Source organism: Salmo trutta, chromosome 26, assembly GCF_901001165.1.
Source record: "Salmo trutta chromosome 26, fSalTru1.1, whole genome shotgun sequence".
In the NCBI taxonomy this organism is placed as follows: Eukaryota; Metazoa; Chordata; class Actinopteri; order Salmoniformes; family Salmonidae; genus Salmo; species Salmo trutta.
In genome coordinates, this window is record NC_042982.1 from 29,435,176 (window position 1) to 29,503,411 (window position 68,236).

A 68,236-nucleotide genomic window follows, 5' to 3' on the forward strand; every position below is an offset into this window, starting at 1 on the left:
AATTTAGCCTACTGATGGTTGTATTTCCTTGTCAAATTAATGACTGATACAGTTACCAGCATCACTCTTCATCAATCTTCACTGGTATCATTCCTCTTCACTATCCTGAGCATCAACAATGCTCATCAAAATTAGGTTTCACTTGACAATAACATCCTATGAGTCTCTACCACTCCTCATAACCTCTATCACCCCTCAGAGCTTCTCTCACCCCTTTTTCACCTCCAGTGGTGTAAAGTACATAACGAAACATACCAAAAAAAACTACTTTAGTACTTAAAAGTATCTGTACTTGACTTTACTGTTTATATTTTTGACAATTTACTTTTACTCCACTACATTCCTAAAGAAAATAATGTACTTTTTACTCCTTACATTTTCCCTGACACACAAAAGTACTGTTACATTTTGAATGCTTAGCAGGACAGGAAAATTGTCTAATTCAAGCACTTATCAAGGGAACATCCCTGGTCATTCCTACTGCCTCTCATCTGGCAGACTCACTAAACCCAAATGCTTCATTCATAAATTATGTCTGAGTGTTGAACTGTGCCCCTGGCTATCCATAAATAAAAAAAACAAGACATTTGTGTCGTCTGGTTTGCTTAATATAAGACATTTTAAATAATTTATACTTTTACTTTTGATATTTAAGTACATTTAAAACCAAATACTTTTAGTATTTTACTGGGTGACTTTCACTTGAGTAATTTTTTGAAGGCATCTTTACTTTTACCAGAACCTCCCTCACCCCTCAGAACCTCACTCACCCCTCAGAACCTCACTCACCCCTCAGACCCTCACTCACCCCTCAGAACCTCACTCACCCCTCAGAACCTCACTCACCCCTCAGAACCTCCCTCACCCCTCAGAACCTCCCTCACCCCTCAGAACCTCCCTCACCCCTCAGAACCTCTCTCACCCCTCTGATGAAGATTCCTTAACAGGAGAGAATGAAAAGTGAATCTGGGGAAAAGGCCATGTTCAACAAAGAACTCCTCTTGTGTGTGCTTAACCAGTCTTCACACGGGTAGAGTAGAACAGGTAGAGTAAAGCCAACAAAGGACTGTTGTTTAACCAGCCTTAACTGATACCACAGTTTCATGATGAGTTTACCTGATAGATGTACTTCCTTATAGCATGAGTGATGTCACTGTTACACTCTTCACTGGCATCTATCTTCTTACTCCATTCTGAGCATCTACGTATGTTTAACGCCACAATAGCCAACCATTCGACATGTTGTTTCCTTGTCATCATTTCGCAGGTACCAATCTCCCTCTCATCACAATTCACTTACTTATCAAATGTTTTATTTAGGTTTTACATGAAGATACTATTCCCGAGAGTCTCTCTCATTGCCAGTATTGTCAATCATGAAAAATGTATTATAGATGCATGGAAGCATTAAAATATGACTGCAATTTCCTGGCTTTCCTGCAATTTTTGATAGGCAAAGAAGCAGTAAACTGAGATGGGCCTAACAGTTAGGTAATAACCAGTAAGTCAGTGGCCTGTTTGTTTCTAGATGTAATTTACGGTCAAATGAAATGATTTCAATGAAGCAAATCTAAAACACAGACATATGTTCAACTACAGACATTCTGTTCATCTGGAGCCTAATGAACATGTCTGAGTATGAAGTCTTTGAGGCGATCAGTTCAGGTCAACACCACTGCTCACCTTTAGAACGATCAAATACACAAAGGTGTGAGTCACAAGCAATACAATGTAATAAAACACATGATCAAATAGACTCTAGCTCTGTTTAGATGATACCTTGAATCAGGGCCATATATTTTCAAAGTTAGGACATTGAGTCTTCTACATTATTATACATTTACATTACATAACACTACAACATTCTATGACATCCATGTTAGCTCCCCATGAACATTACATGAAAATATGACTGCAATATTTAAACAATGCTACTGTATGTAACTCAATGTTTAGAAGTATAACAATATTCTAAATGCTAAAAGTTGTAGCAACATTCTAAAATATAAACTCAACATGCAACAATTTCAAAGATTTTACTGAGTTACAGTTCATAAAGGAAATCAGTCAATTGAAATAAATTCATTAGGCCCTAATCTATGTATTTCACATGACTGAGAATACAGATATGCCTCTGTTGGTCACAGATACCTTTAAAAAAAGACAGGGGCGTGGATCTGAAAAACAGTCAGTATCTGGTGTGAACACCATTTGCCTCATTGTCACGTCCTGGCCAGTATATAAGGTTAATTGTTTTGTAGTTTGGTCAGGGCGTGACAGAGGGTATTTGTTTTATGTGGTTCAGGGTGGTGTGTTTGATTAAGGGTGTTTGATTTAGTATTTCCGGGGTTTTGGTTTATAGTCTGTTTATGTATTTCTATGTCTAGTCTGGTGAGTGTGTTTCTATGTTGGTTAATTGGGATTGGGACTCTCAGTTGAAGGCAGGTGTTGTCTATCTGCCTTTGATTGAGAGTCTCATATATCAGGGTGTGTTTGTGATTTGTGGGTGATTGTTCTGTGTTCAGCCCTAGGCTTTGCCAGACTGTTTTGTTGTTCGTTCGTTTTCGTGTTTTGGAGTGTTATTTTGAAAGTTAATAAATCTAGAAATGAGCATACACGTACCTGCTGCATTTTGGTCCTCATTCACCGACGACAACCGTGACAGAATCACCCACCACCAAAGGACCAAGCAGCAGAGGAAGGAGCGGAGGAATTACGAGTTGGACTGGCGGGAGAAGTGGACTTGGGAGGAAGTTCTGGACGGGGCCGGACCTTGGCATCAGGCTGGGGAGTATCGCCGCCCGCAGTGGGAAATAGAAGCAGCCAAGGCAGAGAGGCGGTGGTACGAGGCCAGAGACGCGCTGAGGGAGAAGCACGAGAGGCACCCCCAAGAAATTTTTTGGGGGGGGCACACGGGTAGTTTGGCTAGGCGAGGGAAGAGCCGGAAGCCAGCTACCCGTGGTTATATGGAGGAGCGTATGAGGTGGGGAGCGCCATGTTTCGCTGAGAAGCGCAATATCTCACCCATACGCACGCACAGTCCGGTGCGAGTTATTCCAGCCCCTCGCAGGTGCCGTGCTAGAGCGGGCATCCAGCCTGGTAGGAGGATGCCTGCGCAGCGCATCTGGTCGCCGGTACGCCTCCGAGGACCAGGCTACCCAACTCCCGCTCTACGCACGGCTACCATCAAGCCCCTGCACAGCCCAGTCTGCCCTGTACGAGCACTCCGCTCGTGCAGGGCTACTAGTTCCATCGAGCCAAGGCGGGTTGTGCAGGAGGTAAGATCTAGACCGGCTGTGCGCCTCCATAGCCCTGGGTTTCCAGCTCCTGTCTCTCGTGCGGACCCGGAAGTGCGTCCACCCAGTCCGACTCGTCCTGTTCCCGCTCCCCGCACTAAACGGCAAGTGCGTAAACCCAGCCTCGCCAGTCAACAGTCGTCGGAGCTGCCCGCCAGTCAACAGTCGTAGGAGCTGCCCGCCAGTCAACAGTCGTCGGAGCTGCCCGCCAGTCAACAGTCGTCGGAGCTGCCCGCCAGTCAACAGTCGACGGAGCTGCCCGTCAGTCAACAGTCGACGGAGCTGCCCGTCAGTCAACAGTCGTCGGAGCTGCCCGTCAGTCAACAGTCGTCGGAGCTGCCCGTCAGTCAACAGTCGTCGGAGCTGCCCGTCAGTCAACAGTCGTCGGAGCTGCCCGTCAGTCAACAGTCGTCGGAGCTGCCCGTCAGTCAACAGTCGTCGGAGCTGCCCGTCAGTCAACAGTCGTCGGAGCTGCCCGTCAGTCAACAGTCGCCGGAGTGGTCAGACTGCGCCGAACTGCCGGAGTGGTCAGACTGCGCCGAACTGCCGGAGTGGTCAGACTGCGCCGAACTGCCGGAGTGGCCAGACTGCGCCGAACTGCCGGAGTGGCCAGACTGCGCCGAACTGCCGGAGTGGCCAGACTGCGCCGAACTGCCGGAGTGGCCAGACTGCGCCGAACTGCCGGAGTGGCCAGACTGCGCCGAACTGCCGGAGTGGCCAGACTGCGCCGAACTGCCGGAGTGGCCAGACTGCGCCGACCTGCCGGAGTGGCCAGACTGCCCCGACCTGCCGGAGTGGCCAGACTGCCCCGACCTGCCGGAGTGGCCAGACTGCCCCGACCTGCCGGAGTGGCCAGACTGCCCCGACCTGCCGGAGTGGCCAGACTGCCCCGACCTGCCGGAGTGGCCAGACTGCCCCGACCTGCCGGAGTGGCCAGACTGCCCCGACCTGCCGGAGTGGCCAGACTGCCCCGACCTGCCGGAGTGGCCAGACTGCCCCGACCTGCCGGAGTGGCCAGACTGCCCAGACTGCCCCGAGCTGACAGACTGCCCAGACTGCCCCGTGCTGACAGACTGCCCAGACTGCCCCGAGCTGACAGACTGCCCAGACTGCCCCGAGCTGACAGACTGCCCAGACTGCCCCGAGCTGACAGACTGCCCAGACTGCCCCGAGCTGCCAGACTGCCCCGAGCCGCCAGACTGCCCAGACTGCCTGGAACGGCCAGAACCTGAGCCGCCTCCAATATAGGTGGGTTGGGGAGGGGGGGTGTAGCACAGTGCCGTCGTTGACGCCACCCTCCCTTCCCTCCCTTTAGTAAGGGGGAATTTTTCTTTTGGGTATTGTTTGGGGGTATTTTTTTGTTTTTTTTGTTAAGGTGCTTCTGGGGTAGCACCTTTAAGGGGGGGGTACTGTCACGTCCTGGCCAGTATATAAGGTTAATTGTTTTGTAGTTTGGTCAGGGCGTGACAGAGGGTATTTGTTTTATGTGGTCAGGGTGGTGTGTTTGATTAAGGGTGTTTGATTTAGTATTTCCGGGGTTTTGGTTTATAGTCTGTTTATGTATTTCTATGTCTAGTCTGGTGAGTGTGTTTCTATGTTGGTTAATTGGGATTGGGACTCTCAGTTGAAGGCAGGTGTTGTCTATCTGCCTTTGATTGAGAGTCTCATATATCAGGGTGTGTTTGTGTTTGTGATTTGTGGGTGATTGTTCTGTGTTCAGCCCTAGGCTTTGCCAGACTGTTTTGTTGTTCGTTCATTTTCGTGTTTTGGAGTGTTATTTTGAAAGTTAATAAATCTAGAAATGAGCATACACGTACCTGCTGCATTTTGGTCCTCATTCACCGACGACAACCGTGACACTCATGCACATCTCCTTCGCATAGAGTTGGTCAGGCTGTTGATTGTGGCCTGTGGAATGTTGTCCCACTCCTCTTAAATGGCTGTGTGATGTTGCTGGATATTGTTGGGAACTGGAACACACTGTCATACATGCTCAATGGGTGACATGTCTGGTGAGGATGGAGGCCATGGAAAAACTGGAACATTTTCAGCTTCCAAGAATTGTGTACAGGTTCTAGTGACATGGGGTCATGTATTATCATGATGAAACATGAGGTGATGGCGGCAGATGAATGGCACAACAATGGGCCTCAGGATCCCGTGACGGTATCTCTGTGCATTCCAATTGCCATGTATGAAATGCAATTGTGTTTGTTGTCCGTAGTTCATATGGCATTGTGCTGTGTGACAAAACTGCACATTTTAGAGTGGCCTTTTATTGTCCCCAGCACAAGGTGAACCAGTGTAATGACCATGCTGTTTAATCAGCTTCTTGATATGTTACACCTGTCAGGTGGATGGATTATCTTGGCAAAGGATAAATGCTCACTAACAAGGATGTAAACAAATCACTGCAAAAATGTGAGAGAAATTAGCTTTTTGTGCATATGGAACATTACTGGGATTTTTATTTCAGCTCATGAAACATGGGACCAACACATGTTGTGTTAATATTTTTGTTCAGTGTATATGGCTCTGACTTGAACTGTGTTTAACATGACGACCCTGTTCGGATGGCAGCTGTCTGACGCGCTGTTGAGTCATTTCTTATTGGTACAGATCTTTATTTAACCCTGCTTCTCAAAGCAGGAAACGAATCCTACAACAACAGGAAATGTGGATTATTGTGTAGATTATAATTAATGGTAATTTCTATGGAGTGAATCAATTCTGACAATTTAAAGTGGAAATTAATAGCCTTTTTATACCTTGAATACAGTACAAGTTAGCATTTCCTGCTGTGCCTGAAATGTACTGCAACAAAAGGGTAATCAAATTAAGATCCTACATCTGTACAGTACATACACATGTACAAGATGCCCTCTAATTACCTACATGCACTGACAATAGCTTGTGGTGGTGATCCATTCCAAAAGGTGAATAGGTTCTAAGAGGTGTTATTAAGACGGGGCCATCACTGTTCAACATCGCTGCCATCACCCCCTTGCACAAGAAACCATTCCTTGATCAAGACCTCTCAAACCACAGCCTATTTCCAACCTCCCTTTTCTATAAAATCCTGGAGAACATACTAGCAACTCAGCTTCAGTCCCACCTCAGTGCTAACCATCTTTATGAAGCTCTCCAGTCTGGCTTTAGGCTCATGCACAGTAATGAGATAGCCCTGGTGAAGGTTGTAAATGACCTGCTCATTGCTGCAGATACAGGATCCCCCACCATCTTGATTTTTCTCGACCTCAGTGCTGCTTTTGACACAGTAAATCACACCATTCTACTGCAGCACCTCAGAGAGAGCACAGAATTCTACACATTTTGTCATTGATTATGACATGTTCATTTTCTGGTTAAATAAAGGTAAACATTTTTATTTTTTTTATAAATCTGCATGTCCATTTGGTAATCAGGCCCTGCCCACAAGAGTCAGTGTTAGGACCTATCATCTTCCTGCTCTACATGCCACCACATGGCCAGATCTTCAGACAGCACAGCATTCAAATTCAGTGCTACACAGACCACACACATGTGTACACTGAAACAAAGCCTGACAACATCTGCTCTGTCAACATTGTCCAATTGTCTGGAAAAGGTCAAATCTTAAAAGCAGAACAACTTCCTCCAACACCAGTATTGATTGTGGGAACGCAGTGCTTGTGGGCCTGCCTGCAGATTCAATTTATAAACTACAGCACATCCGAAACATTGCCTCAAGGATTCTTGACAGAAACAAAAAAAGTCTTCCCGCATCACCCCCATCCTTGATCACCATTGGCTACCTGTTCCTCAAAGAATTGACATTAACATTCTCCTCCTTGCCTGATAAAACATAAAGGGTGTCTAACCCACTTACCTGTCAGACCTACTCTCCCCCATGAACCTCCACGGCCCTTACGTTCAAGCCACGCTAAACTCCTCCATGCCCCCAGGACCAGGCTCCACACAATGGGGGGTTGTGCCTTTTTGTCCCAAACATCATGCCTATGGAACTCCCTCCCTGATAATCTCAGGGCTGTTCAGACTGTTGTGGCCTTAAGACTCATCAGCTGGCCTACCCTTCTCCTAGACTTTGATTGTTGCTTTCATGATATGGTTAGATATACATATGAGAGCCAAAAACAGAAAAATAGTTTAAAAAAAAACCACAAACAATTTCTCTCTTTTTTATTTAATTTTATGCAATTTGAGATTATTCTTGTATAATGAAAAGCGCTTTACAAATAAATTATTGTTATCATTATTATTAACTAAGGGATTATTATTAACTAAGGGATCCATTTATTACACAATGACAGACAGACAGACAGACAGACAGACAGACAGACAGACAGACAGACAGACAGACAGACATTCATTCATTCATTTATACTTTCAAAGTGACACGGTAGTTTCCAGAAGAACTGGAAATGTGATGTTATAAAATGTGATGACCCACCTGTGTCATGAATTTACTTGGCTGGTTAAATAGATAAATACAAGGGTCTGCATTCAAGACCTCCTCACACAAGGCCTATAGTTCCACCCCATTGTCATGACTAGAGTGTTCAGACTGGTTTGACTAGGGAACATAGGAGTGAATACAGTGGGCCTACCGTATAGTTCAGAGGGCCTATAGTTCAATAGTTCAACCCTTTCTAGAGGTGTGTAGGCCTATACCTGAGGTTGATCCAAGGAAAGGGTAGATGGGTTTTAATTTAGGACATTGAGGTAGTCAAAAGGCTTTATATTTTTAAATGTATCGTTATTTTAGATTTTAAGACTATTTTAAGATTGAAACAGCACTGGTAGCTACAGTTGAAGTCGGAAGTTTACATACACCTTAGCCAAATACATTTAAACTCAGTTTTTCACAATTTCTGACATTTATCCTAGTACAAATTACCTGTTTTAGGTCAGTTAGGGTCACCACTTTATTTTAAGAATGTGAAATGTCAGAATAATAGTAGAGAGAATGATTTATTTCAGCTTTTATTTCTTTCATCACATTCCCAGTGGGTCAAAAGTTTACATACAATTAGTATTTGGTAGCATTGCCTTTAAATTGTTTAACTTGGGTCAAATGTTTCAGGTAGCCTTCTACAATAAGTTGGATGAATTTTGGCCCATTCCTCCTGACAGAGCTGGTGTAACTGAGTCAGGTTTGTAGGCCTCCTTGCTCGCACACACTTTTTCAGTTCTGGTCACAAATTTTCTATGGGATTTGTGGTCAGGGCTTTGTGATGGCCACTCCAATACCTTGACTTTGTTGTCCTTAAGCCATTTTGCCATAACTTTGGAATTATGCTTGGGGTCATTGTCCATTTGGAAGACCCATTTGCGACCAAGCTTTAACTTCCTGACTGATGTCTTGAGATGTTGCTTCAATATGTCCACATACTTTTCCTCCGCATGATGCCATCTATTTCGTGAAGTGCACCAGTCCCTCCTGCAGCAAAGCACCCCCACAACATGATGCTGCCACCCCCGTGCTTCACGGTTGGGATGGTGTTCTTCGGCTTGCAAGCCTCCCCCTTTTCCCTCCAAACATAACAACGGTCATTATGGCCAAACAGTTCTATTTTTGTTTAATCAGACCAGCGGACATTTCTCCAAAAAGTACGATCTTTGTCCCCATGTGCAGTTGAAAACCATAGTCTGGCTTTTTTTATGCCGGTTTTGGAGCAGTGGCTTCTTCCTTGATGAGCAGCCTTTCAGGTTATGTCGATATAGGACTTGTTTTACTGTGGATATAGATTATTTTGTATCCGTTTCCTCCAGCATCTTCACAAGGTCCTTTGCTGTTGTTCTAGGATTGATTTGCACTTTTCGCACCAAAGTACGTTCATCTCTAGGAGACAGAACGCGTCTCCTTCCTAAGCGGTATGATGGCTGCGTGGTCCCATGGTGTTACAGTTTTTTCTGATTGCTTACACACTAAAATGTAACTTTTCCCACAATTAGCAAAACCTTACACTCAAGGAGCAAAACACAAGGCTAGATTTGCACAACTGTAAGCACATTGTCAGCTTCACACTATTTGCAAAACATTCCACAATGATTTGCAAAACACTAAACACACTTGTATACATCAGACACAGAAGTATATCATGATGGCACTTCCTTGCAATTCCAAAGCACTGACTGTCAAATTACCACACCTATGAGCCAATCTGTTAAACACAGGCATCAGGTGCACAAACACATGATTGCTAAATTGTAGACACACCAATCAGGTTTAAGCACTATAAAAATGCAGCAGGTAGGTTCACCTGCCTTCAACCAAAATGGAAGGAGTCAGAAGAAGAGTGAGGGTGAGAGGAGGAGTACACAGAGGAGGAGAAGGAGGTAGAGGAAGAGGCAGAGGCCGAGCCAGAGGTCGAGGAAGACCTGAAGCAGGAGGAGAACGTGCACAAAGAAGAGGAGGACCAAACTTATCAAATGACATTCGTGCAACACTAGTGGACCATTGTGAACCACGGATTGATGCTGAGGGAGGCTGGACTGAGAGTTCAGCCAAATCTTAGCAGATATACAGTGGCATCTGTCATAAGGACTTTTCGACAGGAAAACAGGTAAAAGATCTGTCTACAGTTACAGTAATCAGGCGCTTATTGTATGCACCATACAGTAAGTTACATGTATTATTCTCTACATAGGATTGAGGGTCGGGAACGACAAGGAGGAAGGGGGCCCATATTCAGAGAGAGAGATAATTAACATGGTTTTGGCCAATAATGCTATCAGGCTCAGAGAACTATAAGCCAACATTATCGGTGACCATGCCATTTTCAATAATGTCCATCAGGTCTCTCAGTCAACACTGGCACGCATCCTGAAAAGACATCAGGTTCAAATGAAACAACTTTATCGAGTGCCGTTTGAGCGGAATTCAGAGAGGGTCAAACGGCTGCAGCATGAGTATGTGGAGGTTTGTATTGTTCACTTTAGCACTGTGATGTTGCATACTGCACACATGACTTTTTTACATTGACTGTATACTAGACCTATCCTGAACTACACAATCTTGTCTTTCACTGTATTTCAGGGAGTTTTGCAGATGGATGCTGAGGAAATCCTGCATGAATTCATACACCGCTCAAAAAAATAAAGGGAACACTTAAACAACACAATGTAACTCCAAGTCAATCACACTTCTGTGAAATCAAACTGTCCACTTAGGAAGCAACACTGATTTACAATAAATTTCACATGCTGTTGTGCAAATGGAATAGACAACAGGTGGAAATTATAGGCAATTAGCAAGACACCCCCAATAAAGGAGTGGTTCTGCAGGTGGGGACCACAGACCACTTCTCAGTTCCTATGCTTCCTGGCTGATGTTTTGGTCACTTTTGAATGCTGGCGGTGCTTTCACTGTAGTGGTAGCATGAGATGGAGTCTACAACCCACACAAGTGGCTCAGGTAGTGCAGCTCATCCAGGATGGCACATCAATGCGAGCTGTGGCAAGAAGGTTTGCTGTGTCTGTCAGCGTAGTGTCCAGAGCATGGAGGCGCTACCAGGAGACAGGCCAGTACATCAGGAGACGTGGAGGAGGCCGTAGGAGGGCAACAACCCAGCTGCAGGACCGCTACCTCCGCGTTTGTGAAAGGAGGAGCAGGAGAAGCACTGCCAGAGCCCTGCAAAATGACCTCCAGCAGGCCACAAATGTGCATGTGTCTGCTCAAACGGTCAGAAACAGACTCCATGAGGGTGGTATGAGGGCCCGACGTCCACAGGTGGGGGTTGTGCTTACAGCCCAACACCGTGCAGGACGTTTGGCATTTGCCAGAGAACACCAAGATTGGCAAATTCGCCACTGGCGCCCTGTGCTCTTCACAGATGAAAGCAGGTTCACACTGAGCACGTGACAGACGTGACAGAGTCTGGAGACGCCGTGGAGAACATTCTGCTGCCTGCAACATCCTCCAGCATGACCGGTTTGGCGGTGGGTCAGTCATGGTGTGGGGTGGCATTTCTTTGGGGGGGCCGCACAGCCCTCCATGTGCTCGCCAGAGGTAGCCTGACTGCCATTAGGTACTGAGATGAGATCCTCAGACCCCTTGTGAGACCATATGCTGGTGCGGTTGGCCCTGGGTTCCTCCTAATGCAAGACAATGCTAGACCTCATGTGGCTGGAGTGTGTCAGCAGTTCCTGCAAGAGGAAGGCATTGATGCTATGGACTGGCCCGCCCGTTCCCCAGACCTGAATCCAATTGAGCACATCTGGGACATCATGTCTCGCTCCATCCACCAACGCCACGTTGCACCACAGACTGTCCAGGAGTTGGCAATACACTGTCATCTGGGACAATGTGTCATTCCACTGCTCTGCTTTGGTCCAGAACTGTTTTCAACACCATCCACAGTTGACAGTACTATACCTTCCACCATACTCTCCATTTCTAAACCCTATCGAAGAGTTTTTCTCTGCATGGCGGTAGAAGGCTTACGATCTCCAGCCCCAGGCTCAGGTACCTCTCATTCAGGCCATGGAGGACGCCTGTGACCAAGTCGACGCCGCAGCTGTGCAAGAATGGATTCGACATTCAAGACGGTTCTTCCCGCGTTGTCTTGCTTATGAGGATATTGCTTGTGATGTTGATGAAATTCTCTGGCCAGATCCAGCTAGGTGAAGAGATAATGTATAGTATGTTTACTGTAGTATTTTCTGTACAATATTGTCCGTTTTTTTCAGATTATTTTTTGTTGTTATTTACTGTAATTGTAACCTGTACTGGATACAGTATTTTACGTTTGTCTGTTTGCTGACCTAACAGTGTTATGCACACTACGGTAGTAGCATGAAAACTGGGACATGTTTTGTTGTGATTCTCCATGTTGACATGTTGACTGATTTGGGTATATGGAGAGAAATAAATGATATTTTCCTCAGTCTGCAGCATTGGTCTTGTGTAGTGTTTGTATAGTTGCACTTTCTCTGTGTACTTCATTTACAGTACTCTAATCACTGACAATTAGACTTGCTAAAAGTGTTTTAGGTTAGCAACAGCAGTGTGTAACTGGTTCAAAAAGATTGAAGTCATGAAATGTGTGTTTCGTATGGTAACAAAATATTGCTTTTATGAAGTCGTGTATAGTTTTGACAAGTGTTCCATTTAGCAAATGAACTGAAGTGTTGTGCTACTTTGGTGTAGGGTTGTGCTAATTGTGTGTAGTGTTTTGACAAACCGGGCCCTGTTTTCAAAATTGTGCTTAACAATTGAGAAAAACTAATACTTGCTTACTATTGAACGTGGTACCTTCAGACGTTTGGAAATCACTCCCAAGGATGAACCAGACTTGTGGAGGCTTAGAATTTTTTTTATGAGGTCTTGGCTGATTTCTTTTGATTTTTCCCATGATGTCAAGCAGAGAGGCACTGAGCTTGATTGTAGGCCTTGAAATACATCCACAGGTACACCTCCAATTGACTCAAATGATGTCAATTAGCCTATCAGAAGCTTCTAAAGCCATGACATCATTTTCTGGAATTTTCCAAACTGTTTAAAGGCACAGTCAACATAGTGTATGTAAACTTCTGACCCACTGGAATTGTTATACAGTTAATTATAAATGAAATAATCTGTCTGTAAACAATTGTTAGAAAAATGACTTGTGTCATGCGCTAAGTAGATGTCCTAACCGACTTGCCAAAACTATAGTTAACAAGAAATTTGTGGAGTTGAAAAACAAGTTTTAATGACTCCAACCTAAGTGTACGTAAACTTCCGACTTCAACTGTATATATGCACATACTTCATCTGTAAATATTCTATATCATATGTACTGTATTAGTTCTGCCATTAACAGCCTGAAGGTAGTTGTTGAAAGGACTATCAAGACATCTCCATGAGCTATCAGGTGTAATTATTCTACCAGCTCACGTTCGTTGCATATGTTTTACACATAGTGCTTATTTGACTCTTTATGTAGGCCTACATTGCTTTATTTGACAGCATTATTTGAAAGGATTTGAGGGTTAGTTTGAGTTGGATAAAACACAACGAAGTATAAAGTGACCAGTTGCACATAAAGGACAACGTGCTTCTTTGGAGCATAACATGAAGAAGACCCTCCCACAGCTGAGAGTCTTATGGTGTCTTAAAATATACACCTCCTTGGTGTGTTGTGGTTATTCAGGGCACACCACATGTTATTTCCCCCCAGAAAACATGAAAGCTAAAATTAAAATGTTTAGGTTACACTTTAAAGGCGCTCCATGGTCAATCCAACGTGTGCATTGGCAGTACAGCATTTATGGTGATAAGGCCTCTGCAGAAGTCAGGGCATTCATACTACTTGCGCTTCATTGGGCAGTTGGTGTTTATACAGGACCTCCCGCCTCCGCCCCCACCTACCATCAACCAATCATGTCAACGCGGAGCTATATGGAGCACTCTGCATTGTTATAAAATTTGGGAGGGACACAGCTATGCGCTACAGAGCTAAATTTGGCCTCTGCGTGCCCCAGGAAGCTCTGAAATTGCATCACACCATCCATACAGAGTCTCCGACCAAATTTCGGATCAAGCAGTAGTTGGCTCTCATAAATTAAGACAGTATCTATGAGGCTTCAGTTCTGAGGATCCAGGGGCTGTAGCTTAGCCTGGCTGACACGACCACTCTGTGATGGAGCTTTCTGAAAAGGAGATAGAGATGGTACTGCCATTAATAACAAATGAAAAGAAGTGATGAATAAAACTGATGCAATCAACGGTCAATATTTTGTTTTTTAAATTTGGGGTATGACGGTCTACTACAAATCAGTCTGACTTTGACTCTCAGAAAGAAGTGGTTTGAAGTGATTGAAATGCATCAGAACGGTATTGGGAAGTTCAGAATCAGAATCAGGCAATCATTTTGCATGATCTTCTGTGTGAAAAGAGCATCATCATTGGTAATTTACTTTTCCCCCATTCTACCAGATGTTACTGACATTCTATGAACCAAGCTCGATTTTATTTATTTTATTTCCGTTTCTCTGGCAAACCCATTTTCAAATCAGGTGACCTAAATCGAATCAAATCAAATTGTATTTGTCACATGTGCCGAATACAACAGGTGTAGACCTTATAGTGAAATGCTTATTTACAAGCCCTTAACCAACAATGTAGTTTTAAGAAAATGCCCCACCCAAAAAAGAAGAGATAAGAATAACAAATAATTAAAGAGCAGCAATAAATAAAAATAGCTGGGCTATATACAGGGGGTACCGGTACAGAGCCAATGTCAATGTGCTGGGGCACCAGTGTCGATGTAATTGAGGTAATATGTACATGTAGGTAGAATTATTAAAGTGACTATGCATAGATGATAATAGAGAGTAGCAGCAGCGTTCAAGAGGGGGAGGGGGGGCAATGGAAATAGTCTGGGTAGCCATTTGATTAGCTGTTCAGGGTCCTATGGCTTGGGGGTAGAAGCTATATAGGAGCCTCTTGGACCTAGCGCTCCGGTACCGCTCGCCTGGTATAGAGGTCCTGGATGGCAGGAAGCTTGGCCCCGGTGATGTACTGGGCCATACACACTACCCTCTGTTGTGCCTTGCAGTCGGAGGCCGAGCAGTTGCCATACCAGGCAGTGATGCAAACCGTCAGGATGCTCTCGATGGTGCAGCTGTAAAACCTTTTGAGGATCTGAGGACTCATGCCAAATCCTTTCAGTTTCATGAAGGGGAATAGGTTTTATTGTGCCCTCTTCACGACTGTCTTAGTGTGTTTGGATCATGTTAGTTTGTTGATGTTGTGGACACCAAGGAACTTGAAGCTCTCAACCTTCTCCACTACAGCCCCGTCGATGAGAAAGGGGGCGTGCTCGGTCCTCCTTTTCCTGTAGTCCACAATCATCTCCTTTGTCTTGATCACGTTGAGGGAGGGGTTGTTGTCCTGGCACCACACGTTCAGGTCTCAGACCTCCTCCCTATAGGCTGTCTCGTTGTTGTCGGTGATCAGGCCTACTACTGTTATGTCATCAGCAAACTTAATGATGGTGTTGGAATCGTGCCTGGCCATGCAGTCATAAGTGAACAGGGAGTGCAGGAGGGGGCTCAGCACGCACCCCTGAGGGGCCCCCGTGTTGAGGATCAGTGTGGCGGAAGTGTTGTTACCTACCCTTACCACCTGGGGGCGGCCTGTCAGGAAGTGCAGGATCCAGTTGCAGAGCGAGGTGTTTAGTCCCAGGGACCTTAGCTTAGTGATGAGCTTTGAGAGCACTACGATGTTGAACGCTGAGCTGTAGTCAATGAATAGAATTCTTACATAGGTGTTCCTTTTATCCAGGTGTGAAAGGGCAGTGTGGAGTGCAATAGAGGTTGCATCATCTGTGGATCTGTTGGTGCGGTATGCAAATTGGAGTGGGTCTAGGGTTTCTGGGATAATGGTGTTGATGTGAGCCATGACCAGCCTTTCAAAGAATTTCATGGCTACAGACGTGAGTGCTACGGGTCAGTAGTCATTTAGGCAGATTATGTTAGTGTTTTTGGCCACAGGGACTATGGTGGTCTCCTTGCAATACGTTGGTATTACAGACTCATACAGGGAGAGGTTGAAAATGTCAGTGAAGACACTTGCCAATTGGTTAGCGCAAGCCCGGAGTACATGTCCTGGTAATCCGTCTGGCCCTGCGGCCTTGTGAATGTTGACCTGTTTTAAGGTCTTACACACATTGGCTGCGGAGAGCGTGATCACACAGTCATCCGGAACAGCTGATGCTCTCATGCATGTTTCAGCGTTACTTGCCTCAAAGCGAGGATAGAAGTTAATTAGCTCCTCTGGTAGGCTCGTGTCACTGGGCAGCTCTCGGCTGTGCTTCCCTTTGTAGTCTGTGATAGTTTGCAAGCCCTGCCACATCCGACGAGTGTCGGAGCCGATGTAGTATGATTCGATTTTAGTCCTGTATTGATGCTTTCCCTGTCTGATGGTTCGTCGGAGGGCACCGCGGGATTTCTTATAAGCTTCCAGGTTAGAGTCCCGCTCCTTGAAAGCGGCAGCTCTACCCTTTAGCTCAGCACGAATGTTGCCATGGCTTCTGGTTGAGGTATGTACGTACAGTCACTGTGAGGACAATGTCCTCGATGCCGTCCTCAATATTGATAAAGCCAGTGACTGATGTGGTGTACTCCTCAATGCCATCGGAAGAATCCCGGAACATTTTCCAATCTGTGCTAGCAAAAAAATCCTGCATCTGCTTCATCTGACCACTTTTTTATAGACCGAGTCACTGGTGCTTCCTGCTTTAATTTTAGCTTGTAAGCAGGAATCAGGAGGATAGAATTATTGTCAGATTTGCCAAATAGAAGGCGAGGGAGAGCTTTGCACTCGTCTCTGTGTGTGGAGTAAAGGTGGTCTAGAATTTGTTTTCATCTGGTTACACATTTAACATACTGATAGAAATTAGGTAGAACTGATTTAAGTTTCCCTGCATTAAAATCCCCGGCAACTAGGAGCGCCGCCTATGGATGAGAGTTTTCCTGTTTGCTTATGGCGGCATACAGCTCATTGAGCGTGGTTTTAGTGCCAGCTAAGAAAAATACATTTAAACTCTTTAAGTAGATAGTGTGGTTTGCAGTTTATCATGAGATTCTCTACCTCAAGCGAGCAAAACCTTGAGATTTCCTTAGATATCGTGCACCAGCTGTTGTTCATATATATGCATAGGCCCCCGCCCCGTGTCTTACCAGAGGCTGCTGTTCTGTCCTGCCGATTTTGTGTATAACCCATCAGCTGTATGTTCTTAATGTCGTCGTTCTGCCACGACTCGGTGAAACATAAGATATTACAGTTTTTAATGTCCTATTGGTAGGATATACGTGCTTTCAGCTCGTCCCATTTATTTTCCAGCGATTGAACATTAGCTAGCAGGACGAAAGGCAAGGGCAGATTAGCCACTCGTTGCCTGATCCTCGCAAGGCACCCTGATCTTTTTCCAAGAAACCTCAGTTACCTTCTCCAGTGAATCACGGGGATCTGGGCCTGGTCGGGTGTCTGTAGTAGTATGTCCCTCCCGTCCAACTCAATTAAAGAAGAACTCTTCGTCCAGCTTGAGGTGAGCAATCGCAGTTCTAATGTCCAGAAGCTCTTTTCGGCCATAAGAGACGGTAGCAACAACATTATGTACAAACAAGTTACGAACAACACGAAAAAACAAACAAAATAGCATGGGCGGTCAAGAGCCGATAAGATGGCCGCCCTTTCTTCCGGCGCCATCGTCGCGACCCCTAGTTTGGGAAATCCTGCCATATGACCTACAAATGGTATGTACAATGACCTAGAATTGTACTGCGATGGTATATAATGGCACGGGTGGCAATAGCGATGAATGAATGGAATGTATAGGGATGACACACCATTGATTGAAGGTTGTGTAGTTGTATAAACATAATGAGCAATAAGTGTTTGTTTGAATGATATGTTTGAATGATAGGCCTGTAAGATATTGAGTAAATAAAGTAATATAACTGCAAACTGAAAGAGGCACATTAAAAGACACTACAGAAAGTACTTTTATTGGATTAAACTATGGGAACCCCAAACAATAACATTTGCTTATGCAATTACTATCATAGCAATCAAATGTGCTTTAATATCTTTGATAATTAATTTTTGTGACCAACTTTACTACTATTATTTCAGATCACATACAGGCAATAACATGCACTGTCAACTGTGGGACCTTCTTTAGACAGGTGTGTGCCTTTCCAAATCATGTCCAATCGATTGAATTTACCACAGGTGGACTCCAATCAAGTTGTAGAAACATCTCAAGGATGACCAATAGAAACAGGATGCATCTGAACTCAGTTTTGAGTCTCATAGCAAAGGGTCTGAATACTTATGTAAATAAGGTATTTTTCTGTTATTATTTGTATACATTTTCTAAAATGTCTAAAAACCTGTTTTCGCTTTGTCATTATGGGGTATTGTGTTTAGATTGATGATAATTTTTTGGGTTTAATCCAATTTAGAATAAGGATGTAACGGAACAAAATGGGAAGAGGTCTGAATATTTTCCGAATGCGCTGTAGGTGTGTTGACTGTTATAAAGGCACTGGATTACGAGCTGTCTTGTTTGCGATATTAACAAATTAAATAGGCAGTGGCATGGTGCATATAGCCATAGAAGCACAGTGACATGTGCCTCAATGCAGTCATATTTGTGGCTTATTGGGAGTGTGGCTTTCAGTTAGTTATTTTTAAAAACCATCCCGTGAGAGTGACTGTACAGTGAAATGCCTTTCTTGTAAGCTCCAAACCCAACACTGCAGTAATCAATATCAACACAGCACTATAAATAACATAAGGTGGAACAAAAACACAAGAAATAAAAAAACAAGAAATAAGAAGAGCACGAGAAAGAAGGAAGCTACTGTATATACAGGGTCAGTTCCACTTCCAGGTAATCTGTTCTGTTCAATGATTTACATATACACTAGTTGATTTATAGAGGGCGCTGTGTTGAAGCCACTGTGTCTCCATCTTGGCACTCCCCACCATTGTAAAAAATATTTGGGAAGTTATAGAAATGCATTTATTAATGTCTACATTAGTTTTAGCCACATTTATTCTATTACAGACACATTTATCCATACTTTTAAATTATATTATGTGAGCTAAAAATAAAACAGAAAAAATCTCACCTATATACAAACAAGTATAATTTTTGAGAATACTAATATTACTGTCCCAACTACAACAAAAATATCCTTGAAACATTTAATATAAATACTGTAGAATTCCATTAATTCCTATGGAGGACTGCTCCTACTGGGGAGTGGCAATATGACAAACCGGTGGCATCAAAGCCTCTCAATGGCCAATACATACTGTAGCATCAGCAATCCAGGGTTTATATACATAATTAGATCTGTTATATTTCATCAAATCTGACTAACCCTGCTATTAATTCTATCTGATGGTGTTTGCAACTTTAGGAAAAATACAAATAATGTTCCATTTGGAACACTGACAAGTAGAGAGCATATCAACTTCAAAACAAATTGTGGGGGGGCTTAGTCTTAGTGGTCCACTCAGGCTCACCCGTGCCTGCTCCCCTGCTGTAGCTACTGTATGTAAACAGGAAGCAGATGAGCGACACATGACAGTGTGGTTTCGTGAGGCGGTGCTTATGTAAAACATAGATCATGATTCATTCAATTTCAAAAATGGGATATCCAACCAGCGTAGGATGCTGCCTTGAAGTCGGAGGGCACATCCCCTTCATTATCAATACATCGTGCCAACAACATCAAAAGAACCTTTCCAGACTATGAAGTCTGGAGGATTTTGAGAGTTAGGTATTAGCCAGACTAGCTGTAGCTTGGGCAGTCTCATGGTTGTGTTGCTAGTGTAGAGGTGTCGATGTTGGCAGGAGACTGGGTAGGTGGTGGAACAGTTGAGGACTCTGTAGACTCTGTGTTGTCTTCTTCTGTGTTCCTCTGAGGGTCTGTGAGGTTAGGGTTAGGGTCAGGCTCTGTGAGGTCTGCTTCAAACCCTGGGTTAATCTGACCGTGAGAATGCCTCTTCTGGACCTCCTCAAAGATCTGGAGTACCTGGCAGAATATTACAGACATTATACAGACAGACACACAGAATATTACAGACACACATATAAGTGACACAGTCAGACACACAACCACATTTACATTTACATTTACATTTAAGTCATTTAGCAGACGCTCTTATCCAGAGCAACTTACAAATCGGTGCATTCACCTTATGATATCCAGTGGAACAACCACAATTTAGAATAGTAGAAAACAAGGTGAAATTTCGAAATTTGGTTGTGTATCAGCAGTTTTACTCTTGTTATGTCAGTCACTGACAGTCACTCAATTAACACATGTCAGCAAAAAAATGTAGATTGGTAAGTTAGTCTAGCCAACCATCTAAACTTGTGGTAATCATGTCCCCATTACAGACCGAGCACAAAGTGCACTTTCCCAGGGGCCCTGACCTCCAGAGAGCCCCCATTGATTTTGTTAGTCACTCTCACTCAGATTTCATATTAACATGGAGTAAGTCATGGCAAAATGTGTACAATTGCAGGAAAATAGCTGTAAAACTTCAAATTTGTCTCTTCGCCCCATGGCAAAATGTGTAGAATTGCAGAAAACGTGCTTTAAAACTGCAACATTTTCTCTTCACCCCATGGCAAAATGTGTAGAATTGCAGGAAATTAACTTTAAAACTTAAATGTTTTCTCTCCGCCGACAAGAAGGGGGGGCCCACTAAAATGTTTTGCACGCGAGGGTTTTGCGGGGGCCCCCAACCAAGAGCCGGCCCAGCATGCACGCCCATACACACAAACACACACACACACACGCACTCACACACCACAACAACCATTACATACAGGACATGAGGTGGTGTTACTGTCATGTCATGTTAACGGTCGGTGCTTCAGGTTGGTGTCAGTTTTAAGGTTCTTGTCATGTTAGCCTCCTTGTTTTTACCTGAGACTTGGGAATGAGGCCCACTCGGAAGAATCCAATATGGCCGCTGTCTATCTTGGTGCAGTCAACCACAGTGGAGGCGATGTTCTCTGGGGACGGGCCGTCACACAACACACCATCCACCTAGACAGATGAATGAACGGACAGACAGACAGACAGACAGACAGACAGACAGACAGACAGAGAGTGAGAAAATCACAATCTTTTTTTACATTTCCAAATGTAGTTTTGACTCAATTGAACTATGATATGTCTGTGTGTCTATTTCACCTTGTCTCCCAGCTTGGCATACACCTGGTTGTGGTGTGTGGTGTCTGCTTCTCCTGTGGGGTTGGCTGACGTCACAGCAATGGGACCCACCTACAGAACAGAACATAATATTCTCTGGCAACAATGGCAAGCATCCATTTAGATACTGTATAATGTATGTAGGGACTCCCGAGTGGCGCAGAGGTCTAAGCCACTGCATCTCAGTGCAAGAGGCGTCACTGCAGTCCCTGGTTCGTTTCCAGGCTGCATCACATCCGGCTGTGATTGGGAGTCCCATAAGGCAGCGCACAATTGGCCCAGCGTTGTCCGGGTTTGGCCGGGGTAGGCTGTCATTGTAAATAATAATTTGTTCTTAACTGACTTGCCCAGATAAAATAAAGGTTAAATAAAAAATACATTTAATGTAGTATCTATGTACTACAACCCTGGTCCCAGAAAGCTGTGGAGGCTTTTGTAATTAATCCGTGATCGTACCAGGTTAATGAGGTGTGCTGCTACAGCACAATCAGGGTCAGGGTTAGAGTTCAGGGGTTAGGGATAGAGGTCAGTGGTCATGGTTAGGGTTCGTACCAGGTTGATAAGATGAGTAGCCACAGCACAGTTTGGGTTCCTGATAGCAATGCTCTGAGGGGTTCCGATGTGTTTAGCTGATTCCCCCAGACCAAACATCTCCATCCATGGACCTGGTGAGGGAAGACAGGACATACTCATCATAATAACTAACATACACTACACAACACTACATACACAAAACACACACACACACACACACACACACACACACACACACACACACTGTTAATAACCCACCCCTGGCTATGACCATGCTGATAGAGGAGGGCCATGCTGCGCTCATGAAGTCCCAGAGCAGGGCAGACAGCAGGGATCTGACCGGTTCTAACTGGTTTATAGAGGACACCCATAGAGACATGGGCCGGTCCTGAGCCTGCTGCTTACACCTGCACAGGGAGAGACAAGTAGAATATGTTATTAACATGCTGCTTACACCTGCACAGGGAGAGACAAGTAGAATATGTTATTAACATGCTGCTTACACCTGCAGCACACAGGGAGAGACAAGTAGAATATGTTATTAACATGCTGCTTACACCTGCAGCACACAGGGAGAGACGAGTAGAATATGTTATTAACATGCTGCTTACACCTGCAGCACACAGGGAGAGACAAGTAGAATATGTTATTAACATGCTGCTTACACCTGCAGCACACAGGGAGAGACGAGTAGAATATGTTATTAACATGCTGCTTACACCTGCAGCACACAGGGAGAGACAAGTAGAATATGTTATTAACATGCTGCTTACACCTGCAGCACACAGGGAGAGACAAGTAGAATATGTTATTAACATGCTGCTTACACCTGCAGCACACAGGGAGAGACAAGTAGAATATGTTATTAACATGCTGCTTACACCTGCAGCACACAGGGAGAGACAAGTAGAATATGTTATTAACATGCTGCTTACACCTGCAGCACACAGGGAGAGACAAGTAGAATATGTTATTAACATGCTGCTTACACCTGCACAGGGAGAGACAAGTAGAATATGTTATTAACATGCTGCTTACACCTGCACAGGGAGAGACAAGTAGAATATGTTATTAACATGCTGCTTACACCTGCACAGGGAGAGACAAGTAGAATATGTTATTAACATGCTGCTTACACCTGCACAGGGAGAGACAAGTAGAATATGTTATTAACATGCTGCTTACACCTGCACAGGGAGAGACGAGTAGAATATGTTATTAACATGCTGCTTACACCTACACAGGGAGAGACAAGTAGAATATGTTATTAACATGCTGCTTACACCTGCAGCACACAGGGAGAGACAAGTAGAATATGTTATAAACATGCTGCTTACACCTGCACAGGGAAAGACAAGTAGAATATGTTATTAACATGCTGCTTACACCTGCACAGGGAGAGACAAGTAGAATATGTTATTAACATGCTGCTTACACCTGCAGCACACAGGGAGAGACAAGTAGAATATGTTATTAACATGCTGCTTACACCTGCAGCACACAGGGAGAGACAAGTAGAATATGTTATTAACATGCTGCTTACACCTGCACAGGGAGAGACAAGTAGAATATGTTATTAACATGCTGCTTACACCTGCACAGGGAGAGACAAGTAGAATATGTTATTAACATGCTGCTTACACCTGCACAGGGAGAGACAAGTAGAATATGTTATTAACATGCTGCTTACACCTGCACAGGGAGAGACAAGTAGAATATGTTATTAACATGCTGCTTACACCTGCACAGGGAGAGACAAGTAGAATATGTTATTAACATGCTGCTTACACCTGCACAGGGAGAGACAAGTAGAATATGTTATTAACATGCTGCTTACACCTGCACAGGGAGAGACAAGTAGAATATGTTATTAACCTGCTGCTTACACCTGCACAGGGAGAGACAAGTAGAATATGTTATTAACATGCTGCTTACACCTGCACAGGGAGAGACAAGTAGAATATGTTATTAACATGCTGCTTACACCTGCACAGGGAGAGACGAGTAGAATATGTTATTAACATGCTGCTTACACCTGCACAGGGAGAGACGAGTAGAATATGTTATTAACATGCTGCTTACACCTGCACAGGGAGAGACAAGTAGAATATGTTATTAACATGCTGCTTACACCTGCAGCACACAGGGAGAGACAAGTAGAATATGTTATTAACATGCTGCTTACACCTGCAGCACACAGGGAGAGACAAGTAGAATATGTTATTAACATGCTGCTTACACCTGCAGCACACAGGGAGAGACAAGTAGAATATGTTATAAACATGCTGCTTACACCTGCACAGGGAAAGACAAGTAGAATATGTTATTAACATGCTGCTTACACCTGCACAGGGAGAGACAAGTAGAATATGTTATTAACATGCTGCTTACACCTGCAGCACACAGGGAGAGACAAGTAGAATATGTTATTAACATGCTGCTTACACCTGCAGCACACAGGGAGAGACAAGTAGAATATGTTATTAACATGCTGCTTACACCTGCAGCACACAGGGAGAGACAAGTAGAATATGTTATTAACATGCTGCTTACACCTGCACAGGGAGAGACAAGTAGAATATGTTATTAACATGCTGCTTACACCTGCACAGGAAGAGACAAGTAGAATATGTTATTAACCTGCTGCTTACACCTGCACAGGGAGAGACAAGTAGAATATGTTATTAACATGCTGCTTACACCTGCACAGGGAGAGACAAGTAGAATATGTTATTAACATGCTGCTTACACCTGCACAGGGAGAGACAAGTAGAATATGTTATTAACATGCTGCTTACACCTGCACAGGGAGAGACAAGTAGAATATGTTATTAACATGCTGCTTACACCTGCACAGGGAGAGACAAGTAGAATATGTTATTAACCTGCTGCCTACACCTGCACAGGGAGAGACAAGTAGAATATGTTATTAACATGCTGCTTACACCTGCACAGGGAGAGACGAGTAGAATATGTTATTAACATGCTGCTTACACCTGCAGCACACAGGGAGAGACGAGTAGAATATGTTATTAACATGCTGCTTACACCTGCAGCACACAGGGAGAGACGAGTAGAATATGTTATTAACATGCTGCTTACACCTGCAGCACACAGGGAGAGACGAGTAGAATATGTTATTAACATGCTGCTTACACCTGCAGCACACAGGGAGAGACGAGTAGAATATGTTATTAACATGCTGCTTACACCTGCAGCACACAGGGAGAGACAAGTAGAATATGTTATAAACATGCTGCTTACACCTGCAGCACACAGGGAGAGACAAGTAGAATATGTTATTAACATGCTGCTTACACCTGCAGCACACAGGGAGAGACAAGTAGAATATGTTATTAACATGGTGCTTACACCTGCACAGGGAGAGACAAGTAGAATATGTTATTAACATGGTGCTTACACCTGCACAGGGAGAAACGAGTAGAATATGTTATTAACATGCTGCTTACACCTGCACAGGGAGAGACAAGTAGAATATGTTATTAACATGCTGCTTACACCTGCAGCACACAGGGAGAGACAAGTAGAATATGTTATTAACATGGTGCTTACACCTGCACAGGGAGAGACAAGTAGAATATGTTATTAACATGCTGCTTACACCTGCACAGGGAGAGACGAGTAGAATATGTTATTAACATGCTGCTTACAGTTACTGTAATCCGTTACATTACCAGCAAAATACTGTAATCAGATTACAGATACTTTTGAAAAACAAAATGATTACTTTGAGTATTACTTTTAAATTCAGAAAAGATTGCAGAAAAAAATCTTTGACACTTCTGTTTTATCAATGACATTCAAATCAGCATTGAAAAAAGGCGCAAGTTTAAGTTTGTTCCACCTGAGTGAGTCTGACCACAAGTCAGAGACCACTATGATGTCACACCAAATGGGTTTGATAGATCGCTGGAAAAGAGCATTAATAGGCTTTTGTAGGTTACAGTCCAAGCTATGTCTTCCAATGGTGCGGTCACCATCCAAAGACTATCCAACTTGAATAAACGCTTGGAGGTGAAGATGACAGCAGTGTTGTAGTCTACAGCGATACGGATATAACTTATTATTGATATCTACATAGTGCATTGATGTGAATCACACTGCTGCTCTCTCATTCAGCTATTTGCATTTTACGGATTGTGGTTGTTGTGGATGGCTATTCACAAATCTGAATGTATATTTGAACCCAATAATGGTTGAATTCAAGAAGGTCAAGCTGCCTATCAATCATTGTTTTTGAAACCAGTGGACAGCCAGTGAAAAATGCGCTCTTGCAACAGCTGCATAGTGCAGATCCCAGCCTATGGAATAAAAGTGGGGCTTTTATTGCTCAATCTAATTCATGCTGATTAAAAAAATCCATAGGCCTAATGGACACATGCTCAAACTCACACACTTTTTGTAGACTTAAATGGACAATCTGTTGTAAATTCTTTTGTGGACGGCCCAGTACCTAACTAGGGCCAAGCTTCCTGACATCCAAGACCTATATACTAGGCAGTGTCAGAGGAAAGCCGCCAAAAATTGTCAAAGACTCCAGTCACCCAAGTCATAGACTGTTCTTTCTGCTACCGCACAGCAAGCGGTACCAAAAGACTCCTTAACAATTTCTACCCCCAAGCCATAAGACTACTGAACAACTGATCAAATGGCCACCCGGACTATTTACATTGACCCCCCCTCCCCCTTTTGTTTTACACTGCTGCTACGTTTTTACACTGCTGCTGCTGTGTGTTTATTATCTATACATAGTCACTTTACAAATTACCTCAACTAACCTGTACCCCCGCACATTGACTCGGTACCGGTACCCCCTGTATATCTCGTTACTGTTATGTACATTTCCTGTGTTACTTTTTGTTTGATGGATTTTATTATTTTTACTTCAGTTTATTACGTAAATATTTATTAACTCTATTTCATGAACTGCATTGTTGGTTAAGGCCTTTTCCCAGCATGAAGCATGAGAGAATGCCAAGAGCGTGCAAAGCTGTCATCAAGGCAAAGAGTGGCTACTTTAAAGAATCTCAAATATAAAACATATTTTGATTGGTTTAACACTTTTTTGGTTACTCCATGATTCCAAATGTGTTATTTCATAGTAAAAATAAGCAAAAAGCCTGGAATGAGTAGGTGTGTCCAAACTTTTGACTTGTACTGTATATCCATTGATTCTTAAATAATATAACTTATAACTCTTGAGCTTAGCTCAACTGTCACACTCCATGAGAACCTAAAATATTAGCTTGTTTTTCTCCAATGTTTGTAAACATTGTAAACGTAAACAAACCCTGTGTAGCCTCATAACATGGTTAAACCAATCATTTTGATATGATGGATGGTCAGTCCTTGCATCCATAGCTGTCTATTAATCTGAGAGTGGTTCCATTTCTCCAGGCCCATCCCTCTGCTTTTTACCAAAACAGAGGCTGGGCGGCCATATTGTTATCGTTTCATCTGTGGATTTGTCCTTTAAACAGTTACATGTGATCAAGTTATCAAAGTGTCACCAACAAAAAGGTAAACAATAGGCCTATAGCAAATGCAGTATATACTGACTTGCCTAGTTAAATAAAAATGTGTTAAAAAAAATGTAATATGGTATCCATTTTTCACATGTAAATAACATTTTCAGTAGTGCTCAAAGCATGCCCTTCCAAGAGCACAGCATTTATTTTTCAAATCAATGAGCCCAAGTGCAAGTGCTAGTTAAGTGGTCGAGGTGGGGAGGAGGATTATTTAAGATACTGTTTGAAGAGGTAGGATTTCAGATGTTTTCGGAAGATGAGCGTTGGGGGAAGGACAGAGAAGAGCTTGGCCTGGGCTGAGCGGGAGCTGGGAGGGCCTACAGACCTGAGGTGGTAGAACGGAGTGCTCAGGTTAGAGTGTAGGGTTTCAGCATAGTGTGAAGGTAGGGAGGGGCATTTCCTCTTGCTGTTCCGTAGGTAAGCACCATGGTCTTGTAGGGGATGCAAGCTTCAACTGGAAGCCAGTGGAGTGTGCGGAGGAGCGGGGTGACATGAGAGAACTTGGGAAGGTTGAAAACCAGGCGGGCTGCAGTGTTCGGGATAAGTTGCAGGGGTTTGATGGCACAAGCGGGGAGCCCAGCCAACAGCGAGTTGCAGTAGACCAGACGGGAGAGGACAAGTGCCTGGATTAGGACCTGCGCCACTTCCTGTGTGAGGTAAGGTCGTACTCTAAGGATGTTGTAGAGCATGAACCTGCAGGAGCAGGTCAATGCGTTGATGTTTGCAGTGAACAACAGGGTGGTGTCCAGGGTCACGCCAAGGTTCTTTGCGCTATGGGAGGGCGACACTGTGGAGTTGTCAACCGTGATGGAGAGGTCTTTGAGCGGGCAGGACTTCCCAGGGAGGAAGAGCAGGTCCGCCTTGTCAAGGTTGAGCTTGAGGTGGTGGGCCGACATGCAAGTTGAGATATCTGCCAGGCACGCAGAGATGCGTGTTGCCACCTGGGTGTCAGAAGGGGGGGAAGGAGAAAAGTAGTTGAGGATCATCCACAACATGCTGCTTACACCTTCAGCACACAGGGAGAGACAAGGAGAATAGTTAGTTTAAATGCAGCATGATAGCCTGGTCCTTGATCTGTTTGAACTGTCTTGGTCGTGACAGAGGAGTTGGCGAGACAACTAAAATAGATCTGGGAACAGTCTACCACTATGAAGCATTGTGAGTACAACGTTTATTCATTTAATCTAATGAAATGATCTTTTACAATGTACGTATAATGACCTAGTATGCAGTGTAATTGAAACTCACTTGTAGGCCTTTTCCACAGCGTCCGGTCTGTTACAAGCTGCCACCAGCACATAGACCGTGTCAGTGGGCATCCCACATATACCTCCACTCTTCATGATCTCTGGAGACACAGAGGGATAGGGAGAGTTGGGTTGAGACACATCAATAACCCAACTAACTAAAGACCTAAAGAACTTGCAATAAAGTGATCCTGTCAGCCTCAACACACACACACACACACATGCACACACACAAATATGCACACACAGCCTGTTATTCATAGTGTTTTCATGAGAATGATGTACTAGACTAGACCAATGGTTGTCATGGTTCTGAAGAGCTACTGGGTGTGCAGATTTGCTGTTTCAGCCCAGCACTGAGACCCTGCATTCTGCTCACCAGGACTTTGAATCAGGTGTGTTAGTACTGGAATGAAGCAAAACCCTACACCCACAGTATTTCACCAGGAGTAGAGTTGGTGACCAGTTCTTTGTCTCAAATTGCACCCTATGCCCTATAACATAAAGCACTACTTTAAATAAGTGCACTAGATAGCGAAAAGGGTGCCTTTTGGGACTGAACCCAGGATAGGTACCCCCTTATGTTTCACCTGCTATCTGGTGGACGGCCGTGGCTTTGCGTGCGGGGACATGAAGACAGATGTCCTTCCCTCCTCCTCCCGTCCCACTCAGCCTGACTAACGCCCGTCCCAGGGGCAACTGGGGGGTCAGGAAGGTCAGGCTGAACAGACCAGACAGGAAACAGTAGAATGACATCAGGCCAAACACGATCGACACCCCGATGTCATACCCATAAGGCAGTGCTCCCATGGCGTCCAGGAGGAAGGAGATGATAATGAGGTGAAAGGTCGCGGCATAGACAACCCAGGCTACGCTCAGGAACAGCGCTCCTACCGTCACCAGACTGTTGAACAACAGGAAGCTGATGATGCCCACAGCCAGGTTGAATCCCTGTGTGTCCCCATAGAGCCCGCCGTACCGCGTCAGCCCCCAGATGGACCACATGACACCATACAGGACAAACGCCATGCTCTCAAGGGTCTTACCTACCGGAAATGTACACATTTGTATTTGTATTTATTATGGATCCCCATTAGCTGCTGCTTTCTTGGGGTCCAGGAAAATTAAGGCAGTTTATACAATTTTAAAACATTACAATACATTCACAGATTTCACAACACACTGTGTGCCCTCAGGCCCCTACTCCACCACAACCACATATCTACATCTACAGTACTAAATCCATGTGTGTGTACATGTAACCGATGTGAAATGGCTAGCTAGTTAGCGGGGTGCGCACTAATAGCGTTTCAATCTGTGAAGTCACTCGCTCTGAGACCTTGAAGTTGTTGTTCCCCTTGCTCTGCAGTCATTTAAAAAAAAAAGCAAGGGGCCTAAACAGCTACCCTGTGGAATTCCTGATTCTAACTGGATTATATTTGATAGGCTTCCATTAAAGAACACCCTCTGTGTTCTGTTAGACAAGTAACTCTTTATCCACATTATAGCAGGGGGTGTAAAGCCATAATACATTTTTCCAGCAGCAGACTATGATCAATAATGTCAAAAGCTACACTGAAGTCTAACAAGACAGCACCCACAACCATTTTATTATCAATTTCTCTCAGCCAATCATCAGTCATTTGTGTGAGTGCTGTGCTTGTTGAGTGTCCTTCCCTATAAGCGTGCTGAAATTCTGTTGTCAATTTGTTTACTGTAAAATAGCATTGCATCTGGTCAAACACAATTTTTCCAGAACTTTACTAAGGGTTGGTAACAGGCTGAGTGGTCGGCTATTTGAGCCAGTAAAGAGGGCTTTACTATTCTTGGGTAGCGGAATGACTTTAGCTTCCCTCCAGGCCTGAGGGCACACGCTCTCAAATAGGCTTAAATTGAAGATGTGGCAAATAGGAGTGGCAATATTGTCCGCTATTATCCTCAGTAATTTTCCATCTAGATTGTCAGACCCTGGTGGCTTGTCATTGTTGATAGACAACAATTTTTTCACCTCTTCCACATTGATTTTACAGAATTTAAAAGTACAATTCTTGTCTTTCATAATTTGATCCGATATACTTGGATGTGTAGTGTCAGCGTTTGTTGCTGACATATCATCCCTAAGTTTGCTTATCTTGCCAATGAAAAAGTCATTAAAGTAGTTTGCAATATCAGTGGGCGTTGTGATGAATGAGCTATCTGATTCAATAAATGAAGAAGGCGAGCTGGCTTTTTCCCCCAAAATGTAATTTAAGGTGCCCCAAAGCTTTTTACTATCATTCTTTATATAATGTATCTTGGTTTCATAGTGTAGTTTCTTTTTCTTTTGTTTAGTCACATTAGTTCTTAATTTGCAGTACGTTTGCCAATCAGTTGGGCTGCCAGACTTAATTGCCATTCCTTTTGCCTCATCCCGCTCAACCACACAATTTTTCAATTCCTCATCAATCCAAGGGGATTTAACAGTTTTTACAGTCATTTTCTTAATGGGTGTGTGCTTATTAGTAACTGGAATAAGTAGTTTAAAAAATGTGCCAAGTGCAGCGTCTGGTTGCTCCTCATTACACACCACAGACCAGCAAATATTCTTTACATCATCAACATATGAATCACTACAAAACTTCTTGTATGACCTCTTATACACTATATTATGTCCAGCCTTTGGAACTTTGGTTTTCCTAGATATGGCTACTATATTGTGATCACTACATCCTATGGATTTGGATACGGCTTTAAACCAAATATCTGCAGCCTTAGTAAAAATGTGATCAATACATGTTGATTTAATTCCTGTGCTGTTTGTAACTACCCTGGTAGGTTGACTGACAACCTGATCCAGGTTGCAGGCACTGGTTACAGTTTGAAGTTTTTTCCTGAGTGGGCAGCTTGATGATTGCCAGTCAATATTTAAATCACCCAGAAAATCTACTTCTCTGTTGATATCACATACATTATCAAGCATTTCACACATGTTATCCAGATACTGACTGTTAGCACTGGGTGGTCTATAGCAGCTTCCCACAAGAATGGGCTTTAGGTGAGGCAGATGAACCTGTAGCCATATTACTTCAACAGTATTTAACATGAGATCCTCTCTAATCTTTACAGGAATGTAGTTCTGAATATAGACCGCAACACTGCCTCCGTTGGTATTTCTGTCTTTTTGGTAGATGTTATAACCATGTATTGCTATCACTGTATCATCAAAGGTATTATCTAAGTGAGTTTCAGAGATAGTCAGAATATGAATGTCATCTGTTACAAACACGTTATTGACTTCATGGACCTTGTTTCTTAGGCTATATACGTTAATATGGGATTGTTTTTAATGCTTTACTGGGAAGCTTATCAGAGGTAGACTTACTCATGTTATTTACATTGGAGCTGATAGTGCAGGATGAGCTGCATAAAGTGGTCTTCCTACTATTGCACACCGCCTCAGTGCTAACAGTGTAACTCTGGTTTATAGGCTCATGATTACTGCTGACAATAGCTGTAGGATAAACAGATGTACTCGGTGCAATTAGGGGTACATAAATTAAATTACTTACATTGTGTTTGCCAATGCCCCTAAGATCATGTACATTTGATGCAACATTGTGACAACTCATTGTCACAATGGTAGAGATTAACTGAGCTGGTCTTACACATTAAATGTTGGATATACAATAATTACAAATTGTAACACGTAAAAAATGCATTCTACGACCTCATCTTCGCTTTCACAAACACCTGAAAAGCTAGTTTGTATAGAGTGCATTTTTACTAATTCCTAAATACAACATTAGAATTGCAAATGGTATGTGTTAATCTTGTGTGAAACCTTAAGGTCTTACCACGGGAGAAGGCCACGGAGCCAACCAGCAGCTGGAGGACGCCGCCTGCCACCACAGCCCAGGGCAGGACCAGCACGCCCAGCGGGGCCCGGTCCCCCATGGACGCCGTGATGGAGAAGACAGCGAGGACAGAGCAGGCGTGACCTAACACCTCTGCGTCAGCATACCTGGAGTAGCCCAGGTAGGGAGCTTGACTGTGTCTGTCGTGGGGGCGGAGAGTCAGGCCGCTGACACGCGTCACCAGGGCCTTGAACACGCCCTCCCCCGTAGGAATTCTTTTGGCCGAGACGTTGTTGTAGGAGGTGACCAGTAACATCACGGCTGACACAACAAAGATGGCCACCTGGACGCCCTGCGCCCCAGACTGGAAGGAGAGGGAGGGCTGAGCTGCGAGGGCGATAGTATACGCCACGTAGAACAGCTGGTAGAGACCCTCAGCTAGACTCTTCTGACAGCTGAACAGAGCCAGGATGAAGAATAGAACAGCGAAGACGACGGGAAAGGGGATGGGGGAGGAGGGGTGGATGGAGAAGGCTGTGAGGAGAGCGCTATAGCCCTCAGCAAAGCGCAGGATGGAGGTGAAGCCGTAGAAGGTGGCGGTCAGGGAGTCCATGGATCTGTAGGAGAGGACACACACAACTAGCTGGAATACAGCAGCCGTCCAAAGCCAGGGGACGTGACCCGGGGCGAGCTGAGGAACCACAGCCAGTAGGGGGCAGGCTATTACACTAGCAGACAGCAGATTCATCACCAGGCCTACAGGCACCACGTCGTTACAGTCCTCTGGAGCTCTGACCCCTGACCCCTGACACCCTGCCCTTCTTCTCAGCCCCGTACCGGGAGCCTCCACCCTTCCCTGGGTGATAAAGGAGAGCAGGCGGCCACAGCCGAAGTAAGCCCCCACCAGGGTGACCAGCAGGTAGCAGGCGGCCATGGCAGACTGGCCGAACCCCGGGGAGGAGAGGCCGGCGATCTGGTGCCCACAAGCCAGGCTGATAGACAGGGAGATGATTAACAGGACCACCTACAATACAACAATACAACTTTATTTTCCATACGTTACATCAAACAATGTAAAATGTGTCTTCTATTCAATCCTCAACCCCATTCAAATTGATAGACAGCTAGCTAGCTAGCTAGCTAGCTATATAGATAGAAAGATACAGATGTAGGATCCTAATTTAATCACTCTGTAGTTGCTGCGAATTTTCCTGCACAACAGGATTCACCTAACTTCACTGAAAACCTGGTATAACCAAGTGATGATGCAGGTTCTCAATCGCTTTGGCTCAATTCTCGAATGACAATTATTTTTTTCAAAACAATAAGTTCAAATCTCTGAACAATTAGTTTCTTGCTCACACCAGATTTTAATTTCTCATTCATTTAACCTGTCTGGGCTAGGGGGCAGTATTTTCACGTCCGGATGAAAAATGTACCCAATTTAAACAGGTTACTACTCTGGCCCAGAAACTAGAATATGCATAGTATATTAGATTTGGATAGAAAACACTCTGAAGTTTCTAAAACTGTTTGAATGGTGTCTGTGAGTATAACAGAACTCATATGGCAGGCAAAAACCTGAGAAAATTCCAAGCAGGAAGTGCAAAGTCTGAGAATTGTAGTTCTTCTTTTGATTCTCTATCGAAGCTACAGTGTCTGTGGGGGACGTTGCACTTCCTAAGGCTTCCATTGGCTGTCTAAAGCCTTCAGAAAGTGGTTTGAGCATTTTCCTGTCACTGGGCAGATAATAGGAGCTCAGTTACTGAGTGGTCTGCCTGGCAACAAAGGGATTGGATATGCTCGGTCCCACGAGCACGCCCCTCCTTCTTTTTCTTCTTGAATGAATATGCTATTGTCCGGTTGGAATATTATCACAATTTTACGTTAAAAATACCATAAAGATTGATTTTAAACAGCGTTTGACATGCTTCTAAGTACGGTAATGGAACATTTTGACTTTTCGTCTCTCGTTCCGCGCTCGCGCGTTATGCCTTTGGATAAGTGATCTGTACGCACGAACAAAACAGAGGTATTTGTACATAAATATGGATTATTTCGGAAAAAAACAAAATTTCTTGTGGAAGTAGCAGTCCTGGGAGTGCATTCTGACGAAGATCAGCAAAGGTAAGAGAATATTTCTAATACTAATTCGGAGTTTAGGTTGCCCTGAACTTGGCGGGTGTCTGAATAGCTCGCCGTGATGGCTGAGCTATGTACTCAGAATATTGAAAAATGTGCTTTCTCCGTAAAGCTATTTTAAAATCTGACACAGCAGTTGCATCCAGGAGTAGTCTATCTATAATTCTTAAAATAATTGTTATATATTTTGTCAACATTTATGATGAGTATTTTTGTAAATTGATGTGCACATTCACCGGACGTTTTGGTGGGAATACATTTTCCGAACATCACGCGCCAATGTAAAATGCTGTTTTTGGATATAAATAGGAACTTTATCGAACAAAACATACATGTATTGTGTAACATGATGTCCTAGGAGTGTCATCTGATGAAGATCGTCAAAGGTTAGTGCTTCATTTAGCTGTGTTTTGGGTTTTATTGACACATGTCCTTGCTTGGAAAATGGCTGTGTGATTATTTTTGTCTATGTACTCTCCTAACATAATCTAATGTTTTGCTTTCGCTGTAAAGCCTTTTTGAAATCGGACAATGTGGTTAGATTAACGAGACGTTTATCTTTAAAATGGTGTAAAATAGTTGTATGTTTGAGAAAGTTGAATTGTGACATTTTGTTGTTTTTGAATTTTCCGCCCTGATATTTCACTGGCTGCGTCCCGCAGGTGGGACGCTAGCATCCCACCTAGCCCATAAAAGTTAAGCAAATTGCACGTGTTTGGCACGTGTGCAAAAGAGTAAGTACAATTGTCTACAATTTGCACAATAACTACATGCACTTGGCTGATCAAAACTGATGAGTTGATTCTCAGTGAAATTGTCATAATCTTCACAACTTCTAAACATTATTTCATCGTGTGAGCCATCACATGCAAAATGATCCATTAAATTATCAAAATCTGTCGGACATACATGTATATTCCATAAATTTACATTAACATTTTAGTCATTTAGCAGACGCTCTTATCCAGAGCGACTTACAGTAGTGAATGCATACATTTCATTTCATGCATTTTTTAAAATATATATATATTTGTACTGGCCCCCCGTGGGAATCGAACCCACAACCCTGGCGTTGCACACACCATGCTGGCGTTGCAAACACCATGCTCTACCAACTGAGCCACAGGGAAGGCCATAAATATCTATGACATGGAATGTTTGTGATGTCTGCTAAATTGTCAAATGACCTGCCTGGTGACATAGTAATGCAATAGGAATCACAATCGTACCAATCAAGTTTGGAAGCATATATATGGAGCTTGCCCACAGCACAATCACTACCATTTTTGAACATGGAGGAACATCACAAACCTGAACAGCAGTTACATGCTGGTGGAAGAGAAATAAGAAGATGTGTAAGAATGTGTGGTGGTGGTGTTAGGGGAAGACTTAATAGAGGAAGAGGTAGAACGCAAAGAATAAGAGTCCCTGATGAAATCAAAGCCTCAACTGTGGACCATGTCATAAACCACGGTCTTACAATGGAAGAGGCTGGTCGGAGAGTACAGCCTAATTTAAACAGTTTCACAGTGTCATAAACCATGGTCTGACAATGGAAGAGGCTGGTCGGAGAGTACAGCCTAATGTAAACAGGTCCACAGTGTCATCAATTGTGCAAACATTCCGTAGGGAAAACAGGTATGTACTCGTTCTTTACTTTTGTTAGAGCATTTCATTCACAACAATACAGCAACTATTGTAAAGGTAAATGCAAGTCTGAAAATCACAATGTACCGTAAGATATGTATGAGGAATATACAGTAATACAGCACAATTTGAATACAATATACTATCTGCAACATGATCTCTTTGTGAATTCTACACGTCATATATACGTATATAGGACTGCACAACGACCTCATGCTGTTGGCAGAGCAGCCGTATTCAGTCATCAGCAAGAACAAGAAATTTGCAACATGGTCATAGTCAACAATTCCATCAGGCTAAGAAATCTAAAGTGCAATCATAAATTAAAACAATATCTTCGCAAATATCAATTCTGTCAGCATTTCCACTATAGACAGAGTTTTGGAAAAAAGTCAGATGACTGAAACAACTCTACAAGGTGCCATTTGAGAGGAATAGTGACAGAGTGAAGGAGCTGCGGTACCAGTATGTCCAGGTAGGAGCTGCGGTACCAGTATGTCCAGGTAGGAGCTGCATTACCAGTATGTCCAGGTAGGACCTGCGGTACCAGTATGTCCAGGTAGGACCTGCGGTACCAGTATGTCCAGGTAGGACCTGCGGTACCAGTATGTCCAGGTAGGAGCTGTGGTACCAGTATGTCCAGGTAGGACCTGCGGTACCAGTATGTCCAGGTAGGCGCTGTGGTACCAGTATGTCCAGGTAGGACCTGCGGTACCAGTATGTCCAGGTAGGCGCTGCGGTACCAGTATATCCATGTAAACCATTGGTGTGCACATGGTATATTGTACAGAATTTTACTGTACTTCAATGATGGCTGTATATACTTCTGGAAGTTGTAGATACCCATAAGAACAGAAAACATTTCTACTTTACTAAACTGTCTGATTCTAGAATAGGTTACGTAAAACTAACTTTATATTTTGTTTCTGTGTTACTATATAGAGCATAATGGAGCTGGAAGGGCATGAAATGACCCACATTCTTGTTTTTATGGACGAGGCTGGGTTCAATCTGGCTAAAGGCAGGAGACATGGCCGCAAACTCATTGGACACCGAGCCACAATTGGCACACCAGGCCAACGTGGGGGCAATATTACAATGTGTGCTGCCATTTCTGAGAATGGTGTGAGCACACATATTCCACACATTGGGCCCTATAACACCCAACTCCTCCTTGCCTTCCTAAATACACTTTGCAGAGACCTAATGCCAGAACACGAAAGAGGTTTCGTTAGACTAGATTTGCCAAATTATGTAATTGTGTGGAATAATGTCAGCTTCCACCGAACCAACATTGTTAGGGAATGGTTTGCTGCGCATGAAAGGATAACAATGGAGTTCCTTCCACCATCCTCCCTATTCCTGAATCCGATAGAAGAGGTTTTTTCAGCATGTAGGTGGAAAGTATATGACTATCAGGCACAAGATCAGATGTATCTGATTGATGCCATGAATGATGCTTCTGAGGACATCACAGGCGATCACTGCAGGGGATGGTTGCGCCATCAGGGAGATGCATTCCCCCGGTGCATCGGAAGGGAAAGCATCAGATGTGATGTTGACGAAAATCTCTGGCCAGACCAACAAGAGCGACAGGATGTCCACCAAGAAGATGGGAAATTGTAGTGTTACGTACTGTGAGGAGGTACAATTTATTGTTTTTTTACAGAACTACCGCAGGTTTTTTCATTGTTGCAGGGTTTTTTTTGGGGGGGGTGTCATTTTGTGGCAAATTTTCTGTTCACTATATATGACTTTACATGTAAGAAATATGTAAAAATGGACATGCAAATGTGTACTGTTTTCATACAAATGTGTATATCCTTTTTCTGTGTACTACAGTATTGACTGTTCCCAGTAAACTTTTCCCTACTGTTGAAATCGATATCTAAAAAGCTCAGTGTGAGACAATAGCATTCAGCTAGATGAAACTGACTGTCTGGTATAGTACAGTAAGCAGTCAGTGTCAACAAAAAAGTTTAACAAAACTGAAATTTGTATATAACAAATGCTTCCAGGATTGACTGCCATGGTGAAAAAACATCGAAACATTTTGACCAGTACGGCTCACACAATGACCAAACTTTTCATTTTGGTGGCATTGGACAATTTACTGACACAATAACTAGGTTTTGAAGCATGAGTTAAATGTTTTGGGTGAGTTACTACATTTTCCAGACACGCAATAGAGTTGTGATGTCCCATAAAACAGTTGTGACAATTGCACTTACAGTTCAGAGAATGTTAAGACTATTTTTTTTAAATTAGCCAAAGCGATTGAGAAAAACAAACAATATTGCACTTTTCATGCAGCCTAATGTTGCCCAGCTAATAGCCTAACCACCGATAAAGGAACACTACATCGGCGGAACAGTGTGAATGGACTAAATGTTAAAATCCTGTTGCTGCAATATTATTTCCCTGCAACAAAACTGGTCAAATTAAGAGTGTACATCTGTAGATAGATATGATAGATACTGTAGATAATTACACACACCTCTCTCTGGAGGACAGATACTGTAGCCAGTATGAGGAAGGCCAGGGTGAAGGCTGCTAAGCCAGGGACCAAAGAGGACCTCAGCTCTGTAGTCCCCACCAACCCCTCCCCAACGAGCAGGTAGACCAGTCCAGACCCACACCACAGGGCTGACACGGTCAGACACACACTGGAGAACAACTGGGACTGGGATAGGCTGCGACGCACCCCTAGTGGGAGGGAGGCAGGGAGGGAAAAACATTTGTTTATCTCTGGCTGATATCACGTTCAAATACAATGAAATCATGAACGCATGCCATAGTCCACGTTAGCATAGTTAATGGTGCTCCGCCATTTCCTGGATGCTAAAATTCTAATTGTTCGCCTAATATTTGTTTATATGTCAAAACAAGAAACGTATAGTGTAGAGAATCATTGTACCATCTAAACCGCTGGGAAATATGTTCAATATATTGCATTTAAAGCTGTTTGAAACTGGTGAACAAAACAGAAAGAAAAAGACGCAACAACGAAACTTAAGAAATGGAAGCATAGAAATAGTGCACATAGAAAGGGTAACAGAGTATGGTTAGGATTTATATGAGTAATAAACAGTAGGTAGGCTACCAGAGTATGCCAAAAGGGAAGCGATGATGAGCAGCAGCACCCCGAGTGCAGTATGGGGGATGAAGTCTTTGTCAGGAGAGCTGCCATAGTTATTCACCAACAGCAGCAGAGAACCTGTAGGAGAAACCAACAGAAAAAGCACAAGGTAAAAGCACAGCAGGCTTTAGACCAGACCAACTCAGAAAAAAGGCCAATTGTTTGACAAGAACCCATGAACACAGCTCCAAGTTTCTGTACCGCAACTTGACTGACGTACCTGACCACATTCACTCAAATCCACAATGGGGGAGCAAACATGTTGCCTCATGATTGGTCAACGTGCACACAATTAGTAGCCTATGGTCGAGTTCCTGTCCGACTACATGCGCAGGCATTGTATTGCATTCAAACTTCGGTTGGCTAGGCTACCTAGGCCTTTTCAATCCAAAATTATTGACAGGAATAATTAAATCAACTAAAAGTGATGACATACAGTCCCAGTCAAAAAGTTTCTTTGACTATTTTCTACATTGTAGAATAATAGTGAAGACATCAAAACTATGAAATGGAATCATGTAGTAACAAAAAAAAGTGTTAAACAACTCAAAATATATTTTATATTTGAGATTCTTCAAAGTAGCCACCTTTGCCTTCATGACAGCTTGCACACTCTTGCATTCTCTCAACCAGCTTCTTGAGGAGTGATTTTCCAACAGTCTTGAATGAGTTCCCACATATGCTGAGCACTTGTTGGCTGCTTTCCTTCACTCTGCAGTCCAACTCAACCCAAACCATCTTAATTGGGTTAAGGTTGGGTGATAATGGAGGCCAGGTCATCTGATGCAGCACTCCATCACTCTCCTTCTTGGTCAAATAGCCCTTACACAGCCTGGAGGTGTGTTGGGTCATTGTCCTGTTGAAAAATAAATGATAGTCCCACTAAGCGCAAACCAGATGGAATGGCGTATCGCTGCAGAATGCTGTGGTAGCCATGCTGGTTAAGTGTACCTTGAATTCTAAATGAATGACTGACAGTGTCACCAGCAAAGCACCCCCACACCATCACACCTCTTCCTCCATGATTCACAGTGGGAACCACACACGCAGAGATCATCCGTTCACCTACTCTGCATCTCACAAAGACACGGTGGTTGGAACCAGAAATCTTACATTTGGACTCATCAGACCAAATGACAGATTTCCACCCGTCTAATGTCCTTTGCTCGTGTTTCTTGGCCCAAGCAAGTCTCTTCTTCTTATTGGTGCCCTTTAGTAGTGGTTTCTTTGCAGCAATTCGACCACGAAGGCCTGATTCATTCAGTCTCCTCTTAACAGTTGATGTTGAGATGTGTCTGTTACTAGAACTCTGTGAAGCTTTTATTTGGGCTGCAATTTCTGAGGCTGGTAACTCAAATTAACTTACGCTCTGCAGCAAAGGTAACTCTGGGTCTTCCTTTCCTGTGGTGGTCCTCATGAGAGCCAGTTTCATCATAGCACTTGATGGTTTTTGTGACTGCACTTCAAGAAACTTTCAAAGTTCTTGAAACGTTCCGCATTGACTGAGCTTCATGTCTTAAAGTAATGATGGACTGTTGTTTCTCTTTGCTTATTTGAGCTATTCTTGCCATAATATGGACTTGGTATTTTACCAAATATGGCTATCTTCTGTATACCAACCCTACCTTGTCACAACACAACTAATTGGCTCAAACGCATTAAGAAGGAAAGAAATTCCACAAATTAACTTTTAACAAGGTACACCTGTTAATTGAAATGCATTCCAGGTGACAACCTCATGAAGCTGCTTGAGAGAATGCCAAGCATGTGCAAATCTGTTATCAAGGCAAAGGGTGGCTACTTTGAAGAATCTCAAATCTCAAATACATTTTGATTTGTTTAACACTTTTTTGGTTACTACATGATTCCATGTGTGTTATTTCATAGTTTTGATGTCTTCACTATTATTCTACAATTCAGAAAATATTAAGAATAAAGAAAAACCCTGGAATGAGTAGGTGTGTCCAAACGTTTGACTGGTACTGTAGGTTAAACTGTGTTAATGCACCTGTAATCTTTTAATTACAGATTTATATAGGCCTATGATGCAGCCCTGTTAGTTCTATTGTCTAATCGCAGTTGTCTCTTTATCTGTGTAATGTTAACCCCTGTTAGTCTTGTTTTAAAATGTTATAAATATGAACAAGTACATCAAGTACTTCAGACAAAGTTTTCACTCTCCCTAGGGCCAGGAGTTTTTCCAGGAGTTTTTTATTACTATGTGACCTGGTTAGAAAAACTCTGGTCCTATAATTTCCAAAATAAACCCTTTTACAACTGATTACTCACTATGTCATACCCTACACAGGGATTGTCACACAACACAATGCCACAGATGTCTCAAGTTTTGAGGGAGCCTGCAATTGGCATGCTGACTGCAGGAATTTCCACCAGAGCTGTTACCAGAGAATGTAATGTTAATTTCTCTACCATAAGCTGCCTCCAACCTTGTTTTAGATAATTTGGCAGTATGTCCAACAAGCCTCACAACCGCAGACCACGTGTAACCACACCACTCCAGGACCTCCACATCCGGCTTCTTTACCAGCGGGATCATCTGTAACCAGCCACCCGGCAGCTGATGAAACTGGGGTTTGCACAACCAAAGAATTTCAGAAAGTGTGTATGGCGTTGTGTGGGCGAGCGGTTTGCTGATGTCAATGTTGTGAACGGAGTGCCCCATGGTGGTGGTGGGGTTATGGTATGGGCAGGCATAAGCTACGGACAACGAACACAATTGCATTTTATCGATGGCAATTTTTATGCACAGAGATACCGTAACGAGATCCTGAGGCCCATTGTCGTGCCATTCATCCGCTGCCATCACATCCTCACCTCACACCACTCAGGCTCTCGAGTGGCGCAGCGGTCTAAGGCACTGCATCTCAGTGCTAGAGGAATCACTACAGACACCCTGGTTCGAATCCAGGCTGTATCATAACCGGCCGTGATTGGGAGTCCCATAGGGAGGCGCACAATTGGCCCAGTGTTGTCCGGGTTTGGCCGGTGTAGGCACTGTACAATGACATTGTACACGATTCTGTGCTTTCATTGTAAATAAGAATTTGTTCTTAACTGACTTGCCTAGTTAAAAGAAATAATGTTTCAGGTTCTCACTGTTGTAAGAACCTGTACACAATTCCTGGAAGCTGAAAATTAACTAGATCTTCCATGGCCTGCAGACTCACCAGACATTTTGCCCATTGAGCATGTTTGGGATGCTTTGCATTGACATCTACAACAGCGTGCTCCAGTTCCCGACAATATCCAGCAACTTGGCACAGACATTGAAGAGGAGTGAGACAACATTCCACAAGCCACAATTGACAGCCTCATCAACTCAACAGTATGCAAAGGAGATGTGTCGCGCTGCATGAGGCAAATGGTGGTCACACCAAATAAATAATGACTGGTTTTCTGATCCGCTCTACCTTTTTCTTAAGGTATCTGTGACCAAAAGATACATACACTATATATATATACATATCAAAAAAATAAAGGGAACACTTAAACAACACATCCTAGATCTGAATGAAAGAAATAATCTTATTAAATACTTTTTTCTTTACATAGTTGAATGTGCTGACAACAAAATAACACAAAAATAATCAATGGAAATCCAACTTATCAACCCATGGAGGTCTGGATTTGGAGTCACACTCAAAATTAAAGTGGAAAACCACACCACAGGCTGATTCAACTTTGATGTAATGTCATTAAAACAAGTCAAAATGAGGCTCAGTAGTGTGTGTGGCCTCCACGTGCCTGTATGACCTCCCTACAACGCCTGGGCATGCTCCTGATGAGGTGGCGGATGGTCTCCTGAGGGATCTCCTCCCAAACCTGGACTAAAGCATCCGCCAACTCCTGGACAGTCTGTGGTGAAACGTGGCGTTGGTGGATGGAGCGAGACATGATGTCCCAGATGTGCTCAATTGGATTCAGGTCTGGGGAACGGGCGGGCCAGTCCATAGCATCAATGCCTTCCTCTTGTAGGAACTGCTGACACACTCCAGCCACATGAGGTCTAGCATTGTCTTGCATTAGGAGGAACCCAGGGCCAACCGCACCAGCATATGGTCTCACAAGGGGTCTGAGGATCTCATCTCGGTACCTAATGGCAGTCAGGCTACCTCTGGCGAGCACATGGAGGGCTGTGCGGCCCCCCAAAGAAATGCCACCCCACACCATGACTGACCCACCGCCAAACCGGTCATGCTGGAGGATGTTGCAGGCAGTAGAACGTTCTCCACGGCGTCTCCAGACTCTGTCACGTCTGTCACGTGCTCAGTGTGAACCTGCTTTCATCTGTGAAGAGCACAGGGCGCCAGTGGCGAATTTGACAATCTTGGTGTTCTCTGGCAAATGCCAAACGTCCTGCACGGTGTTGGGCTGTAAGCACTACCCCCACCTGTGGACGTCGGGCCCTCATACCACCCTCATGGAGTCTGTTTCTGACCGTTTGAGCAGACACATGCACATTTGTGGCCTGCTGGAGGTCATTTTGCAGGGCTCTGGCAGTGCTTCTCCTGCTCCTCCTTGCACAAAGGCGGAGGTAGCGGTCCTGCTGCTGGGTTGTTGCCCTCCTACGGCCTCCTCCACTTCTCCTGATGTACTGGCCTGTCTCCTGGTAGCGCCTCCATGCTCTGGACACTACGTTGACAGACACAGCAAACCTTCTTGCCACAGCTCGCATTGATGTGCCATCCTGGATGAGCTGCACTACCTGAGCCACTTATGTGGGTTGTAGACTCTGTCTCATGCTACCACTAGAGTGAAAGCCAGCATTCAAAAGTGACCAAAACATCAGCCAGGAAGCATAGGAACTGAGAAGTGGTCTGTGGTCCCCACCTGCAGAACCACTCCTTTATTGGGGGTGTCTTGCTAATTGCCTATAATTTCCACCTGTTGTCTATTCCATTTGCACAACAGCATGTGAAATTTATTGTCAATCAGTGTTGCTTCCTAAGTGGACAGTTTGATTTCACAGAAGTGTGATTGACTTGGAGTTACATTGTGTTGTTAAAGTGTTCCCTTTATTTTTTTGAGCAGTGTATATAAAACTATGTGAACACCCTTTCAAATTAGTGGATGCGGCTATTTCAGCCACACATATTGCTGACAGGTGTCTAAAATTGAGCACACAGCCATGCAATCTCCATAGACAAACATTGGCAGTAGAATGGCCTTACTGAAGAGCTCAGTGACTTTCAACGTGGCGCCGTCATAGGATGCCACCTTCCCAACAAGTCAGTTTATAAAATGTCTGCCCTGCTAGAACTGCCCCGGTCAACTGTAAGCGCTGTTATTGTGAAGTGGAAACGTCTAGGAGCAACAACAACTCAGCCGTAAAGTGTTAGGCCACACAAGCTCACAGAACGGGACAGCCAAGTGCTGAAGCGCGTAGTGCATAAAAATTGTCTGTCCTCGGTTGCAACACTCACTACTGAATTCCAAACTGCCTCTGGAAGCAATGTCAGCACAATAATTGTTAGTCGGGAGCTTCATGAAATGGGTTTCCATGGCCGAGCAGCCACACACAAGCATAAGATCACCATGCGCAATGCCAAGCGTCGGCTGTAGTGGTATAAAGCTTGTCGCCATTGAACTCTGGAACAGTGGAAACACGTTTTACGGAGTGATGAATCACGCTACACCATCTAGCAGGCCGACGGACTAATCTGGGTTTGGCAAATGCCAGGAAAACACCACCCGTCTGAATGCATAGTGCCAACTGTAAAGTTTGGTGGATGAGGTATATAGGTCTGGGGCTGTTTTTCATGGTTCAGGTTAGGCTCCTTAGTTCCAGTGAAGGGAAATCTTAACGCTACAGCATACAATGACATTCTACACGATTCCAAACCTCTCTGCTAATAACAGCTAGTTTTCAGGTTAGGCTACATTTCCCTCCCATTAGGCTCTTCTTCTCTGGTGGATTGATCACACTGTGGTTAATGCACCACTTTGTTGCCCTTCCACTCCCCACTCAACATTTTTGCATGAGAATATTTTTTTTAATCCCTTTAATGGAAAACTATTACAGTAAGGTACTTAATTGTTGCCCAGAGATTATTTGATATTAAGATAAGTTATTTTTTTACAGCTACATTAGGCCTTTAAAATTCAGGAAATTAATTTTAAATGCTAAAAATCCAATCTAGTGGGATGAGCTGACTATGCCTCTGATTTATTTCAGAGAAACCTGGGCGTGGTTTGCACTCCAGTGTAGCAGGTAAGGAGAGTATAGCCCCAAGTCCTATGTTAGTCTACTGGAATTGTTTTCTGATCAGTTATTGTTTTTTAAATCACCTGCCTAATGCGGCATCCCCCAGAGCAGGCTCAACTTGCCCGACTGCCAGAAATGCCATAAATTGTCCATCACTTACTTAACAATGCGGATTAACCAGAAAGCTCAGTTTTATGTTTACTGGAATTCTTTAGTTGTGTTGTTTTCAGTAATAAAAAAATCACCGGGGGCAACTTTAGAGCAAGCTCAACTTTCCAAATGCCCAGTTTACTTGCCCCAGGCAATAGGACAACTCTTAAAGGTTCAGTGGTTTTACCTGCTTACCACCAGAAGAAAAAAAGATCGCCCACTCTGGGACCTGTTGTGCCACATCTGTTCATGTCTCTCATTAAGCCATTTTGAGAAAACCAAATAAAATAATAAGCGAATTAATTAATCATCTACATTCATGTATACTATAATACATATACTATCAACGATGTCTGATGAAAACCTCGTATTTCCAAAACAGAAACTTTTTAGGAAATTGTTTTTTCTCCATATTTTCCCATTAACAAACATGTCATTTTTTTACTTCAAGAAACTATTTTGAATAAATGTTCTTGGTCCTAGAGTCATGAAATGTGCAGAGTACATTGAGTTGAGTTACTTCTTCATAAATGTACAAACATTTGAATTGCAAAAATGTAGTTCATCAGACAGCGACTATATAAACCTTCACAAAAAAATGTGTGATCACAATATGAGACATATTAGGATAATCCAAATAAAACGAAAAATAACAACAAATAAAAGTTCCCACTCCTTTTCTTATCGAATATGATTCGATTATCGATCAATGAACTATTATGAAGTAGTCAATAGTCGGTTATCCATGCTAGGTATTGTTTTATGATAAAAGTCTCAAAGCTCAATAAACTCAATAATGTATCGCAATACAGGACTACTTCTTTAGATGGTTTAAGGCTATATAAAAAGTATTGGAAATAGAAATGATCAGTTAGAATTCAGAATCATCTAGACTTACCGCCGGAGATCCCGAGGATGCCCACGGAGAAATGCAGCGACTCCAGCTCAGCCATGACCGGAGCATCTGATGCACACGCCACGGAGCGCTGAGGTTATAAACACATTTCCGGTTTTCTTACGTCACTCTCTACCTTTTACCGGACACTACCGGAGGATAGTCGGGAAAGTTGACTCATAAACAACATCACCGGGACAACAACAGATCCTTTTTGTCAGAACTATTCAGGAAGTTCTGCCTCGTGAAATGTGTTGTATTTTCCAATGTCGTACACTCATGGATATGCACATCAGTGCACGCCTGTCTTGTAGCCTGATGTTGGACATGCATTAAATAAACCGACATTTCAAAGCTAGTCACATCCTTCTTATCTATGAAAATTATGAACATCTGAAATTGCAGAAATTTCCCCTAGACACCTTTTTTTAAATATTGTCTTTTAAAGGGGCAATCTGCGATTGCTACATCCATTTTTGGACTTTTAAATTAATGATCTATAGCCATTGATTCTTCAGGAATATAGGCTAACTTATACATGTTTTATACGTTTTAATTCAGCTGTAACCCCATCAAAACCAATAATCTATGCTTGTTTTTCTCTATCGTTTGTAAACAATCTAATTGAAGAGTTCATTCCAAAACTCTATTTATACATTTTCAGAAATGTTTGTAAATTAGCTTTTATTGTTTGAAGAAATTATGAAAGAGATTGGTGTATTTTTTCACTATCTAATCATGGCATGGGGTTGTTCAATGACAGGCATATAACTGTATTTGTTTCAAATATATCACTTGATGGTTTCATTTCAGAGAGACAAATAATCATGTTTTTTGCAAAATTGCAAAAGGCGACACTGCAGTCCCTGGTTCGTATCCAGGCTGCATCACAACCGTCCGTGACCGTAAGTCCCATAGGGTGGCGCACAATTGGCCCAGCATCGCCCGGGTTAGGGGAGGGTTTGGCCGGGGGGCTTTACTTTGCTCATTGCACTCTAGTGTCTCCTTGTGGTGGGTCGGGCACCTGCAGGCTGACCTCAGTTGTCAATTTTTTCCTCCGACACATTGGAGCATCTGGCTTCCGGGTTAAGCGGACGGGTGTTAAGAAGCACGGTAAGGTGGGTCATGTTTCAGAGGGCGCATGACTTGATCTTCACCTCCCGAGCCCGTTGGGGAGTTGCAGCAATGAGACAAGATAGAAATTAGTGTGTTAAAAAAAAAAAATCAATACGTCTTTATGTAAAATATTTACATTCTACATTTTTGTCATTTAGCAGATGCAGAGCGACTAACAGTCAGTGCATTCATCTTAAGATAGCTAGGTGAGAAAACCACATATCACAGGACATGAACATTCCATCTAAACAATGGATATTTAGCGTTTTGCAAAAAAAAAAAAAAAAATCATACACATCTAAAATCTATGAATAATAAATCTGAAAATAGCAATATTTTACACACACATGAAGGTACCCATAAGCAATCATTTCTGATGAAAAAACTCAAATGTGAAAAATGGGTGGATATAGCTTTTTAGAAATCAACACTGCAGTCTAAAGCCTCAAAACATGGTCAAAACGACACATTTTATATCATGGATGGTCAGTCCTTGCATCAATAGCTCTGTCTATACACTTGAGAGTGGTCCAGCCCCATCCCACAGCTGTTTACCAAAACAACAGCAGGGTGATCGCTTTGTTATTGTACAGATCACCCCTTTTAACAGAGGGAAGAAACTCATCATGCACCTTGTCTTTGTAATTTCTGTATCATAGTTGTACTTTATGGTCATGGAAAGGTAGTCCAACATGAGACAAATATTACCACATAACATACAGTATGGTAGGCTGCACAGAAGGAAGCCTGGCATTGACTCTGTGGGGTTGATGATGTTGTTACAATTAGAAATTCACCTGTGAGAAACACACACACACTTTGATATTAAGGCCTGAAAGGCGCTGGCCCATAGGGCAAGTCAACAGTATTTTTTGATTGCCCAAAGATTAGGTTCACTTGCCCAAAAATGTGAAACTAGTTGTTTACATGGAGAAATGGCATCAAAACTTGTCCGTCACTTAATTAAACAACAGAGAATAAACATTTACTCGCCTGCTATCTTGTATGCATAACTTGTGTGAGACACAAGTGTGTGTTTCAAAGAAACCTGGGCGTGAGCGAAACCTGGGCCTGGATTGCATACCACTCGCCCTGACCAAAAGTACCGCTTCCAGTGTAGCAGGTGAGACAAATTACTGATTTTGCGACTCCCCAATGTATACTGAACAAAAATATAAACAACATGTAAAGTGTTGGTCCCATTTTTCATGAGCTGAAATAAAAGATACCAGAAATTGTCCATACACGCACAAAAATCTTATTTCTCTAACACTGAACAAAAATATAATTACAACATGCAACAATTTCCAATTTTACAGTTCATATAAGGAAATCAGTCGATTGAAATAAATTAATTCAGCCCTAATCTATGGATTTCACATGACTGGAAATACAGCTATGCATGTGTTGGTCACAGATACCTTTAGAAAAAAAGGTATGGGCATGGATCAGAAAACCAGTCGGTATCTGGTGGCTTATGTTAGAGAAATGAACATTAAATTCTCTGGCATAACAGCTCTGGTGGACATTCCTGCAGTCAGCATGCCAATTGCGTGCTCCCTCAAAACTTGAGACATCTGTAGCATTCAATCAAATGTATTTATAAAGTGCTGTACAGAAACCCAGCATAAAACCCAAAACAGCAAGCAATACAGGTGTAGAAGCACGCGGGCTAGGAAAAACTCCTTAGAAAGGAGGAAGAAGACCTAGAGAGGAAGAACCCTAGAGAGGAACCAGGCTATGAGGGGTGGCCAGTCCTCTTCTGGCTGTGCCGGGTGGAGATTATAACAGAACATGGCCAAGATGTTCAAATGTTCATAGATGACCAGCAGGGTCAAATAATAATAATCACAGTGGTTTTGAGGGTGCAGCAGGTCAGCACCTCAGGAGTAAATGTCAGTTGGCTTTTCATAGCTGATCATTTAGAGTATCTCTACCACTCCTGCTGTCTCTAGAGAGTTGAAAACAGCAGGTCTGGGACAAGGTAGCACATCCGGTGAACAGGTCAGGGTTCCATAGCAGCAGGCAGAACAGTTAAAACTGGAGCAGCAGCACAGCCAGGTGGACTGGGGACAGCAAGGAGTCATCAGGCCAGGTAGTCCTGAGGCATGGTCCTAGGGCTCAGGTCCTCTGAGAGAGAGAAAGAAAGGAAGAAAGAGAGAAAGAAAGAAAGAGAGAAAGAAAGAAAGAAAGAAAGAAAGAAAGAAAAAGAGAGAGAATTAGAGAGAGCATACTTAAATTCACACAGGAGACAGGAGAAATACTCCAGAAATAACAGACTGACCCTAGCCCCCCGACACATAAACTACTGCAGCAAAAATACTGGAGGCTGAGACAGGAGGGGTCAGGAGACACTGTGGCCCTGTCTGACGATACCCCCGGACAGGGCCAAACAGGCAGGATATAACCCCACCCACTTTGCCAAAGCACAGCCCCTACACCACTAGAGGGATATCTTCAACTACCAACTTACCATCCTGAGACAAGGCCGAGTATAGCCCATGAATATCTCCGCCACGGCACAACCCAGGGGGGGCGCCAACCCAGACATGAAGATCACGTCAGTGACTCAACCCATTCAACTGATGCCTCCTAGGGACGGCATGGGAGAGCACCAGTAAGCCAGTGACTCAGCCTGGCCTGTTGAGGAGTGACGGACTCCATCCTAGCTGGAGGGGTGCTCTCATCTTATCTACGAACATAGACAGGGCTCTAACTCCTCTAGCTCCACAATGAAATAGGGTGCAGGCCAGGCAGCAGGCTGTTAGCCAGCCTGCCAGCTTAGTGGAGTCTGCCACTAGCACAGTCAGTGTAGTCAGCTCAGCTATCCCCATTGAGACTGTGTCTGTGCCTCGATCTAGGTTGGGCAAAATTAAAGATGGCGGTGTTCGCTTTAGCAATCTCACTAGAATAAAGACCTCCTCCATTCCTGCCATTATTGAAAGAGATTGTGATACCTCACATCTCAAAATAGGACTACTTAATGTTAGATCCCTCACTTCCAAGGCAGTTATAGTCAATGAACTAATCACTGATCATAATCTTGATGTGATTGGCCTGACTGAAACATGGCTTAAGCCTGATGAATTTACTGTGTTAAATGAGGCCTCACCCCCTGGTTACACTAGTGACCATATCCCCCGCGCATCCCGCAAAGGCGGAGGTGTTGCTAACATTTATGATAGCAAATTTAAATTTACCCCCAAAAAAACAACAACAACGTTTTCGTCTTTTGAGCTTCTAGTCATGAAATCTATGCAGCCTACTCAATCACTTTTTATAGCTACTGTTTACAGGCCTCCTGGGCCATATGCAGCGTTCCTCACTGAGTTCCCTGAATTCCTATCGGACCTTGTAGTCATCGCAGATAATATTCTAATTTTTGGTGACTTTAATATTCACATGGAAAAGTCCACAGACCCACTCCAAAAGGCTTTCGGAGCCATCATCGACTCAGTGGATGTTGTCCAACATGTCTCTGGACCTACTCACTGCTACAGTCATACTCTGGACCTAGTTTTGTCCCATGGAATAAATGTTGTGGATCTTAATGTTTTTCCTCATAATCCTGGACTATCGGACCACCATTTTATTACGTTCGCAATCGCAACAAATAATCTGCTCAGACCCCAACCAAGAAGCATTAAAAGTCGTGCTATAAATTCTCAGACAACCCAAAGATTCCTTGATGCCCTTCCAGACTCCCTCTGCCTACCCAAGGACGTCAGAAGACAAAAATCAGTTAACCACCTAACCGAGGAACTCAATTTAACCTTGCGCAATACCCTAGATGCAGTTGCACCCCTAAAAACTAAAAACATAAGTCATAAGAAACTAGCTCCCTGGTATACAGAAAATACACGAGCTCTGAAGCAAGCTTCCAGAAAACGGAAATGGCGCCACACCAAACTGGAAGTCTTCCGACTAGCTTGGAAAGACAGTACCGTGCAGTATCGAAGAGCCCTCACTGCTGCTCGATCATCCTATTTTTCCAACTTAATTGAGGAAAATAAGAACAATCCAAAATTTCTTTTTGATACTGTCGCAAAGTTAACTAAAAAGCAGCATTCCCCAGGAGAGGATGGCTCTCACTTCAGCAGTGATGAATTCATGAACTTCTTTGAGGAAAAGATCATGATCATTAGAAAGCAAATTACGGACTCCTCTTTAAATCTGCGTATTCCTCCAAAGCTCCGCTGTCCTGAGTCTGCACAACCCTGCCAGGACCTAGGATCAAGGGAGACACTAAAGTGTTTTAGTACTATATCTCTTGACACAATGATGAAAATAATCATGGCCTCTAAACCATCAAGCTGCATACCGGACCCTATTCCAACTAAACTACTGAAAGAGCTGCTTTCTGTGCTTGGCCCTCCTATGTTGAACATAATAAACGGCTCTCTATCCACCGGATGTGTACCAAACTCACTAAAAGTGGCAGTAATAAAGCCTCTCTTGAAAAAGCCAAATCTTGACCCAGAAATTATAAAAAACTATCGGCCTATATCGAATCTTCCATTCCTCTAAAAATGTTTAGAAAAAGCTGTTGCGCAGCAACTCACTGCCTTCCTGAAGACAAACAATGTACACGAAACGCTTCAGTCTGGTTTTAGACCCCATCATAGCACTGAGACTGCACTTGTGAAGGTGGTAAATGACCTTTTAATGATGTCAGATATATAATATTGTGTATATTTATGCTGTATCATGCTGGGCAAAGAGACCTTGGTCTCAATATGTCTTCCCTGTTAAAACCTCTTGAGACTCTCATCCCGTTAGCGGGATCATTTTCCAGCGAAAAACTCCTAGCGACATTAGCATAACGAAATTCAATTTTTTTTTTTCAAATATAGGACTGTCTCATATCGTTTTATAGATACACCTCTCTTGAATCGACCCTCGTTGTCCGATTTCAAAAAGGTTTTACAGGAAAAGCACAATATTAGATTATGTTAGAGGAGTACATGGTAAAAGTAGCATCATATGAATTTTACGACCAAGCACATGCATCACATATAACCAAAAAACAGCTAAATGCAGGACTAACCTTTTACAAACTTCATCAGATGACACACCTAGGACATCATGTTACACACAGCATGCAATCTTTTGTTCAATAAAGGTCATATTTCTATATAAAAACAGCATTTTACATCGGCACCTGACGTTGACTAACTATTTTCCCATAAAATGCGTCCCGGGAAACAGTGCTACAATTTTATAAATTACTATTCGAAAACGATTTTTTTTTTTTATATTGTCAATCTAAGATTTATAGATGAATATCTCTTGAAAACACCCGTCATAACAGATTTTAAATTAACTTTACAGGGTAATCACACTTTGAGATAAAAGGGGATGCGATACTCAGAAAATGAGCTAGAAAGCCTAGCTCGTCGCCATCTTGGAACAATCGCACATCACATCTGATCTTGTATAATATTGCCAATAATCCCTCACCTTTAGTTGTCTTCATCAGAAAGCACTTCCAGGAATCCCAGGTCCACGACAAATGTATTTTCGGTCGAAAAAGTCCATCCTTTATGTTCCATTAGCTTGCTGTTGTTAGCGCGTCCGAAGGCTGTATCCAAATACTGATCCGTGTGCGGGAGCTGGCATACGAAAAATATATTTTTTCCCTCCTTTAGGTTCGTTCAAACATGTCAAACGTTGTATAACATTAATCTTCAGGGCCTGTTTCAACAAGAGAGCCAATAAGATTCGAGTGGGACGATTTCATTGTGTTTCAAAACGTTTCCAAAGGTGGGGGTAGACACGGCCGCCGACGTCACAATGCTGATGGCCCTCCTACTATGACCAATTGCCACATCGTCTCCTTCACTGAGTTTCGACAGCAGAAGCCTCAAAACACTTTGTAAAGACTGGGGACATCTAGTGGAAGCACTGGAAAGTGCTCAATTATCATTTTTTCACGTGAATTACAGGGAAGGCTGTGAAGTCGAGTCCACAATTCAGAATCCCACTTCCTGTTTCAATCGGTCTCGGGGTTTTGACTGCCTTACGAGTTCTGTTATACTCACAGACACCATTCAAACAGTTTTAGAAACTTTAGGGTGTTTTCTATCCATATAAAATAAGTATATGCATGTCCTAGCTTCTGAGTTTGATTAGTAGGCCGTTGAAAATGGGAACGAATTTTTTCCAAAATGCGCTGTGGCGCCCCCAGTGGTAGGATATACGCAAGAGTAAAGGTTAAATACAATCTGCAACCCATGAGTTGTTGCATCTTTAGATCTCCCCTCTTTCTAAATTTCAAACAGATATTTCCATATCTGTCCATGAAACCACTCACGTGTGGTGCACATTTTAGAATGGTGTTTTTCCACAAATTGGAACATTTGCGCATAGGCCTACCGCCATGTGCACGATGCTGCAGTGAAAATGTGAAGAAATAATAGTTTAAGCTAAACATTCTTATCAGTTCCATCAGCCTTAGTTGATACAGTGTATACCTCCAATACACTACTTTGATACGCATCGTGAGGATTAAGAAGTGAATATATGCAATTCCCACAAAAAAAGTGGGTATATACCCTCCACTACACCACTGATTACTGCCACCTACTGTACTGTAGTGCCCCCACCTCCTGACTGTGTAGTGGAGTCCTAGCTTAAAAATGTACCAATAGAAGTATAAAGAGGGGTTCCTGCAGATGCAAGAATGCCCACATGCAGGAACACCCCGAATTGCTGGCCGCAATTGCACCCTTATCCAACCTACTGATTAGAAGGTACTGTGTGGATTGTATTTTCAACCAGCAACTATCAGGAAATAATACTGATCATGTTTTTTCACACTTTTACAGTGTTAGTTTCGTCATCTGAATGATTACTGCACTGGGCCTTTATCAATGATTTCATTTTGTAATAAAACTTCATAATATCGACCATATCGTGCACATTTCAAATTTTAAGCAAATACAGAAATATGAGCAAATATTGTTCCAATATAAAATATCAATGTTTTGTTGTGTCGTGTCTTTGGCTATGCCGGATTAAGTGATATGACATGCTAACTTCTAAAATGATTTCTCTGTAATTAATATTACCTGATTAAGCTAATCATGTAAATGTAATTAACTAGAAAGTCGGGGCACCACGGAAGAACGTTTATAGAGCTGTTATCTTCCGAATAAACTCTTAAAATACTTAGTAATATTTTACATCGATAGCAGTCAATATTAACCCTTAACTTATTTTCAGTCTCATAATGAAAGTTGTAAATTCTTGGTTATCTTCACGAACTCTGGCTAACAAGTTGAATCAGCAATACAAAATTGGGTTTAATTATTTATTTACTAAATACCTAACTAATCACACAGAATTACAAATACACAGAACAATGATGATGTCATACAGAAAACGTCCCGGTGGACGGAACCTGGTTACACAAAGGAAAGGGGGTTGGGCTTGAATGAAAGAGCGGGAAGATTTAGGAACAAAGAAACAGCAGCTATGCTATCGTAAATACATTATCTTATGCATTCTAAATTACCGCCCATTTGGAAAAGGAAAATGCAATAAATATTTACTCTGAGCTGCGCTTCGGTAGATTGGTCATAGATGCTGGCCGGGTTGGCCAACAGATCTTCCTGTAGTGGAAGAATGTCAATGGTGGTAAATTGGATACGTGGTGGTATCTTCGTCTGGTTGTTAGACTGGATCCGTCGTCCGTCCTTTCCTAGCCCACGTTAGCAGCGGCTAACTCAACGGCTAGGAAGTATCACTTCTGTAGTGAATAAGCTCAAAGTTCATACCAGTTCATACCATAGCTCACGCCGAGGTTGGCTTAGTTCTGTTCTTGACATGTGTCCTTCTAACGTAGAGGCTGCAGACCTCACGTACTGGAACCACTGAATGTCTTTTCATCAAAGGCTTATATAGTGGAGAGGGGGAAAGGAGGTGTTTCATCGTTTATAACCCCTGTCTCTTCACAGGGTTGGGCCACTGATCGAGCAGGGCACTTTCCTTATGAAAACCCAATTCTCTCATTTGGAAGCTAAAATTACATTTAATCTCCTAACAAACAATTTCAATATCAAACATTTCAATTGCATAACAATTCCATGTGACTCTGATAACTAGAGGGTGTATACTTTCTCAGGTACAGTTTATGTCGTCCTGTCATCAATCATAATGTCCCAGATAACAATGAACTGACCTCCATACTCATTACGTTATCAAGCATATTTCCAACTGGTTTTATTACCAAAATATGGTTCCTTTCCCCATTTGTTTGATGTTCCCAGACTGTCTATATTTAACACAGGCTATTCAAGTCCTTCAGTAGGGTCAGAGAGAGATGGGAAGGGAGAAAGGTATTTATGGGGGGGTCATAAACCTTACCCACAGGCCAACGTCATGACAGTTGACATGGGCACTTTAATATCAATCATATACCCAGAGAGAGATAGGCTACATATAGAATACAACATGCACACACTTTCTTCCTCTTGACATTTTCATTGTTTTTTGGCTCAACTTTTTCCAAACCAGTCATTCTTCAAAAGTCTTTGATGAATATTCCTCTTCCAACCAGTGCAGTAATCGATTTTAACCAACCCTATTTCCACCATGGATGTTTCTTTCCCTCCTATTATGGCTGTGAAAAACCATGCATATTAGGCTACCTTTCCTCTGTTGATATTCCCATTTGAGAAAATTATGTAGCAAGTCTTCTTCCAATTTGGCACAGAGGCACTTTAAAGTGAGGGCAACAGTCTTCAGAATTGTTATATCTAATAAGAGCATAGGTCCAGTCTCTTTGGTCTGGGTATTGGACTCTGACAGTGCCTGCTTCTGATAGCAGCTAGTTGTAGCCTACTCAGATCCCACCTTCTCCTCAACAGGTACCACACCATGTCATGCTGTATATCACCAGAAGAGGGCTCTGTAACTCCATCAATAAATCCAGGTGGCAGCAAAACACTGCAATGTAGTACAGACTGCTTCCACCAGGGAGTGCTAGTGCAGTCTTCTTGTCACCCTAGATTCCTCATTCAGTTCAGCATTGATAAAAGACAGAAGAAATTCCAGGTTATTCTCTCTGGTCTACATAGGTGTCTCTGAGGTCCAGGGAGAGCCACTCCAGCTTCCCCCGGAGCACCCTGCCATACAGCTGCAGCACCTGGGTCAGACTCTGGCTCTGCTGGCTGGGACAGCCTGGGTCTGGATCTGGGTCTGTCAAGTCATCCTGTGGACCAACAGACACACAGTCAAGTATTTGTGAGGGGAGAATAGGAGAGAGGACAAGAGAGAGAGGGCTGGCAAGAATGAATGTGTGTGTGCGTGCGAGCTCCATCTCACTGTGATGTCCAGGTTGGTGACTATGTGCAGGTAGTTTGTGATTCCATGCTCCAGTCTCTCCAGCAAAGATAACTGACAGCTGAGTTTGGTCTGTGTCCTCATTCTCCCCACACTGTCCAACAATACCCCCAGAGCCCCTCTCACCTCAGCACGCTTCTGCTGTAGCTAGGTACGCCACGCTCGCACACACACACACACACACACACACACACACACACACACACACACACACACACACACACACACACACACACACACACACACACACAAAGACTGAGACAAATGTGCAATCAATTTAAAACTTTGAATTTATCAATTAGATTTTGGGATTTCTGATCCCAGGATGCCTTTAGAATCCTGGCACAGGGTAGCTGAAGGGAGGAGTGGAGCTGGTCTGAACCACTACAGGCAATCTGGATGGATCAAAGAAATGGTAAAGATACACTGAACCAAAATATAAATGCAACATGTTTCATAAGCTGAAATAAAAGATCCCAGAAAAGTTTCATACGCACAAAAATGTTATTTCTCTCAAATTTTGGGCCCAAATTTGAGTGAGCATTTCTCCTTTGCCAAAATAATCCATCCACCTGACAGGTGTGGCATATCAAGAAGCTGATTAAAGCATGATCATTACACATGTGCACCTTATGCTGGGGACAATAAAAGGCCACTCTAAAATGTGCAGTTTTGTCACAAAACACAATGCCACAGATGTCTCATGTTTTGAGGGAGCATACAATTGACATGCTGACTGCAAGAATGTCCACCAGAGCTGTTACCAGAGAGTGTTATGTTAATTTCTCTACCATAAGCCTCCTCCAACATCGTTTAGCAGTACGTCCAACCGGCCTCACAACCGCAAACCATGTGCATGGCGTTGTGTGGGCGAGCGGTTTGCTGATGTCAACGTTGTGAACAGAGTATCCCATGGTGGTGGTGGGGTTATGGTATGGGCAGGCATAAGCTACGACAACGAACACAATTGTATTTTATTGATGGCAATTTGAATGCACAAAAATACTGTGACGAGATCCTGAGGCCAATTGTGAGGCCTATATTTTTAAGGTACAGTATCTGTGACCAACAGATGCATATCTGTATTCCCAGTCAAGTGAAATCCATAGATTAGGACCTAATGAATTTAATTCAATTGACTGATTTTCCCATATGAACTATATCTCTGTAAAATCTTTGAAATTGTTGCATGTTGCATTTATATTTGTGTTCAGTATATATAAAATAGATAAGATACACACAATGTGTAAGTCTGTCTCTCACCATGGCAACTTCCAGGTCCTTCATGTTGTTCATGTTTCTCCTGGCGTGTGTGTCTCACACAAAGTCGATTGATCTCGTCTGGACGTTGGGTACCTTAGAAGAAACCACGAGCAACAGCAGGAGTAGAAGTCCTAAAGGAGTGAAGAGCAGAGATTATTTAGGTTTAGGATTACAATGGTGAATGTGTCCCAGACTAAAACCAAGATGGCCTCTGTTTCTCCACCAGTTCAGTGGCTCTAAAAGAGGTAGATTTGACCACATTTACACAATCTGTTTCTGTCTAATGTCTCTTACACGGGGTGTTTCTTGGAAACTTTTTTGCAACTATTTTAACACAGGGGCCAAGCCAAGTGTTATCTCACACTGAATCTTGAGAAAAGGCATAGTTGTATTACTGTCCATAGATTACCCAACACTCTTCTGGTGAACTGAGCTGGTCTTCCTTGCTTCAACAAGTTATGCTCAATAACAAAAAGAATGCCAAGTTCCATTCTCTGATATCCCTGTGGTCCAACAAAAGACCATAACAGATATCTTATCTTCCATATATAAAATCAAAGTTCAAAATTCTATTGGGCAAGTCTAAACATGATATTTCTATGTATGATCTTAAAAGGATAGGCCCATAAGACAAATTGGACAAAAACAATTATACCAAATATAATATTTACTATTAAACTGATGTGTATATTTCTCCTTAAAAATGTTTATTGTTTTGCACAAACAATAGATCATCAGTCAGATGCCTAAAATATGTATTTTGGTACATTTTAAAAGACACACAATATATATACAAAAGTATGTAGACGCCCCTTCAAATTAGTAGCTATTTCATCCACACCCGTTGCTGACAGTATAAAATCAAGCACGCAGCCATGCAATCTCCATAGACAAACACTGTCAGTAGATAGGCCTTACTGAATAGCTCAGTGACTTTCAACATGGCACAGTCATAGGATGCCACCTTTCCCACAAATCCGTTTGTCAAATTTCTGCCTCGCTAGAGCTGCCCTGGTCAACTGTAAGTGCTGTTATTGTTAAGTGGAAATGTCCAGGAGCAACCTGTTCAGCTGTTAAGTGATAGGCCATCCAAGCCCACAGAACTGAACCACTGAGTGCTGAAGCGCGTAGTGCGTAAAAATCGTCTGTCTTCGGTTGCAACACTCACTACCGAGTTCCAAACTGCCTCTGGAAGCAACATCAGCACAATAACTGTTCATCAGGAGCTTTATTAAATGGATTTCCATGGCCGAGCAGCCACACACAAGCCTAAGATCACCATGTGCAATGCCAAGCGTCATCTGGAGTGGTGTAAAGCTCACCGCCATTGGACTCTGGAGCAGTGTAAACGCGTTCTCTGGAGTGATGAATCATGCTTCACCATCTGGCAGTCCGAAGGACGAATCTGAGTTTGGCAGATGCCAGGAGAACGCTACCTGCCCGAATGCATAGTGCCAACTGTAAAGATTGGTGGAGGAAGAATAATGGTCTGGGGCTGTTTTTCGTGGTTCGGGCTAGACCCCTTAGTTCCAGTGAATGGAAATCTTAATGCTACAGCATACAATGACATTCAAGACGATTCTGTGGCAACAGTTGGGGGAAGGCCCTTTCCTGTTTCAGCATGACAATACCCCCGTGCACAAAGCAAGGTCCATACAGAAATGGTTTTTCGAGCTCGTTGTGGAAGGACTTGACTGGCCTGCACAGAGCCCTGACCTCAACCCCATTGAACAGCTTTGGTAATAATTGAAACGCTGACTGCAAGCCAGGCCTAATCGTCCAACATCAGAGACCAACCTCACTAATGCTTTTGTGGCTGAATGGAAGCCAGTCCCTGCAGCAATGTTCCAACACCTAGTGGAAAGCCTTCCCAGAAGAGTGGAGGCTGTTATAGCAGCAAAGGGGGACCAACTCCATATTAATGCCCATGATTTTGGAATGAGACGTGCGACCAGCAAGTGTCCACATACTTTTGGTAATGTTGTGTATTCCAATAACATCTTAAAGAAATGCATGATAATGAATAATGCACACAATTCCCCTTTGAATGTCACATGTTATGTTAGTGTGTCACATTTTCAGTAAAGGTCAAATTTTCACCATGCATTTACTTATTCTACTAATATATCATCACTTTAGGGGTCTGATAAACCACGCTGATAACAAAAACATAAATAATTCACATTGCATGTGTATTAGTATCTTATGACAATAGGCCTATTGCAAAGCGCAGTTGGATACCCACTGCTTAAAGCCATAACTCGCTCCTGTGCGCATGACGCCCCTCAATAGCAGCCTTTTATTCCATGGTGCTCGTCCCCATGTTCCATTTAACCCAGGAGGGAAATTATAGGAGTTTGTGACACCGTTATAAAGGATTAAAGTCTGTTATATTCCACGGCTGTCCGTCCCCTGTCTACGGTGCGCACATAACAACAACAATTGAACATGTCCCCCTGACAACTCTCCCAAAAGCGGTATGAAACGGGATGCAGGAAAACAAATCTGAACAGAACAAGACAAACCGGTTGTCTTTTAGCTCATAGAAGATAAAATAATATGATTATCGTTTGATAATCTCTTATTTCCTACATTGTCATTATGCCTGTGAGTAGGCCTAGGCAAACTCAATTTCCTTTCATGGGTTAATAGATAATCTAATCCCTAGGATATTAATAATGTATCTGGATGTATAGAGGCTATAGCCTAATCTACCACACTGGATTTTGCTTGCTAAGAAATGGCCTTTGGACATGCATACTGCTGTCACGCCCTGACCATAGAGAGCCCTCAGTTCTCTATGGTGTTGTAGGTCAGGGCATGACTAGGGGGTGTTCTAGTCTTTTCATTTCTATGTTGGTGCTCTTGGTATGGTTCCCAATTAGAGGCAGCTGATGTTCGTTGTCTCTAATTGAGGATCATACTTAAGTTCTCCATTGTTCCCACCTGGGTTGTGGGTTATTGTTTGTGTTAGTGTGTTTAGCACTACGGCTTTCACGTTCGTTTTATGTTTGTTTATGGTTTTGGTAGTTTCACTATATAGTAAAGTATGTGGAACTCAACTCACGCTGCGCCTTGGTCCGCTCTGTATGACGAACGTGACAACTGCGTGCAGGTTTGGTCAGCACTGAGCCCTCTCATGCCGCCTACATTATCCACTACAACTCCTGCCACACACACTGTGGATTATGCTGATATCAAGATTGGATTAAAAGCAGTGCTTGGTGTTTAGAGTGAAAGACACTAGAAATAGTTCAGTGGAGAGATAAGCCCCCTACCTCTCTGCCCAGCTGCAGTAGTCCTCCTATAATATACAGTATATATAATAATATATACCATTTTGCAAACACTTTTATCCAAATAGGGGCATATATTTTTACTTACAGGTGGTCCCGGAAATCAAATCCACTATACTGGTGTTGCAAGCGCCATGCTCTACCAACTGAGCTCCCTCTTTATCCTCCTGCTTCCCCTCTTTCCTCCTCCTACTTCCTACCCCTCCTCCATTCTGCACCCTTTCACCTCAGATGCCCACTTTTAGCTGACCCCAACCTGGCCCTGGTGTTGTGGAGTGGCCCAGGGAACAATGGCCCCACCAGCCCATATGGAGACAGACAGAAAGTGTAACCACGGTGATAGAGCTGGGGCAAATCTTTAAATTCACATCATGTAGCAAAACCCCTTTCAGATAATCCACATTGTACAGGAGGAGACACGGAGAGAGGCAAACAGAAAGGAAAAGGTTTGCATGACAAATTACTGTCTATGAGTGTCTGCGTGTGACCATTACATTAATCACTAGTGTGTGTGTGTGTGTGTGTGTGTGTGTGTGTGTGTGTGTGTGTGTGTGTGTGTGTGTGTGTGTGTGTCTTCATTCAGTGGGCCGGCTTTACTGACGTCTTTATGGAAGGCCATCACCATGGCAACGGCAAGCAATGAGTGTCTAATAAAATGCTGCTCGCTTCTCTGGCTGTTGCTCTCTCTCTCTTTCTCCTATTTGCCTTTCTCTTTCTCTGTTTTATTTCTTTTCCTCTGTCTGTCTTGCCAACCTACGTAGCACAGCATGCTCAACATCAGCATAGGGAGATAGATAGAACAGCAAAAGTGAGGCAGAAGAAAAGGACAGAAATATGTCTAGCTCTAACATCTCACTCCGTGTGAATGCAGCCTGCTGTGTCATCCGTCATCCATCTGTGTGGGAGACATCTTTGATCTGTCAAAGAAGAGGATCTTTGATTTACCAGAGTTGGATATCTTTGTGACCTGTTGAGGAAACATCTCTTTTGAAATCTACTAGAAAAGGATATCATTGTACAGTGGGGGATCTCTCCTCATTGTGTATTTCTAAGGAGGATAGGAGAGCGTGTGTCCTTTGTGTTGGCCAAGGCAAGGCTCTCGGAATACTGTAATGGTTAAAGACTTCATTCAGGGATGGCCCCCTTACTACTGAATTGTCGACCTTTGCTTTGGTGAAGGCAAAAAAATGATGACAAATGTGATATGATATTGAGCTATAAATGCATTCAACTCAACTTTTCATCTGCCAATAATGCGTAGGACACCACCCCGTCTTGACGGAACACAACAAAAGAACGCCAAGCAGCAGGGTGAGGAAGAAGAGGAGGGAAAAGAGGCGGAACAAGAAGAGGAAGAGAAGGGAGAAGAGGAGGGACATCATGATTTGGCTAAATCTTCTCTATGCCCGTCCTGTAGGCGTGGTTTTGATGTTGCCCTTCTCCTACCATGCTCCCATACCCTGTGTGGGCGCTGTGTAGGAGGTGGAGAGGGGGCAGGGCGATGTGGAGAGGGGGCAGGGCAATGTGTACTGGATGAGGAAGGGGACGGTGTGTGCCATGCTTCCCGTGGTGGCACCTGTTCTGCCCACCACCGCTCTACCAGTACACCTGTGTGTGCCGTGCTGTGCCCTTGCTGTCGTCACCCTGTGGAGCTGCCATGCTGGGAGTGGGCTTCTGCCACCTGTTGCCTGCCCCCTGACCCCACCCTGACCCCTGGGTGGACAGCCAGTAGTGCTGGGGACCAGGCGGAAGGAGGGATGAAGGCCTTCTCACAGGTAACTAAGCTTGTTCCTTTTTTTTCATGTTGGATAGGTAGGCTTATTTCATCTTTGTTTTAGACAAGTGAGAGGCACACAAGCCTTATGGATGCACAATCTTCTCCCATTGCCCTATTAAATCTTTGGATGGATACAGGTCACACCTTCCAAGTGACCCAGTGACTAAGCCTCCCTAACACACCTTCCCATTCCTTCCCACCCCACCTCCACTAATCCCACATGCAGAGGAATCCATTCGGCAGAGACAAAGAGGATGTCACGGACCAGATCACTGCTGCATATGGTGAGTGAAATGGCACCTTGGCAGTTAGTCTAGGTTAGACACATTTTGTGAGCTCAAGGTTTAAACTGGGAGACATGCCAGGCAGTTGTTATTGTTGTTGCTGTTACTCTTCACGGTGTTGGGCTTCAAGTTCCTCTGAATACTGGCAGGCCTCATGGGAAAGGGAGAATGAAGTGGGTTAAGGAGAATCTGGCAGGCTTACTTCCCTACATGCTTTACTGAGTAAGGCTTTAAATGGCGCCAACTGTGTTGTGTCTGTTTTAACGGTCTCTTTTCTCTCTGCGTATCCATGGATGCAGGCTCACCACTGGAGGGTACTATAGACCTGCGAGAGGAGGAGATGGAACAGTCTGTCTCAGGTCAGTGAGTCCAATGCAAGACTCTTTATCCAAGGATGTCTTGATATACTGTGTAGAAAAAGAGTAAAAATACAAAAGTTATTCATTGCAATGCCCCTGATTAGAGGAAATCAGGTTTCACCTGCTCTTTCGTCTTCATCTCTCCCTTGCCAGGTCTGACATTCACCCTGGACCCCTCTGCTGCTGCTCCCTCCCTCCATCTCTCCACCTCTTCTCTCACTGTGACCTTCCATGGACCAAGCCCTCCACCACTACCCTCTCGCCATCATGGAAACAGGGTGACAGGGTCAGTAACGAACACTGAATCCCAGGAGTCTGCCCCCCAGCCCCTCCCTCAGGTGTGTGGGGACGTGGTCATCGTCAGGGGTCAGTTCTACTGGGAGGTGGACGTCTGCAACAGCACCCTCTACAGGATAGGTGAGGAAGTGCACCCTAATCCACCTGGCCATGATTTACTGGTAGTGGCAGAACAAGTACAAATCCCTGCTTTGATAATAATACTCTTAGCCTCTGGCATGCTGATAAATTCCTACTGATGGAGATAAATATGAATTTCCATGAGCTACATTTCTTACACAATCATGTTGCGGTTGTAGCCTACAAATACATACAGGTAGTCTTGTGCAAATGCTCCCGCACACAGGACGCAGGCTCTATCCTACATATAGTTTATTCACATCCTTCAACTCTGCTCTGTGGTGCCACCGAGTGGTGAACAGGATGTCAGCAGGGATATCCCAGCGCTTGGCTGAACCACTAAACAATTGCATTTTTATTGAACAATTTAATTTTGTCTTAAAAGGCATATTGACATCTGCTCTCTGTAAACAACAGAAAACTCTAATAATTTAGCCCAGCAACAAACCATAAACAATCTGTTGATTTGCATTAAATATGACAGAAATGTGCAGCTTCATCATTAACTGTAGGGAGTCAGGCCAAATACCTATTAGTGGTCGTTGACCATGATGACTGGTACTGTCGACAGAGCTGTACTTAGGGAATAGGGATACTTAGCGAGGTAATATGGGATGGGAACCGCATTGGTATTTCACATATTATTGCTCACTCGTGCCTATCTCACATGAAAAAATACTACAGTTTACTATAGAATACTACAGTACTTTCTATAGAATTCAGTAGTAAACTGTACTATACTGTAGAATACTATACTACACACTGTAGTATATCTCTATTATGTGTAGTACTTACTATAGAATGGTGTAGTATACTGTAAAATACTATAGTAAATACTACTGTATACTACAGACCACAAAAACTACAGTAAATACTACAGTAATTTTCGCAAAAACACTACTGTCTGCAAAAACACTACAGTAATTACTATAGTGTATATACTACAGTATTTAATTTGCATTTACCCTTTTCATTCCCCTCCCCCATATCCTAATATGTTCCACCCATAAGTGAGAAACCTACATGCCAATTATAGACCATGTATTGTGTTCCTTACAGGAGCCCTGAACTGTCTGTTCAGACCGCAGTCCTACCTACAGGTTATGGAAAATGTGCTCTTTGAGTATTTTGTCCTTCTCCATTCCTCAAGGACAAAGCCCCCACTGCTATGTCAAAGATAATAAAGCAAAAACTGAGTTTTATTACAATACTGTCTGCAAAAACACTACAATATTTTTTACATTTTTTTTATTTAACCTTTATTTAAACAGAGAGTAACATTGAGATGAAAAATCTATTTTACCAGAGAGCCCTGTATACATTACAATAAAAATAGAATAATAAAACAAACACATACACTACCGTTCAGAAGTTTGGGGTCACTTAGAAATGTCCTTGTTTTTGAAATAAAAGCAAATGTTTTGTCCATAAGAATAACATCAAATTGATCAGAAATACATTGTTAATGTTGTAAATGACTATTGTAACTGGAAACGGCAGATTTTTTATGGAATATCTACATAGGCGTACTGGCAGCTTCATTAAATAGTACCTGCAAAACACCAGTCTCAACGTCAACAGTGAAGGGGCGACTCCGGGATGCTGCCCTTCTAGGCTGAGTTCCTCTGTCCAGTGTCTGTGTTCTTTTGCCCATCTTAATATTTTATTTTTATTGACCAGTCTGAGATATGGCTTTTTCTTTGCAACTCTGCCTAGAAGGTCAGCATCCCGGAGTCGCCTCTTCACTGTTGATGTTGAGACTGGTGTTTTGCGGGTACTATTTAATAAAGCTAGGACTTGTGAGGCGTCTGTTTCTCAAACTAGACACTCTAATGTACTTGGCCTCCCACTCCTCTTTCTATTCTGGTTAGGGCCAGTTTGCGCTGTTTTGTGAAGGGAGTAGTACACAGCGTTGTACGAAATCTTCCGTTTCTTGGCAATTTCTAGCCTTCATTTCTCAGAACAAGAATAGACTGACGAGTTTCAGAAGAAAGGTCTTTGTTTCTATCCATTTTGAGCCTGTAATTGAGCCCACAAATGCTCATGCTCCAGATACTCAACTAGTCTAAAGAAGGCCAGTTTTATTGCTTCTTTAATCACAACAACAGTTTTCAGCTGTGCTAACATAATTTCAAAAGGGTTTTCTAATGATCAATTAGCCTTTTAAAATGATAAACTTGGATTAGCTAACACAACGTGCCATTGGAACACAGGAGTGATGGTTGCTGATAATGGGCCTCTGTACACCTATGTAGATATTCCATTAAAATCAGCCGTTTCCAGCTACAATAGTCATTTACAACATTAACAATGTCTACACTGTATTTCTGATCAATGTTATGTTATTTTAATGGACAAAAAATGTGCTTTTCTTTCAAAAACAAGGACATTTCTAAGAACCCCAAACTTTTGAATGGTAGCGTATATATAACTATATGAAAAAAAAAGAAATAGTGGCGGCCACGCACCGCTGCTGATAAATACATATAGGGGAAACACCGTGGGTGTGTGGGTGCCAGTCTGTTTCTACTCCAATCAACATGTTTTTATTCAGGCCAAATGAGGCAACAAATAAGTAGCGTTGTTGAGTGCAGAAACAGTCAGGCATACAGACTATCCTATTTCATGGTGACATTGCAAAGTTTATTGGCACAATACTTGAAGACATAATTTCGCATGATGTCTTTTTTGTGACACAGAAAGCAACCACCTTTCCTATTTTCCATACAGGAGTGAGCTCATTGGACGATGCTTGCGGCTGGTGGCTGGAAAGGCGGGGCTTGTCCTTCTCCACTGTGTACGATAGCCGTCGGGAGCCCTTACATGCCGTGCCACCCCAGATCAAGACCCTAGGGCTGTTCCTCAACATGGGTGGAGGGGCGCTGAGCTTCCACAACCCTCTGACCCAGGAGCACCTGGCCACCCTACCCACTCGCTTCAGCCATGCTGGGGTACGTCCCGCTCTGGGGCTGGGCCAGGGCAGGCTGAGGCTCCACTGTGGCCTACCCCCTCCACCTCACGTCTTTCTCAGCCGAGCATCCGACTATAGAGGGCCTACTGGAGCTGGTGGGGGTCGCTGGCGCAGAGACATGCCCTTCCGATCTGTACGGATGGTCATCCAGAAGTTTGAGGAGCTGGCGGTGTCAGATTCGGACTCAGGGCTGGTGTCCAGTTTTGGGTCATCCTGCTCCACTCTGGCCGAACCAGGCCCAGGCCTCAGCTTCAGCCTCAGCCCAGGAGCAGCTCTCCATTCTGGGAAAGAGGGGAAGGAGGCTGGGGCAGAGTGACATATGGAGGACAGAGTATAGTACCTTGTACAATGAAGGGCCTCTACCCTGCTGGTGATAGGAGCAAACTGCTACCACATCACACTGTCACATCATCACATTGCAAATAGGTTGTCACAAGGTTGGTCATGACAATGTGTGACAAATTTGGGATAAACTTGTGAGATGGAAGGACCATTCTTCTGCTGTATGATGGGAGAAAAGTGAATAACACACCAACTCTTTGGGATGAGTTTGATCTTTGGACGACCATTTCCATGTCTAATTTCCCATCTCTGAAGAACTCTCTGTGACTTCTCCCCAGGATGCTGGGCTTCCTCTCAGCTACATAACCCCTGGAGGTTTGGGGCTGGGCCAGCGCTGTTTGTGGGGGTGTTAGGAGGATGTCTCACTGGGGGTCCCACACTCTGGTGTGGGGGTTGATTGTAGGACAGTAGGGTTGATACGGATGGTGGTGGTGTGTGTGTGTGTGAGGATGTGAGGCGTGGGAGTCAGTGGCGGTAACACTACCAGTGTTGACTCAGGGTCACAAAGACAGGTGGTTACGTATGTTTATCCCGCAGGACGTGTGTGTGTGTGTGTGTATGTGTGTGTGTGTGTGTGTGTGTGTGTGTGTGAGAGATGGTTGGAGCATGAATAAGTCAGAAATGTTAGATTGTTTGTCCACTTGATTGTGATATTCAATCCTACTGCAACATTATTTG

The 68,236-nt window shown here is 43.4% G+C and overlaps 2 protein-coding genes across 2 annotated transcripts in view; one reads left to right on the plus strand and one right to left on the minus strand.

Annotated features, from left to right (window-relative positions):
• Window positions 1-19,440: 19,440 nt before the first annotated feature.
• On the minus strand, window positions 19,441-46,512 carry LOC115163615 (uncharacterized). The gene is made up of 11 exons (XM_029715641.1): window positions 46,392-46,512; window positions 39,082-39,195; window positions 38,476-38,684; window positions 32,190-33,213; window positions 28,947-29,402; window positions 28,358-28,457; window positions 21,819-21,967; window positions 21,579-21,691; window positions 21,009-21,098; window positions 20,739-20,861; window positions 19,441-19,835 (listed from the first exon to the last, which is right to left on the minus strand). Exons 1-11 carry the CDS (start codon window positions 46,444-46,446, stop codon window positions 19,614-19,616), a joined length of 2,655 nt encoding a protein of 884 aa, XP_029571501.1. The 5' UTR covers window positions 46,447-46,512; the 3' UTR covers window positions 19,441-19,613.
• A 15,614-nt stretch (window positions 46,513-62,126) lies between these two features.
• The window catches only part of LOC115163616 (uncharacterized), a 6,163-nt gene continuing 53 nt past the window's right edge, over window positions 62,127-68,236 (plus strand). Inside the window, exons 1-5 of the mRNA XM_029715642.1 lie at window positions 62,127-63,183; window positions 63,412-63,469; window positions 63,769-63,828; window positions 63,982-64,245; window positions 66,976-68,236. The exon at window positions 66,976-68,236 is cut by the window's right edge and continues 53 nt beyond it. Of these exons, the coding sequence (XP_029571502.1) occupies window positions 62,662-63,183; window positions 63,412-63,469; window positions 63,769-63,828; window positions 63,982-64,245; window positions 66,976-67,532 (1,461 nt within the window). The 5' untranslated portion in view covers window positions 62,127-62,661 and the 3' untranslated portion in view covers window positions 67,533-68,236. The remainder of the gene's footprint in view (window positions 63,184-63,411; window positions 63,470-63,768; window positions 63,829-63,981; window positions 64,246-66,975) is intronic.

Excerpts from the sequence above, each read along its gene's own strand:
- LOC115163615 (XM_029715641.1), bottom strand. The coding sequence starts at position 46,446 with ATGGCTGAGCTGGAGTCGCTGCATTTCTCCGTGGGCATCCTCGGGATC. Across the intron at positions 21,968-28,357 it reads GCTGTGGAAAAGGCCTACAA|GTGTAAGCAGCAGGCTCAGG; the intron begins GTGAGTTTCAAT and ends CTCCCTGTGCAG. Across the intron at positions 20,862-21,008 it reads ATGCCAAGCTGGGAGACAAG|GTGGATGGTGTGTTGTGTGA; the intron begins GTGAAATAGACA and ends TCATCTGTCTAG.